At 42.2% G+C, this 72,089-nt stretch overlaps 1 long non-coding RNA gene across 1 annotated transcript; it reads right to left on the bottom strand.

Moving 5' to 3' along the window:
- Positions 1-40,094: 40,094 nt before the first annotated feature.
- Positions 40,095-61,184, bottom strand: LOC122459815. Its single transcript, XR_006280757.1, has 3 exons — positions 61,029-61,184; positions 42,031-42,034; positions 40,095-40,105 (listed from the first exon to the last, which is right to left on the bottom strand). It is a non-coding gene; the product is annotated as an uncharacterized LOC122459815 (long non-coding RNA).
- Positions 61,185-72,089: the final 10,905 nt, after the last annotated feature.

Genomic DNA, 72,089 nt, shown 5'->3' with positions numbered 1-72,089 from the left:
CCGGGGCAGTGGGCCCAGCACAGGGAGATGCCTCAGCCAAGAGGCTCTGCAGGCCAGGCTTGGATCGTAACCCTGACAGGGTGGGGGCGACACTGGGAAGAAGGGTCCTACCACTTAGAGCCTGAGAGTGTGAGGCCACCACCAGAGCAAGTGTCCAACCCACAGCAACCCTGCAGCACAGCCAGGGCCTCAGAAGGCGGCCTGGGACTTACCAGGAACAGACTGTGAACTGCCCTGACTTTTCAGAGACATTGTTTGTGATGTTCCCTGCCACCGAGCAAGGTGATGTGTTTCCTTTAACCTTTCCCATTATTCCTTATTCTTTTTAAAATTCATTGTTGATTAAATAACTTGCATTTCCTTTCACTTGTGTGTAATGGTCAGTGGGTCAGAGAAGTGCCCAGTGCAGAGAGAGTACCCCGGAGTGGGGACACCCTAGCCCCTATCCTAGGTGACCACAGCAGGGTTGGGTGTCAAGCCCCCCAGGAATCCTGGGCCCAGCCTTGTTGGGGTTATGAGGACGCTGCCAGACAGGAGAGTGGAAGGGGAGTCCTCAAGGGCAGGGAGGCCACTGGGTGAAGGAAGTGAGAGCGAGGACTCAGATCCTTTCACTAGCCCACTTCACCGGGGTAGTGCAGAAGACAGGAAAGTTCCCCACAAGAGCGGGTCTATTCCCTAGCTTACTTATAGATCTAAACCCGATGTAATGATCAATGCTCCCAAAGGCTTGTTTCATTACAACTAGCTCTCATTTGTAGTGGTAGCAGCTGCAAGTATTTTTCAAAGAGCAATGGAAAATTTATTGCAAGGCATGCCACATACCTGTGTATACCTTGATATCCTGATTATAGGGGAATTTGACTCAGAACACTTGCAAAGCTTGAAGTGGGTACTTCAAAAATGGACTGATGTGGGCACGCACTATAAGAGGGAGATATGTATTTTTCAGGCCACTGAAGTCATTTTCCTGGAACACAAAATTGATATAACTGGCTTACATCCAGTAGAGGAGAAAGTATGGGCCATTACTGAGGTGGCCTCAGTGACCATGGGTGAGGCTTCATGTAGACTATGCTGGTCCATATATGGGTAAAGCATATTTATAATAGTTGATGTTCATTCAAAATGGATTGAGGTATACATAATGCCCTCCTCTACAGCTGAGCCTATTATCTGATAATAGTATTATTTGATACTACAACTGTTACCAGAAAGCCATTATTCAACTGCTACCAATCAAGGACTACAGGTGTTTCCATTGTGCTGTTCCAGATGATTTCCTAAATTTGGATTTGTAATACTGTAGTAAGGTAAATGTGCTAGAGAGGGCAGAATAATCCTTTTAATTGCTTGAAGATTAGGTAATCTATGCCAATATTTTAGTTAAGATGTATTGTTGTTATAGTATTAATGATTTAAATTTATTGCTAATGATTTAAAGGAGGAGGAGCATAAGGAAATTGTAGATATTTGTTATTCTTACTGCCAGATGGTGACCAATGTGAGAATAGCTATTTTACTGTTAGATAGTGCAAGGCTCTACTAAGCATGCTCCAGGGGATTGAGAGCATGCATGTAAAGAAGTTTTTCCAAGGATGATTCATTGTCTGTGTGAACCTGTACCAGAATAAAAAGTTCTCATTTGTTTTGGGTCTGTATATACTACAACAGTATGAATTTTGCCAGCTTCAGAATACCATTACCCAAGAAGAGAATCATAGCTAGTGATATGACATGAAAAGTTGGCTGTATTCAATTTATTCATTCACAACCCAACACTTGAGCTAAAATGAAAAGCTATTGTATAAATACATCCTATACAAGACTGCCTGTCTTCAAAAATCCTCTTGCATATTTTGTAAGAACTATTTAGAATTCTATGCTTCATATAAATCTGCTGTAGTATTGTATTGGCCTGAGGGCCCATATAATGCATCACTGGTTACTGGAGCACGTTCTAGAGAAAATATTACTAAGAATAGCCTTCTCTCCACCCCTACATTTTATCTCTTTAGCAAGTAAATTCATTTGGAAGCTTTCTTCTGCAACAGGTTCTGCAAATATGAGTATGGCTAATAATTGGGAATGACGCTTTCATTTTCATGCTTGAGAATGTTATTGCTTCTCTGTTGTGAATACTTCATGGAATGATATATTTTATTCTAATATTTTTCCCCTAGAGATAGTGGCATGGTATTGGGTATTTATAAAAGAAATGCAAATCTTTTCAGAATTCTCATTTTCTTTGAAATAGTCTTTTATGAGTTTTGTTCTCTCTCCATTCCCCTTAAAAGGTTTCTCCTTTGGGAGTTTCAGCTATTTCTTGGACTTATGTTATGAACTTGTCATGTTTTTTATTATAAAAAATAAAGGACTTTATGAGTTAAGGGACAAGATTCTCCCAATTTGGTTGGTCACCTACTTAAATTGGAAAGGATGCACCCAGTCCACTTCAATTATTGCTTGGGAGGGTGTGGGAAACTAATCTGGAAACCTTGGGCTATGAAAGCTGACCATGGTGAAAGTAACTTGGTTGGGATATGGAACTCCCCAGTGTTCCTTTTATATTGCGTTGTTGACAGGCATTCAGAGATTTCCTTCTTCCCCCTCCTCCAGTTTGCCCAATAGCTAAAATAGCCGGAGCCTCGCGAACCAGCTGAGCGGCAGCGAACCAGCGGAGCAGCGGGGACAGCAGAGCAGCTCACAGCAGGAGTTTGCCTGGGACTGGTAAGTATCCGAGTGTGTGTGTTTGCTTGCTGAGGAAGTATCCGAGCGTGTGTTTGCTGGGAGGGAGCCTGAGTGAGTGTCTGATTGGCTGCTAGCCTGCAGGGGGCGGGCATTAGGGTGTCTGTGTGTTTGCGTCAGGGAAGCCTGGCTGTTTAAAAATAGCCAGAGCCTCGCGAACCAGCTGAGCGGCAGCGAACCAGCGGAGCAGCGGGGACAGCAGAGCAGCTCACAGCAGGAGTTTGCCTGGGACTGGTAAGTATCCGAGTGTGTGTGTTTGCTTGCTGAGGAAGTATCCGAGCGTGTGTTTGCTGGGAGGGAGCCTGAGTGAGTGTCTGATTGGCTGCTAGCCTGCAGGGGGCGGGCATTAGGGTGTCTGTGTGTTTGCGTCAGGGAAGCCTGGCTGTTTAAAAATAGCCGGAGCCTCGCGAACCAGCTGAGCGGCAGCGAACCAGCGGAGCAGCGGGGACAGCAGAGCAGCTCACAGCAGGAGTTTGCCTGGGACTGGTAAGTATCCGAGTGTGTGTGTTTGCTTGCTGAGGAAGTATCCGAGCGTGTGTTTGCTGGGAGGGAGCCTGAGTGAGTGTCTGATTGGCTGCTAGCCTGCAGGGGGCGGGCATTAGGGTGTCTGTGTGTTTGCGTCAGGGAAGCCTGGCTGTTTAAAAATAGCCGGAGCCTCGCGAACCAGCTGAGCGGCAGCGAACCAGCGGAGCAGCGGGGACAGCAGAGCAGCTCACAGCAGGAGTTTGCCTGGGAGTTCGTCTGGAGTGAGCCCAGTGAGGCTTACATCTTGCCAACGTCTCTGAGGAAGCTCCGTAGTAGGTAGGTGATATGGAAGGGGGGAATTCAGCTGTTGTGACCTGCACTGGATGTGCCATGTTTGTCTTTCTTCCACAGGACAGAAGCGACTTTGTCTGTACAAAGTGCAAGCTGGTCTCCATATTGGAAGAGAAGATTGAAGGTCTGGAGCAACAGGTAACGACCCTGCGTTGTATACGAGAGACTGAGGATTTTCTGGACCAAACTCAGGATAGCCTTCTAGGGGCACAAAGCTCTAAAGATGTAGAGCAGGTTGCACAGAGGAGCCAAGAGGCCAGTGAAGAAGCTTGGCAACATGTGACCTCCAGAAGAGGTAAGCGGAATGTCCGGGTTCCAGTAACACAGACACAGGTAACTAACCGCTTTCATGTTCTCTCCACAGGTACCAATGCAGAGAGTGGACCAGATGATATGTCTGGGGGGAGAAAGCGGAAGGAGACTCCGCTGGTTGGGAGGCATGAGATGCGATGTCCTGAGGTTGGAGGTTCCACGACCACCACTCCCAAGAGGAGAAGGCGGGTGGTGGTGGTCGGGGACTCTCTCCTCCGGGGGACTGAGTCATCTATCTGCCGCCCTGACCGGGAAAACCGAGAAGTCTGCTGCTTGCCAGGGGCTAAGATTCGTGATGTGACGGAGAGACTGCCGAGACTCATCAAGCCCTCGGATCGCTACCCCTTCCTGCTTCTCCACGTGGGCACCAATGATACTGCCAAGAATGACCTTGAGCGGATCACTGCGGACTATGTGGCTCTGGGAAGAAGGATAAAGGAGTTGGAGGCGCAAGTGGTGTTCTCGTCCATCCTCCCCGTGGAAGGAAAAGGCCTGGGTAGGGACCGTCGAATCGTGGAGGTCAACGAATGGCTACGCAGGTGGTGTCGGAGAGAAGGCTTTGGATTCTTTGACCATGGGATGGTGTTCCATGAAGGAGGAGTGCTGGGCAGAGACGGGCTCCATCTTACGAAGAGAGGGAAGAACATCTTTGCCAGCAGGCTGGCTAACCTAGTGAGGAGGGCTTTAAACTAGGTTCACCGGGGGAAGGAGACCAAAGCCCTGAGGTAAGTGGGAAAGCGGGATACCGGGAGGAAGCACAGGCAGGAAGGTCTGTGAGGGGAGGGCTCCTGCCTCATACTGGGAATGAGGGGCGATCAACAGGTTATCTCAAGTGCTTATATACAAATGCACAAAGCCTTGGAAACAAGCAGGGAGAACTGGAGGTCCTGGTGATGTCAAGGAATTATGACGTGATTGGAATAACAGAGACTTGGTGGGATAACTCACATGACTGGAGTACAGTCATGGATGGTTATAAACTGTTCAGGAAGGACAGGCAGGGCAGAAAAGGTGGGGGAGTAGCACTGTATGTAAGGGAGCAGTATGACTGCTCAGAGCTCCGGTACGAAACTGTGGAAAAACCTGAGTGTCTCTGGATTAAGTTTAGAAGTGTGTGCAACAAGAGTGATGTCATGGTGGGAGTCTGCTATAGACCACCGGACCAGGGGGATGAGGTGGATGAGGCTTTCTTCCGGCAACTCACGGAAGCTACTAGATCGCATGCCCTGATTCTCATGGGTGACTTTAATTTTCCTGATATCTGCTGGGAGAGCAATACAGCGGTGCATAGACAATCCAGGAAGTTTTTGGAAAGCGTAGGGGACAATTTCCTGGTGCAAGTGCTAGGGGAGCCAACTAGGGGGAGCGCTTTTCTTGACCTGCTGCTCACAAACCGGGTAGAATTAGTGGGGGAAGCAAAAGTGGATGGGAATCTGGGAGGCAGTGACCATGAGTTGGTTGAGTTCAGGATCCTGACGCAGGGAAGAACGGTAAGCAGCAGGATACGGACCCTGGACTTCAGGAAAGCAGACTTTGACTCCCTCAGGGAACAGATGGCCAGGATCCCCTGGGGGACTAACATGAAAGGGAAGGGAGTCCAGGAGAGCTGGCTGTATTTCAAGGAATCCCTGTTGAGGCTACAGGGACAAACCATCCCGATGAGTCGAAAGAATAGTAAATATGGCAGGCGACCAGCTTGGCTTAATGGTGAAATCCTAGCGGATCTTAAACATAAAAAAGAAGCTTACAAGAAGTGGAAGCTTGGACATATGACCAGGGAAGAGTATAAAAATATTGCTCGGGCATGTAGGAAAGATATCAGGAGGGCCAAATCGCACCTGGAGCTGCAGCTAGCAAGAGATGTCAAGAGTAACAAGAAGGGTTTCTTCAGGTATGTTGGCAACAAGAAGAAAGCCAAGGAAAGTGTGGGCCCCTTACTGAATGAGGGAGGCAAGCTAGTGACAGAGGATGTGGAAAAAGCTAATGTACTCAATGCTTTTTTTGCCTCTGTTTTCACTAACAAGGTCAGCTCCCAGACTGCTGTGCTGGGCAACACAAAATGGGGAAGAGATGACCAGCCCTCTGTAGAGATAGAGGTGGTTAGGGACTATTTAGAAAAGCTGGACGTGCACAAGTCCATGGGGCCGGACGAATTGCATCCGAGAGTGCTGAAGGAATTGGCGGCTGTGATTGCAGAGCCCTTGGCCATTATCTTTGAAAACTCGTGGCGAACGGGGGAAGTCCCGGATGACTGGAAAAAGGCTAATGTAGTGCCCATCTTTAAAAAAGGGAAGAAGGAGGATCCTGGGAACTACAGGCCGGTCAGCCTAACCTCAGTCCCTGGAAAAATCATGGAGCAGGTCCTCAAAGAATCAATCCTGAAGCACTTAGAGGAGAGGAAAGTGATCAGGAACAGTCAGCATGGATTCACCAAGGGAAGGTCATGCCTGACTAATCTAATCGCCTTTTATGATGAGATTACTGGTTCTGTGGATGAAGGGAAAGCAGTGGATGTATTGTTTCTTGACTTTAGCAAAGCTTTTGACACGGTCTCCCACAGCATTCTTGTCAGCAAGTTAAGGAAGTATGGGCTGGATGAATGCACTATAAGGTGGGTAGAAAGCTGGCTAGATTGTCGGGCTCAACGGGTAGTGATCAATGGCTCCATGTCTAGTTGGCAGCCGGTGTCAAGTGGAGTGCCCCAGGGGTCGGTCCTGGGGCCCGTTTTGTTCAATATCTTCATAAATGATCTGGAGGATGGTGTGGATTGCACTCTCAGCAAATTTGCGGATGATACTAAACTGGGAGGAGTGGTAGATACGCTGGAGGGGAGGGATAGGATACAGAAGGACCTAGACAAATTGGAGGATTGGGCCAAAAGAAATCTAATGAGGTTCAATAAGGATAAATGCAGGGTCCTGCACTTAGGATGGAAGAATCCAATGCACCGCTACAGACTAGGGACCGAATGGCTCGGCAGCAGTTCTGCGGAAAAGGACCTAGGGGTGACAGTGGACGAGAAGCTGGATATGAGTCAGCAGTGTGCCCTTGTTGCCAAGAAGGCCAATGGCATTTTGGGTTGTATAAGTAGGGGCATAGCGAGCAGATCGAGGGACGTGATCGTTCCCCTCTATTCGACACTGGTGAGGCCTCATCTGGAGTACTGTGTCCAGTTTTGGGCCCCACACTACAGGAAGGATGTGGATAAATTGGAAAGAGTACAACGAAGGGCAACGAAAATGATTAGGGGTCTAGAGCACATGACTTATGAGGAGAGGCTGAGGGAGCTGGGATTGTTTAGTCTGCAGAAGAGAAGAATGAGGGGGGATTTGATAGCTGCTTTCAACTACCTGAAAGGGGGTTTCAAAGAGGATGGCTCTAGACTGTTCTCAATGGTAGCAGATGACAGAACGAGGAGTAATGGTCTCAAGTTGCAATGGGGGAGGTTTAGATTGGATATTAGGAAAAACTTTTTCACTAAGAGGGTGGTGAAACACTGGAATGCGTTACCTAGGGAGGTGGTAGAATCTCCTTCCTTAGAGGTTTTTAAGGTCAGGCTTGACAAAGCCCTGGCTGGGATGATTTAACTGGGACTTGGTCCTGCTTTGAGCAGGGGGTTGGACTAGATGACCTTCTGGGGTCCCTTCCAACCCTGATATTCTATGATTCTATGATTCTATGATTCTAATCCTCCCATTCATTGAAACTGAAGATAGGTGCTGAACCTTCTTGAAAGGGTTAGGAAAATCATTTAACATTTTTGAGTGTGGGATGAAATATTCATTGAAAATCCCACCCTTCCAGTTAAATTCATCCCCACTTAATAACTGGAGAAACAGGGACTCGAAAAGAATATGTGATTAATTGAGGTTACACAACAAGTTAGTGACAGAACCTGTCCCAAATACTGTAGTGACCAGTTGTAAAGGCATGTGCCAGGCCCACATGCCACCCCTCCCCTGCCCCTGTGGGACTGCAGGTGTGCCTGCCTCAGTTTGCAAGGGGCAGTGTTGGCTGTTTAAATTGAACCTAAGGCAAGGAGAAGCCAAACACATACTAACCAAACAACATGTCCACTTTTAATAAGGTCCCAGGACAGGTGTAATTACAATAAACAGATCATCAGTACCCTAGTTCTGAGTTCCTCAAATTAATGTTCACAAAACAAAGTCAGAGTCAGGTTAGGCCAGTCTCCTGGATCCTGAGAGAGAAACCCTCAACCACTGCAGCCTACATGACTCTTATTCCCCCTCCCCTGCTCTGCTTTCTGGTCCTCCTTAAATAGCTCAGTGCTGGGATGGGGCAGGGAGACTTCTTGATTACCCTCAAGTTGTAGGTTGTATGCTCCAGCCTGACCCTTAAAGTCTACAGTTAGAAACAGGAGAAGAACCCATGTGGATTATTACCTACCAACTCATGGCTGTGAACATCTTAACTTCAATAAATATATCGATTTCCCAATTTGTAAGACAGTTTTGGGGTGCATTCCATTGCACACTGACATGAGCTGAAGGACTCCCATTGAATACTACAGGCACTGATTGCCACCAAAGGGACTTACCTGGCAGGCACAGTAGTGTAGTGGATTAGACACAAGGCAGGGCATTCAGAAGACTTTGGGTCAATGACAGACCAAGGTGTGACTTGTTATATGACCTAAGGCAAGTCACTTACTACCTGACCCTCAGTTTCGCCATCCGTCCAATGAGAGAAGTAATATTTCATTTCACAGGAGTATGGTGAAGTCTAACAAAATAATATTTGTAAACTGAGGTATATGTGAAAAACATTATTAAAGCTAGTCAGCAGCAGAGTTGGGTATATCTACATTGCAATAACACACTGGCAGCTGGCCTGGGGTCAGCTGACTTGGGCTAGTGGGGCTCAGGCTGTGAGGCTATGAGATTGCAAAGACTTGTGTGCTTACACTTAAGGACATGAAAATAGTCACATTGACGTAAGTGGGACTATTCATACACTCATAATTAAGAGCTTGCATAAGTCTTTCCAGAATTGTGGCCTAATCCTTTACATACAAAAGGGCTTTCCACGTTTGTTTGCAGCAAACTAGTTCTGATAACTCTTCTCACACCTCTAATTTTCATCACTAACTTTGGCATTAACCAAAATATTTATTTATATATGGATTATTCTATATAGCACAATCAGAAGTAAGTGCTTAATTACTGGACTGTAATTTACATGATAAAGAACGGATGATGCTGACCAAACAAAGACTAAAAGAGCAATTCGGTATTTCCCCAAGTAGGCTTTGAACAAAAGTGTAAATGTGTACAATTCAGATATTATTCTGCTATTTATGAGCTAGTCATGGTGCCACAGATAAAGGGCCTCAGGGATGAGAGACTGGAGGCTTGAGCTTCAAAAAAATATAAAAAAAAAAAGCTTTGCATTTTATTTGTGGGAGAGGGTTTTTATCGTGAATTCTACTTGGCTCACATTCCTCAGTCTCACCTCTGCCACCAATGAATGATGCTACCACCAGAGCAAGCAGATATACCCCATTCTAACTGGGATAATAAATTCCTCCCATTTTTAAGAAATTAAACTGAGCTAAAATGAAAGATATGGTAATATACTGAAGCCAAGAGCATCTGATCACTAAAGCAAAGAATCAGCCTGATGGGAGCAGCATAGCAGACGATGGTGACTTGTTAAATCATGTGTGGAAACTGCTTACAAATATGCTGGCCATAGCACCAGACCTGCAAGCACATATTTAACTTTGCACACAGAAGTAGCGACCTTGACTTTGTCATTATCACAAATTGCAGACACACTTATGTGTTTGCAGAATTAGGGCCCATGTTTCCATTTCAGTTTTTTTAAAAATCTCTCTCTACAGATATTCATCAGTTAAAGACGTTTAGATTTCTTGATTAAAATATGCCACTATTCATTCACATCCCTGTCAGCTGCTAGAAACTACTTGAATCCCACTGATCCTTAGCTGGAGGTTTTTCTTTCAGCCCCTCCCCCCTCCATACAAAGTTCTTTGTGGAGAGATGTGAATATCTTGCTAATTAGGTCTAACACCCACCATCACATCCATACATTTTTTTTCTGCATAATTTGAACAATTACCTTATTTGCCCTCAACTCCATTTTTGTCCTCTCCTGCCATGCACTTCTCTATGTTATAAGCAGATATGACTCATGTTAAATGCTGAACCCAAAACATAGGTGAAGGGTTGGGAGAAAACAAAAACTGATGGGATTAATCAAAGAAAAATAGAAATACCAGGTTGTCTGTGCAAACTTAATTCAGTTCCTTGTGCTTATGCAATGACACACTTTTTCTCCGCCTCTGTCAGTGCATAGGATAAACTTGCTCTGAGGATAAATCAAGATTGTGTAGTGAAGAACGCTGTTGTCTGTATTATTATTTGTATTACCATAATATCTAAGAACCCAAGTCATAGGCCAGGACCCCCTTATGCTAGCTGCTGCACAAACAAAACAAAAGGATGGTCCCTGTGCCAAGGGTACAATCTAAGAATAAGGCAAGAGACAAAAGATGGGGACGGAAGTACATGGAAACAATGAGAAAGTCCTGGTCAGTGTGATAGGCAATAGTTTCTGCACACCAAGTCAGGTTTTTCGTAGGCATCATGGTAAAGCAGGGTTTTGATAAAGGATTTGGAGGTGAACAATGAAGTAGCTTTGTCAATGTTTACAGGAAGGTCCTTCCAAGCATGTGGGGTAGCATGGGAGAAAGCATGAAAGTGCTTTGTCTGAAAATGTAACAAATGTGTGATGGAGGTCAGCATCAAGGGAGGTTTCTTTACTCCCCTGGGCTCCATATCCAATCTGTCTCCTTGTCATAATATTTGTTCACCTTGTCCCAGTTCTCCTTTCATCCCAACCTCTTATCAGATCTGTCTCCCTTTTTCCAGCCTCTGTTCCATCCTCTATTGGTTCACAATTCCAGACTTCTTGTCCAGCCAGACTCCCACCCACTCTTTTTCTAATATCAGTGTCCCTCCAAAACCTGGCACCCAATCCCCCATTTCCCTCCCCCTGCTCTGTCTCCTTACCCAGCCAGTCCACGCATCCACTCTACCACCGCCACCCTCAGCATTTAGTCCCAGTGTCCTTTACCAGTCATCCCAACCTCCTCTCTCACTTGACTAGTCTCCTTGCCCAACAAGCCCCAGTCTTCCCAACCCTCTCTTCCAACTATAGTTTGTCTCCCTCACACATCACCTCCAGTCCCAGCCTCATCAGGCCCCTTATCCTAATCTATTCCTTCCCCGCCCCATACAGATCTTGTGCCCTCTTCATTTGAGTCAGATGGCTTCCTCCTCCACTGCCTAGATCCCAGCATGGAGGTCACTGAGAGACCAGGAAAGACAGGCTCCCTGCTCCCAGTTCTAGTGCCTAGTCCCACCCACAGGCAAAGCGGCAATTACAGGGAAAATCCAGCTTTATCTTTATAGCCCGGATCATCGGTCACTCTGGGATCTTTATAGACCGGATCATCAGCACATGTGCAGTTTGGTTAGGACCCAAGAGCTGTGAAGGTCTGCAGGATGCTCAGTAAGGACAGACTCTTTGAAGAGTTAAGCTCTGAAACTCTAAGAAATCTCTGCTAAGAATATATGAACTGAGATTTTTCAAAGGCTTATAATTGGCTACATTTGGGTAGATTTTCCCAGGAACAGCAAAAGGCACATTCTTGACACAAAGGCCAACCCCCTGCCAAATTCTCAGCAATAGACTTTCTCAAAGAAAAGGTTCACAGATTTGTTTAATTAAAAATATATATTTTCCCGTATCCTTGTTTTTGGAACTGGCTGAACGATTATGAAACTTTAAAAAAAAAAAAAAAAAAAACCTCAGCCAGAGACAGACACCCAGAATGGAAAAATTTCACCCTAAAGGCATGGGCAGTGGGTTGTACAGGCTGGGGGAGGCTTTGCCTCTCCAAACAGCCAGGCATGACCCTGCCCTCTGCCGTAACGCTACCTACGTGCAGCTCCAGTCCCACAATTCTCTACAGGGGCTGGGGCCGTGCCATGCTCCGCTCTCCTGGTGCTCCTTTGGGGCTAGCGCTAGTCACAGGACTGGGCCGGTGGCAGCAGTCAGGGGGTGGAGGAGGGTCTCAGCTCTGGCTCCGGTTGGGGGGGCACAGAAGAGTGGGAGGCTCAGCCAGAAGCAGCAGGGTTAGGGGTTAGTGTCCCCCAGCTGATGGTTCACATGCCACCCATACCAAAGGGTTAAAATTTTGGCAAAGTTATAAGCAAATGAAAACAGGGTCTAGTAGGTAGTGTTGGACAACCTTAATAATAGGCAGTACTATCAGCCCTGCATATAATACCTAGAACTTCTATTTTTAAGGTCAGCTTAGAATGCATCATGACCAGCCTAAGAATCCAGCTTCAGCTTTAAGTCTGCAACTGCAGGCCTTATTGTTTGTGATGGAGTGCACTCACCTCTTGAGCACCTCCTAGCAGCTGGGTGTGGTACTGCAGTCCTTTTCTCCCCCAAGTCCCACTGCAGGCTGCCAGCCAACCGTGGTGGGTCTTCAGTGGCTTGGCCCTCCAGCTGAGTCCAAATGAACCCTTTCCAAGGTATTAAAGTGTCCAATAAGTGAACAGCCCCATTGCCCTAACTCGGGTCTTCACCCGGTGCTCTAGAGGCTTTAAAAATTCAGTCCTTTCTTTGGGCTCTCAGATCAGCCTTGTCCAATTCTTGGAGTTTATGCCACTTTACCTGTGTCCAACCTGGGGACACTATAGATTGCAGCAATGCACTCCTTGATTTCAGTTCATTGCTCCTTCTTCCATGGACCTCTGCCTACCTGGCCCCTTTTTGCTTCACCCTTATCTCAGGGTTAAGGTTTTAGGTTCGTTCGTTCGTTCGTTCGTTCATTCGCTCGCTCGCTCACTCGCTCGCTCTCTCCCCCCCTACAAACTCAGCCAGAAACAAACTCTGGTTATCCCTCAAGTGCCATTGAGCTGGGAGGGACTGCCTTTCTTACCCCTCTGGTCACAGCTAAGAACTACCCTGCAGCTCTTTTTATCTGAGCCTGCTGAGCTCTGATTGGCTGTTTCTGTGAGGCCTTTCTAGGCAGGCCTGGAGGACCCACCTTCATTGCTCCTTTCCTATCACTTTGCTGCTTCCTGGGGTGTGGGTAGGGGTAGGAGGACCACAGGCCTCCTGTACGGAACCAAGGATGCCAGATACACCCCTTCACAGTTTTATTTTAGGCTTGGATCCTACTTTGGATACACTAACACAGACTTGCATTTCATAGGAATCCCACTACAACCAGTAGTACTCCACACAAACACTGGATCCATGCCAGCTGATCCCAAAAAAACAGGGGCTTAAAACTATATAAAAAGACCACGTGTTATCCTACCTCTCTCCCATTATGGCAGCTGGGAGCTGCGGGGTGAGACCTGTTTTCTTGAAATGCAATGAGGAAAAGACAGGAGGCAATGCCTTTTGTGCCCAGGGCCTACAGTTATGGAATTCTTTCCCCCTTCCCAGAAGCAGAGGTGTATCATTAACTGTTAGGAGTTTTTAGTCTTCCATGGTAGGTTTTAAAATTAGGAATATTATGCTTAAAACATGAAATCCCAATAAACATACAATTTAAAATTTGGATTATATCAATTTCCTCTGATTGTTTGTTTGTGATACAAGATTTGCTGACCACTAGTGAAGTTTGTAATTTTCCATACTCGGTAAAAGAAGTGCCTTGAGGAGTGCACTTTAACACAACACTTATAATTCACCGGGCCATTTCCCTACTCAGAGCAAGTAGCAGTGTAGCTTTTTGCTACTCCCACAACCCGAGTAGCTGTGGAACACTTCCTTTTCTGTCTCACTCAAGTTCAGGGCCCTGGAATAACCAATTAATAAATCATTCATTGAAGACGTGACTGATAATGCATAGCAACTAATTCCAGTTATAAATGTCATTAAATCCTAACATTTATTTTTGTAATCAGTTATTCACACCAAAATGTGTTCATTCAAAAAATGTAAGTTTCACATTTTATCTCAAAATTGCTTTTGCATTATTTAGTCTGGTTCTTCTTTATTATTATTATTATTATTATTAATTATATGTATTACAGTAACATCTAGATGCCTCAGCCAAGATTAGGCCCTCCACTGTGCTATGTGCTGCACATATATATAGTAACAGATGTTCCTTGCCCCGAAGAGCTTACAATTTAAGCCCCTGACCCTCCAAGAACTTATGTGCTTAACTTTAAAAAACAAGGGGACTACCCACAGGAAAAGGGACTACAGTCCCAATTCAGTAAAGCATTTAAACAGGTTCTTAAGTCTCACTGAATTCAAATCCTCCACTAAAATCAGGATTGAATTCAATGGTACATAATATATGGTAAAAGTACTTTGCTGAATAAGAGCCCCAAGACACTAATGAGGCAATATAGGGTAAATTACATTATAAGAAATGTTTTACAGACATGTTGCAATTCACTTGTGTGAATTTCAGCTCACACTTGTACAATGCAGATATTTTTGTTAATGTTTGAAAAAAAAAAGTTTATTCCCTTTGAAATGAATACTTATGAAGGAGCCTTTGCCTAACCAGGAGCCTGGCTAATATTTTAATCACACATCCAGACATTTTTCTGACCTTATTTTCTTTTATGCTGTCCTTGAAGTTATTTTTTTTCTTTTTGCAATATAAAAATCAAGTGAATAGTAAGTGGTCAAACACTGTACTAATGTATTCCCTATGGATTAATTAAGAAGAAATACAGAATTTGCATTTGTAGAGGATTTCTCCACAACCTTGTCTTTTATAAAGAAAAGAATTTTATTAAAATGTTGATCTATAATTTCACTATCCTTTCCTATATTAAAAATGTCAAGTTATTTTCCCCTTATGTATCTTGAACTAGTACTGTGGAACTCAAGACAACCTAGATAAATAATTTCTTTTGAATAATAAGATTAATCTGTGAAGAGATACTTATATTATTAACTTGTTAGCAGACAAAAACAAGATGAATTTTAGTCAAATTATTCATAATTTTTTTTTATTTGATGACAAGTAAAGATGCAAGTAAAACAAGTAATTCCTGCAATCAACCACGGTAGAGCCATTTTTAGACCTGTGGGACAATTCAGGAGAAAGTAATTATCCATGACATATGCCTTCTCAGTTTCTTCAGTGGAGCCTGAGCTGATATCATATAGGAGACTGGAGATGGAGGGCACAGTGTCTCTTCCATGAAGATACCCTATTGGAATGCCCAGTAAAAAATCAGTCCATAATCTTAGAGACACATGTGCCTTTAAGTGCATGAGTCATTCCAATGAAGTAAGTTTTGACACTGAATTTAGTGATGGCTGAAGTATTGATGCAATTCAGTGTTGTCAACTCTTGCAGTTTTATCACAAGTCTCAGAATATTTGATCTTAAAACCCCAGCTCCTAGAAGCTTGTGAGTCCATAAGAATCTCAGCTTTCATTTAAAAAAAATTATATTCCTTGTCAGCATGGAGAAAAGCTTGAAAATGTGACCCAAGGACACTCTAACAGTCAAAAAACCACAAGGCGAAAAACCATGTATTTTATTTTATGTTACTTTAGGGACAGATCCCTGATTGTCCCATAATTACTAGAGAGTGAGCAGGGAAGTAAACACAATAGGAATTGTTCCTCTTATTAGGTCCTCTGTCAGGTAGTTTTGCCTACGCTGTTGTCATAAATATAAAGGGAAGGGTAAAAACCTTTAAAATCCCTCCTGGCCAGAGGAAAAATCCAATGAGGAGACAAGATACTTTCAAAGCTGGAGGGAGGGAGAAACAAAGGGTCTGTCTGTCTGATGCTTTTGCTGAGGACAGAACAGGAATAGAGTCTTAGAACTTAGTAAGTAATCTAGCTAGATATGCGTTACATCATGATTTCTTTAAATGGCTGAGAAATTAGACTGTGCTGAATAGAATGAATATTCTTGTCTTTGTGTCTTTCTTGTAACTTAAGGTTTTGCCTAGAGGGATTCTCTATGTTTTGAATCTAATTACCCTGTAAGGTATTTACCATCCTGATTTTACAGAGGTGATTCTTTTTACCTTTTCTTATGTTAAAATTCTTCTTGTAAGAAATTAAATGCTTTTTTCATTGTTCTTAAGATCCAAGGGTTTGGGTCTGTGGTCACCTATGCAAATTGGTGAGGATTTTTATCAAGCCTTCCCCAGGCAGGGGGGGTGCAAGGTTTTGGTGAGGGTTTTTTCGGGGAAAGACGTCCCCAAATAATGTTTTACCAGTAAACCCAGTCAAATGTTTGGTGGTGGCAGTGGAAGTCCAAGGGTAAAATAGTTTGTACCTTGGGGAAGTTTTAACCTAAGCTGGTAAAAGTAAGCTTAGGAGGTTTTCTTGTCTCCTCATTGGTCATTGTGGTCAGGTGCCAGCGAAGTTATCCTAGCTTCCTAATTCTTTACAGGTGAAAGGATTTTTCCTCTGGCCAGGAGGGATTTTAAAAGTGTTTACCATTCCCTTTATATTTATGACAGCTGTATATTCTCATTTTTGTTCAGCATGATGGAGATATGTGGCATCCTCCAATATTGATTTTGCAAATAATATAAACTTACAAATAATTTAATAAAACTTGCTTTTATCATACAGGATATGCTATACATAACTGCATGATCAGCAGCCAGTAAATTTGCAAAACAAGGTTTTCGTTCCCAATCGGCAAATTTCAATAAAATCTCACCTTCTGTGAAATGTTTTAGGATGCTGGTCATTGCAAAACTAGCTGCTGAATCACCTAGGATAAGAGTGTAAGCTACACTACACCCAATGTCCAGTTTAGAAGTTAAAACGCATGGATTCCAAGGTCAGATGGGACCAATGCCCCATATATAATGCAGGGCTATAGAACTTCCCCAAAATAATTCCTAGACCATATTTTTTAGAAAAACATCGTCTTGATTTAAAAAATATAGTAATAGTAAGTAATAGAGAATCCAAAACCCTTGATAAATTATTCCAATGGTTAACTACCTTCACTGTTGCACCTTATTTCCAGTCTGAATTTGCCTAGCTTCAGCTTCCAGCCACTGGATCATGTTATACCTTTCTCTGCTAAATTGAAGAGCCCACTATCAAATATTTGTTCCCCATGTAGGTACTTACAGACTGTGATCAAGTCACCTCTTAACTGTCTCTTTGTTAAGCTAAATAGATTGAGCTCGAGTCTATCATTGTAAGCCAGGTTCATTCTTGTACGTCTTCTTTGAAGCCTCTCCAATTTTTCAACATCCTTTTCCATTTTACATTGTAGACACCAGAACTGGACACAGTGTTCCAGCAGCAGGCGCTGGAACAATTTTTTATAATGGGAGTTGTTGGGGCTGACTGCAAGTTACCTTGGGCTGATGTTACAGAATGGTTTGGAGGGAGCTAGTAGTGAACTGGCTTTGACTGGCCAGGCTGGCTTGCAGCCATTCGACTGGATAAACAAGTGAAGAGATAAGCAAGGCCCAAGACTGTGACGTGTGGGAATAGAAAACAGCAGTGTTTCCTGACAGAGCCTGCTTATGAGTGAATATTGAGTCAGCTAGCATGGGCCCGCCCTGGGTATTTAATTGCAGTGTAGACATACCCATAGTGCACTATCCTCCTGTCAGTGGACAGTGTGTAGAACAAACTCGGAATGAGGGAGTAATACTACATATGACTTTTACACCAATGTAATATCACACAAAGCATTGACATCTCTCTCTTCCCTCTCTAGGTTAATTTTGGGAAAAAAAATCATAGTATTTTTACCCTACTAAACTTAAGGGTTTTTGCCACAAAATCCTTAAGTCTTTAAAATAAAAATTACAGTAGGTCTCCGCTGAGAGTATAAATCTAAAATCAAATTCACTTCTAGGAATATATATTTATATTTCTGCAAGGAGTGACTAGCCAGAAAAGATTTCACTATATTTTTGATGCTCTCATCAACTAAGGCATAACTTTCACATAACATTTGATGGAAATAATAGGGATTTTACACTTGTAATAGACAGCATAACTTACATTGTTTATGCACATGAGCCAAGCACAAAGACATAAATAATGAAGGGAAATATTCAAGGCAAAAAATAAGATGCAGCAGAATCTGTTGTCATATGGTGTATTTTAATCTACACTTAAGACCATCTTTTTCTTATTGGCCACACAAGCAAAAGGTCAGGATCTCAATTTCTATTTTGTGTTTCGCTTCCACATGCTGAAAATCATTTGTTATATGTGCAGCAAATTGAGAACAAAGAAATTGTTAGCAATTTGAGCAGCATTAAAAATGCTAGTACATTACATTTCTCATGCTATTACTGGAGAAATAGTATATAGAGTAATAAAAGACTGAATCCTAATGCATATGATGTTATAAGATGACTGAATTATGGTTCATATGCCATCTTAACTTTAGCATTTCCTGTCGAGTACTTAACCATGCAACCTTAACATTACCTTAATATTTAGAAAAGTATTAAAAATGTTATGGTTACAAAATCAAACACTTACAAGTTAGGAAATGACAAGATTAAGGTTGCCCCTGCTAATTAACCACATTAGACAATTAGTTGCTAGCTAACTAGCTAAAGTGGCTGATATTAATATAGCAGTACAAATGCTCCATAATGAATAACTTCCATAGACCTCAAATAAGCCCACTGACATTTCAGAGGTGTTATCTGGACAAATTAATGACTGAAGCTAGGTGAATTTGCATTAAGTTGTACAAGCGTATGTCAAATCGAGAGCATATATTCTAATCCACCACAGTTCATCAAGGAAGAAAGATTGTGCCTTGTTCTTACACTAGTTTGTGCAGGGACAAAAGTGCAAGGGGCTCTCTCTCACCATACCCCTCCTATCCCCCAGCCACCTTTGGTCAGGAACAATTACAGTTCTGGTGCCCAGGGGAGTTAGAGACTGCTCACTTATATTATTAGTTATTTGATTATGGGAAAAAGTTTATGGGCCTACCAAAAATGGGACCTCATTCTACTAAACACCTGCCTCCCCTTTCTGAGCTCAGGGATTCCCTAACTCTCTTGGTGGAGAGCCCTTCTCCACATTTCACCCTCTGCAACCTGAAAATGTCTAGATTTTGGACAGCCTTCCTCCACATCTCCTTCACACACCCTAACTAAGCCTGAGGCAGCTTCTTATATAGTCCTGGATGCCACATGCCCCTCCTCTTGATCGCATAACCACTCTGGGACTACATCACCCAACAACCCATCTTGGGGACTACATCTCCCAGCATGCTCTCCTTTAAAAGGCCGAGTCCCAGTAACGGTAGGTTAGCTGTGTCTGCTCTTAAAAGGCACAGCATTCTCTGCTACAGTTACTAATGGAAGTACTTGTGGCACCTTAGAGAATTTGTTAGTCTCTAAGGTGCCACAAGTACTCCTTTTCTTTTTGCGAATACAGACTAACATGGCTGCTACTCTGAAACCTGTCATAATGGAAGTATTATTGACTTGCCATTGAAAAGATTTACTATTCAAAGTTATCAGTATAAATATACATTTTGTAAAAAAATAGCTTTGCAAAAAACAGACTCAAGGGAAGAGAAATGTGCATCATTACTTAAACACAAATCATGGAGCACCCTAATTGTTTGTAGATTCTCACCAGAGACTTACTAGAAGGGGCAAAGACTTATGTAAGGCTTACGAAGGTCTGTTTCTCAGCCTGCAGTATAGATATCTGATTTCCACATGTAAACATGGTTGGATAAAGGGTACACCTCAGGGCATAGTTAATTTTCTTTCATTAAGGTCTGTAGTAAAATATAGACTGCAAACATTTTCATTCTGTTTTTAATAAGATATTTTAAAATACAGTAACATTTATTTTTAATTCAAATAAACCTTAACACAGCTTTGCTTAGATAAGAAATTTTAATCTTTTTCCCTTAATGAATGTTGTTGGTCATGCTAGCAAACATTACTTAACCAAGAAATTGATTCTCTATAGTAAAATTGGGTCACAGTTAAACATATTTTTAGCATTTTTAATTTTCTGTCCCTGAATGGTATTCAAATATGGAGCTTTTCAAAGTATGCACAGTGTGTTTATATAATATGTAGGCAATACAGTCAAAAGATTGCACGTGTATTACATTAAGGAAGTATTAAAAAAATCTAAAAATCTCTAGAAGCAAGCTCCCTCCTCCTTGATTGTCCACAGTACAGCTGAACTTCTGGCAGTCGTCATCTTTCATATTACATTTGAAAAGCAACACACTGGGATTAGAACTGAATCTTGAGATTTGTAAGCCATTCTAATGCTTCTGGGGTAGCTAGGTAGATTCCCCTTTTGCCACCACTCTTAGTGTGAAGGGGGCAATTGTCCATGATGTGTTGCATGGTATGTACCTCACCACAATCACAATTAGGTGATTCTTTGATCCATTTATGGAGGAAATATCCACACCTTCCATGCATTGTCCAAACATGGTTGTGTGTAGTCCACTGTGTACAGGGAAGGCAGAATCCCAGGACTTCTTTCATAGCAGTCTCAAAAGTTGAGCATACCTCAGACAGAGTGCAATTCAAAAGTTAATGAGGCTTGTAGCCAATTAGTTCATTTTTATCATTCATTTATCAGTGTTTTACCTAGTGTTACGGTCAACTCATATATTATTTCATATGTAATCAATATATGCTATATAGATTTAAATTGTAGAATTATAGCTGTATAAGACGGACAAGTATTTAGGCGTGATGAGTGTACATTAGCTATATAGTAATGCATGACTGTAATGTAAGGCCTACAGGCTGAGACCTGTAAGATTTTAGCTTAGCCATACTAGGCTATACACTTCAGAATGCTTGACATGAGTGGTTGATCTAGGAATAACCCTATGCCAGTAAAGTTACAAGATTACAGGAAAGAATGCACTAATAGGTGATGTTATGGAAAAATAAACTGCAAAACACCTGATTGTAACATCACAGAAAGTTGTGTTCTGACCAGAGGTTACCATGAATACATGGTGCGAGTAGATGCTAATAAGAATAAGGGGAACTAAGAGAACAAAAACAATGAAAAATAAGGCACACCAACATTCATGGGGTGTGGAAATCAGATAAGGAAAGGAGAGTTGAAACCCTCATGAATATGTATAAGGTGTGGTCATAATAATAAAAGTGGTTCCCTGGTTGGGCAAAAGTGAAAAGACCCATTAAGGGAAGACCTCAGCATGAATCACCCCTCTGTCAATGACCACCTATTAAGAGCTTCACCCAACTCTATGAGCCTTTGGGTATGAGTATGGGTATAGCATTTGATAGTGCGTGGACTTTCTCAAGTTTTATGTGTGTATATGGGTGTAACTTATAATACAAACAAAATCTTTTACTTTTAACTGTGGTCACTATTCTTGTTCTTTGTGTGTTCATAGAGCCCATCCATGCCCAATCTAGGGCTATCAGCCCCAGAATGGGGTGAGGGGTCCAGCTGTCAGTGTCCCACAATGCTCCACACAGGAAGCACTCCTGGTGATGATGTGCACCACTGACAGAAGGAGCAGAGTGTGGATATGAAACATCACTTGAAGTTGATGTACAGCTACTGCAGTAATTAATTTGTCAATTTAATTTTGTAGCGTAGACATGCTTGTTATAATGAACCATAAATCCAGTGCCTTTATTGACTCCCTAATTTTTAGTGTCTAGCAAAATTGTAAATGGAAGCTCACAGGCTCATCTTTTGAAGGTGTTGTGCAGGTTTCCTTTGGGGCAAGAACAGAGATCAGATATGGAGTGATCATTTCGTGAAAAATGTTTGCCCACAGGTGTATCGTGCTTTTGTCGTCTTATTTTTCTGTAAGAGTTTATTTGGGAGAGTAATGATTGTGTTGTTTCACCAACATAGTTGTTATTGGGACATCTAGTGCAGAGGATGAGGTACACCACATGTGGCAGGCACGCATAGGGTTTATAGATTTTGAAAGGTGTGTTTGGGAAGGGTATTGATCATCATTGTAGGGACTACAAGTATGAAAGATCTTTCCAACACCTCTCTTCTGGCCTTCAAACAACCCCCTCACCTTGCTAAGCTCATCATTGGAAGCAAGCTCCACACAGACAAGGACACACCAGCTTAAAGAAGCACCAGACCTTGCCACAACAGATGCAAAACCCACAGACATATCTCCACTGTTATGATGATCCCACAACACACCTTTCAAGATCCGTGCCTATCACAACATGTGTTATACCTCATCCAGTGCAGGTCTCTTATACTCTCCAGGTGCTTCCTTGCCTTCTTAATTAGCCCAAGTGGGAACACCTGGACTGGAAGAGGAAGACTGAGCAAAGCTCCATTTTATGGACCAGCTGCCCTGTTACAGGTACTCATTAGTTGTTGTTTTTCTTTCAAGAATTGCCATTGACCAGACTGTGGATGCGGTTGGCATAAGAGATTATTTCCAGGTTTAAAGGATTTATTTTTCCCCCGTGCAGAACTACTCAGCACAGAAGAAAATGTGTGTGTCTGTGAGAAACACCTTAAAATGAACTGGATCAGATGTGTCTGCTGCAAAGTTAAAGGGGATATAGTAATGGATAAAATAACTTCTCTTTGCTTTTAACAATGATATTGACTTGTGCTGAGATGTCAGTTTATTAATTAAAATTTACTTAATTAGCGGTTCTTTCCTCTCAATCTTTCCTTTCCATTCAATCTTGGACATTATTTCTCTGTGGATGACATCCAAGCCTTACATCTGGGTGCACAATGCTGGCAAATGGAGGACAAGAGTAGTCAGACTTCACTTTGACGAAGGCAACACTCACTTGAACAAGAAGAAAGGAAAAATAAAAATGGCTGCACATAGGGGCTAGTAAAATGGAAGATGAATAAAAAAATTGCACTGTTTTTGAGGGGGGCTGTTGCTCAGTTGTTGAATATATACAATGCATTTCATACTGAGCTTTGAAGAGGCAATGAAAAGGTTCTTGTGAACATTGTGCGCTTAGAATAAAATATTACCTATAGAAGATATAGTTTTCTGATAAGGATCCCAAAGAAGTAGAAACAATGGAGGAGTTTTTCACAGATTTAAGAACATAAAATGGCCATATGGAAGTCACACCGGTGACTCATCAAGCCCAGTATCCAGTCTTCCACAAATAGCCAGTGGTAGACACTGCTTCAGAGGAAATGAACAGGGCAATTATTGCATGATTCATCCCCCATCATCCATCCCAGCTTCTGGCAGTCAGAGGTTTAGAGAAACCCAGAGCATGGGGTTGCATCCTTGATCATCTTGGCTAATAGCCATTGATGGACCTATTCTCCATAAACTTATTTAATTCTTTTTTTTAACTCAGTTATACTTTTGGCCCTCTCATCATCATCTGACAAAGAGTCCCACAGGTTGAATGTGTTGTGGGAAGAAATACTTCCTTTTGTTTGTTTTAAAATTGGCTGCCTATTGTTGCGAATTATACCTGATCGGTCACGCACGGTTCAAGTTTTTAGGCTGAGGCACCAAAAACCAGGTCCAGATCTGCAGAGTTTCCAGTCTGTGTTTAATGTATTACGCTCGAGCGTGGTGCCCCCCTGCTAATCAGGAGGGGACCCCGTATACAGTTTATGTAAAGCTTATATACCATCTGACATTGTGTGCTGCCCTCGTGCATCGGCACCCTTAACCAATGAATTCCATCCTCACCCCATCCTCAGCCACTCTCTGGTGAGTGCTTTCTCGTGTTCTGAGAATGTCAACAACTTTATCATTAAAACGGAACATACAGTTACACAACGTGCCTCGCATACCACAAAGACAGGAAGGACAACAGTTTCAAGGCCCGAAACGATTCCCCAAATGTGCTGCGGTCTGTGCTGCACAGACAGTGGCTGGCGCCAAAAGGTGCCAGCTCTGCACATATTAGCTTTTCCCTCAACAGTCCTCCCTTTTTTTTTTGTATGTCAGTTAACACTATATAGGAGCTGAGTAACCACGATGAAGGACTAATAACTGCGAATAACACATTTTACAACATTGAAGGCATACAAATAACACGGCAAAGAAAACAGCAATCAATATGAACATGTACAGACCATGTCTTTCCCAGACCCCGAGATCCGGCATCCATGATGTGAGCCAATTCCATACTTCCTGCAATCCAGTACTGGTATTATCAAGACTGATATGATGAAATAAAGTCGCCTGTTGCTTGAGGATATGGATATCAGTCTCTACCCTATGGTGTTGATTTATAAAAACACAACAGCTGGAGTTAACTAAAGCGCATACCCCACCCTGATTAGTGAGGAGGTAATCTAATGCTAAGCGATTTTGCAGGGTTGTTTGAGATAATTGTGAGACTTCAGTTTGGAGGGCAGATAAAGCATCTGCAGTGGCATTGGCCATCTGCTCTAAGGCAGCAGAAATATTAACTATAGCTTTTTCTAGCTCACTTAATCCTAACCATGGCAGAAACCAGCGCGCAAAGGAATGAAAACCCGTGGGCCGCTCGATAAGGGAATTAAAAGGGATACTTCGCCGATCCCTCCATACTATATTGCGAATTTCTTTTCGTGTTAGACTCTGATAAACTGTTACAGCAGGGATTATTGCTCCTAGGGTGCAGGTACCATACCATCCAACTGGAAGAACTTTATAGGCTGTGTTGTTACACAACCAATACCACCCTGATCCTTCAGGGATGGACCAAGGGGCCCTTGAATAATTTGAAACGGTTGCCATCCCCAAACTAATTTTGATAGTACGATTGCACCCCATAAAAGTTCTTGCAAAATTCCCATTTTCAGGATTCCAATTTCTTCTAACACAGATTGCATAATTGCCCTGGGCCACCATGTCAATAGACCATGTTTGAATAGTGATATTCCAATGAAAGGTAGTATTAGCCCATAATGTAGACAACCGCGTTTCATTAGTAGGGATAGGGACCCCCACCAATGGAATTCCCTGACTAATATATGTGGGGGTATGGATACATATCCAACATTGTGTTTGATTTATATTCTGCGTAATAGCCCGAGTCAAATTCAAAAAACTATTACCTGCCAACCCTTGTACTGGACTTGGGAGTAGGGGGAAAAGCCCCCGGGCCAACCATACCAATAATAACATCCGCCCCGGTACCATACAAAAACCCCTATTCCCAATATACAAGTCCAAAAGAGAAATACAAGAAGTCCTGGTGGGCTGTGAAGATTCCAGTAATTGGAGGGTTCGGTCCACGGGTTGGTTGTAATATTCATCCGTGGAATGGCTCGTACGCTGGATCACTCGGGTCCTGGGGAGGCGCTGTCGCTGCTTTAACGTAGTTGTGGTGGATCCACGAGCTCTTTCCTGCAACCTTTAAAGCAGAATAAGTACATAACAGAACTTGATACGGCCCCTCCGACCTAGGTTCCAAGAGGTCTGTGCGGGGAATCCTTTTTACCATAACCCAATCCCCTGGCTTAAATGAGTGAATTTGCAATCCCAACGGTGCAGTTTGACACAATTGAGCTTTAAATTGATTATCAATCAGCTCCTTTTGTAACCTAGCAACATATTTGGCCAGAGTTTCGTCACCATCCAAGAGACTAGCATGTGCTGGAACGTAGGTTCCTGGAATTAAAGCGGATCTACCAAATAACACCTCAAATGGGGACAGGCCTGGGGCATGCGCGGTGTCCGCCTTATATGCCATAAGACGATTGGCAGGATTTCCGGCCATTTAAGTCCAGTTTCCTTACAGAACTTTGCTTTCATTGTCTTTACTGTTCGGTTCATGCGTTCCACCTGACCAGCAGACTGAGGGTGATACGGAGTATGTAATTGTCGAGTGATTCCCAAACATTTATACAGTTCCTCCAAAATTTTCACAGTAAAGTGCGAGCCTCGATCTGTATCTATAACTTCAGGAACACCAAACCTAGGTACAATATCCTTCATTAGAAACTTAACTACAGACCTCGCATCTGCTTTCCTTGTCGGTACCGCTTCAGGCCACCCAGATAGCTGGTCCACTATAACGAGAAGGTGATGGAATCCTGAACACTTGGGCATGTCTGCATAATCCATTTACAGACGCTGAAACGGAAAATTCGCCCAAGGTTTCCCCCCCCCGCGAACTGGCATCAGACCGAGTCATAGCAGAGAATGCCAAACAAGTTGAACATGATCCAAGAATACGCTTCACCGCAGGATAAATGTGTGGTGCCGCCCAGGATTGGAGTATGGCAGCCACTGTGCCTTGAATACCAGCATGGCCCAGGGAATGAAAATAATGAGCAGCTGCCAGTAAATAACGACGGGGAAGAATAGGTTTGCCCCCGATTCGCCAAATTTTGTCCGCGCCCTCCACACCCTCCCAACGTTTCCACTCGCCCAATTCCTCCAAGGATACATCAGTGTACATTAACGTCCAATCCGCAGGTGGGAAAGACCCATCCAGGGGGAGGGTAACCGACACAGAAAGAGGTTGGAGAGCTGCCACTTTTGCGGCTGAATCAGCTAACGCGTTACCTTGAGAAACAGCACTATCGGAGTGCTTGTGTGCATAGCAATGTACCACTGCCACCTGGCGTGGAACTAAAATAGCTTCTAGCAACGCGGCAATCAAGGCACCATTAGCTATTTTTGCACCTGATGAAGTTAGAAATCCACGCTGTTTCCAAAGCTGGCCTGTAGCATGACAAACTCCGAAAGCATATCTCGAGTCTGTGTAAATGGTAGCAGTTTTTCCCGCGGACAATAAGCAAGCTCTCGTGAGCGCATACAACTCTGCACCCTGGGCACTAAATGATGGTGGTAAAGGAGCGGCTTCTATAACATCGGTCTGGGAAGTCACTGAATACCCCGAAACCCGATAGCCATCTAAATAATATGAGGACCCATCTGTGAAGAGAAGCAGATCGGACTCCATTAAAGGAGAATCTGTTAGATCCGGGCGGGGCTTACCATTCTGGGTGACGACGTCCATACACACATGATGAGGGGTGCCATCCTCTGGGAGGGGTCACAAAGTCGCTGGATTAAGAGTGTTGCAGCGGTGTAGAGTGATGTTATCAGCGGCCAACAAAATTAGTTCATATTTGTGAGCTCGTTGTGGAGACAACGCCTGGGTAGAATGCTGTTTTAAAAGAATTTCAACCTCGTGGGGGACCCAAACAGTCAGGGGATGTCCCAGAACTATGGGTCGCGAACGCTCAACCATGCTTGCCACTGCGGCAATCGATCGCACACAGGAAACAGAGCCCTGGACAACAGGATCCAGCTGTACTGAATAATAAGCTATGGGGCGTGGGCGGTCTCCAAGATATTGTAGGAGGACTCCACTAGCCACTCCCTGTTGTTCATGACTAAAAAGAAAAAATGGTTTACCGTAGTCCGGGAATCCCAAGGTGGGCGCCGTAACCAAAGCCTTTTTAACCGCTGTAAAGGCAGTCTCCCTCTCCATAGTCCAGGAAATCGGGTCAAGGGTTGATGACGTGGTAGCTTGGACCAGGGGTTTTACCAGTTCTCCAAACCCCACGATCCAAGGTCGACAAAAGCCGGCAGCCCCTAAGAAAGCCCGTAACTGTCTTTTTGTTGTCAGGCGCGGGTAATCCTGGATTGCCCGCACTCTATCGGGAGATAATAAACGCTCCCCAGGCCGAATTACAAAACCCAGATAAATTACCTGATTTAGGCACAGCTGTAACTTGGATGGGGATGCACGATGACCTTTATTCGCTAATGCAGTAAGTAAAACGACAGAATTAGTTAAACATGTGCTATAGTCCAAAGAGGCAATCAACAAATCATCTACATACTGAACCAAAACCAAAGAACCGGGCAAAACAATGTCCTTCAAATCTGCTGTGAGAATGCGAGAAAAGATAGTAGGGGATCCAGAGAATCCCTGGGGGAGCCGCGTCCATGTTAATTGCTGACCTTTCCAGGTAAAGGCAAATAGATATTGGGAATCCAGGTGCAAAGGGATACTAAAAAACGCGGCACACAAATCGACTACAGTAAAACAAGTGGCCAAGTGAGGAATTAATGTCAAAATAGTACTCGGGTCAGGAACAACTGGATGCGGGGCTATAACGTAGTCATTAATAGCGCGTAAATCCTGAACAAACTGATAAACCGGGTGCCCGTCAGTTCCTGGTTTAGGTTTTCTTACCGGAAGGATGGGCGTATTACAGGGTGAACTACAAGGAACCAGAATTCCTTGTGCCAAGTAGCTGTCAATAACACGTGAGATACTCTCCTCCGCTTCCCTTGGCAAGGGATACTGCTTCACGGAAGGGGGCGGCCCATCTTTAGTTGTTAGACTCACCGGAACCGCAGATTTAAGGAGACCCACATCAGTGGAATTTGTACTCCATAAAAAATGGGGAACACTAGACAATTCAAAGGGTACACTGGGAACAGACGTAGTCAATGTCATAAGAGAGGCAACTGTCGAATCTGGAACAATCAGACGAAGCCCCTCGGGGGCACAATATATATGTGCTCCTAATTTGCCCAGCACATCTCGTCCCAGAAGGTTTGCTGGGCCCTCCGGCATTATAACAAACCTATGGGATAGCTTTAGAGAACCAAGCTTAATGGGGATAGGGTAAGATACCCGAGCTGGGCAGGGGTTTCCTTCTATACCTTGCACCCACACCTTAGTATTAGACACGGGCCCTGGCACAAACATTATAGTGGAAAGGGTGGCTCCTGTATCTACCAAGAAAGGCACTAAACATTCCCCAATTTGCAGGTAAATTTGTGACTGCATTCCCAGGGCCCACTCCAACTCTCCCAAAGTTCCCAAAATCTCTGCCTCCAGTCACTGGGGGTCAATTTGATTCAAAGGGTTGGTGGGAGGATACCCTTGAGAAGTCTGGGAAAAACCGGACAGGCCATTGTGCACTGGCTCCTGCCAAGGGGCCCCCTTTGGGCGGAGGGGACATTCCCTTTTCCAGTGTCCTGGTTGTTTGCAGTAGTTACAAGTGCCAAATTTCGTATTTACCCAATTTCCTCTTGGCTCTGTTCGTCCCCGCCCCCTGCCTCTCGCCCCGCCATGCTCCCGCCAATTCTGCCTCCCAACTGGGACCTGCAACGCGGCTGCCAACATACTTACTTCTTCCTTCTTTTGTTTACGCTTTTCCTTAGCTTTCTCCTCGTCCCTGCCATTAAACACGAAAGTGGCCAAGCGGACTACTTCCTGGAGAGGTTTCCCTGGCCAATCAGGCACATGTTTAGAGAAATATTTTCTAATGTCTGGGGCTGCTTGATCGACATAAAAGGAAACCATCATTGGACGGTTTGTCTCTGCTTCTGGGTCGACGCCGCCGCCGTATATGCGGACTCGTTTCGACAAGCGGTCTAGGAAGGCAGAGGGATGCTCAGTGACCTCCTGCTGACATTCACGAATTTTAGACCAATTAGCTGACTTACTACCTGCTTTACGCACCGCCTCTAAGAGACCGTCCCTGCCTGCTTTAAGGAGGTCCATTTGGGCAGAAACATTAGGGATCCAACCAGGATCAACAAGGGGCCAGGCAGTATGGACATTATCCTCTCCTGCCCAGCGCCTATTGGCATCCAAGATGGAATACTTCTCAATCGGTAGTAAAAAGTGTGTCCAAAATTACCTGAACATCCCCCCAGGCAGGATTAAAAGCAGTAAACACAGATCGAATTGTTTGTAATACCTGTTCCGGATCATCACGCAGGCAAGGCATCTGCTGTTGCCATGTTATCAAGTCGCCTGGGCCAAAGGGGCGGTGCACATAGGGGAAAACAGCTTGTTCACCTCCGTCCACCGTATGGGAGACAAGAGGTTGCTGAATAAGAGGGGCTTGCAAAGCAATCGGTGGATCCAGAATGGGTCCACATAAACAGGGAGGCTGCGACCGGGAGGATTGCGGGCATGAATCAGAAGGCTGAGAATAAGCTGGAGGAAAGGGAGAGGAAGTAGGCAGAGGATAGGGTGGGGCCGAAGACTCCTGGTACAGATAAGAAAAAGAAGAAGTAAGAGGACGTCCTTTCGCACGCGCATAAGCCCAATTGTCCCATACATACCAGTAATCCATCTGGGCTGGAGCCTTATCTTCCAGCCTCTTTCTCAACGCAGTCAATATTTCCCCTGCAAATAACCCATCAGGTGGCCATTGCATAGATACCTGAGGAAGGGCCTGAATTACTGGCCATTCTACTTTACATAAAATAATAGTTTTCTTCTTCTTTAACCCATGGGTGCCTGAAATATTCTTCCAATTCTCTAGAATTTCCGCTAAAGGGGTCCCCTTCTTGATACTCTGCCCAGAGCCCATAATTGGGCAACCGAGGGGACACCTAATGTGCCACCTATCGTCCGAGCGACTGTTTGTGTTTCCCCCCCCCCCCCGTCGGAATTCTCCAAGGTAAATTCACCTTTTGCCGGCTAGAGCTGTCCACGAGGAGGAACGCGACCTCAGTACGCCTTTTGTGACGAGCCTAAAGTCCCATCTGGGGTGCCAAAACTGTTGCGAATTATACCTGATTGGTCACGCACGGTTCAAGTTTTTAGGCTGAGGCACCAAAAACCAGGTCCAGATCTGCAAAGTTTCCAGTCTGTGTTTAATGTATTACGCTCGAGCGTGGTGCCCCCCCGCTAATCAGGAGGGGACCCCGTATACAGTTTATGCAAAGCTTATATACCATCTGACATCGCGTGCTGCCCTCGTGCATCGGCACCCTTAACCAATGAATTCCATCCTCACCCCATCCTCAGCCACTCTCTGGTGAGTGCTTTCTCGTGTTCTGAGAATGTCAACAACTTTATCATTAAAACGGAACATGCAGTTACACAACGTGCCTCGCATACCACAAAGACAGGAAGGACAACAGTTTCAAGGCCCGAAACGATTCCCCAAATGTGCTGTGGTCTGTGCTGCACAGACAGTGGCTGGCGCCAAAAGGTGCCAGCTCTGCACATATTAGCTTTTCCCTCAACACTATTAATTTAATTGAGTGACCCCTTGTTCTTATGTCATGTGAAGGGGTAAATAACACTTCCTTATTCACTTTCTCCACATCATTCATGTTTTTATAGACTTCTATTAGATTCCCTCTTAACTGTCTCTTTTCCAAATTTAACAGTCCCAGTCTTTTTAATCTCTCCTCATGTGGAAGCTGTTCCATACCCCTAATCGTTTTTGTTGCCCTTCTCTGTATCTTTTCCAATTCCAATACATCTTTTTTTGAGATGGAGCCTCTAGAACAGCATTCAATATTCAAGGTATGAGTCTATCATAGATTTATGTATGGCATTATGATATTTATTGTCTTTCCCTTTCCTAATGCTTCCTAACATTCCGTTAGTTTTTTTCTCTGCTACTGCACATGAGCAAATGTTTTCAGAGCACTACCCACAATGACTCCAAGATCTCTTTCCTGAGTGATAACATCTAATTTAGACCCCCATCATTTTGTATGTATAGTGGGATTATGTTTTCCAGTGTGTACTACTTTGCATTTATCAACACAATTTCATCTGCCATGTTGTTGCCCAGTCACCCAGTTTTGTGAGATTCCTTTATAAATCATTGCAGTCAGCTTTGGACTTAACTATCTTGAATAATTTTGTATTGTCTGCAAACTTTGCTACCTCACTGTCTACCCTTTTTACTTCTCTCCACTATGAAAAGTAACCATTTTGTCCTACGTTTTGATTCCTAATATTTAATCATACAAGATAATGTCACAACAGAAACATTCAAAGAAAGTATAGAGCTTGAAAAATCAAAAGTGAGATTGAAAAAGGAAAGTTGTGAGGAAAAAATTTAGTGACAGTGGTAGGAATGAGACGAATCTTGGGCTAAAGTATGTGAGGCATTTGGTCTACGCAAGAGGGTGTAGGCCAGGGAGAGGGAGAATAATAACTAGAGCTAATTGAAAAAAATTAATTCAAAACATTTTTCAAATGAAACATGGTCTTTTAAGAAACTCAGATTTTTACCAAAAATTTTGTTCAAAATTTTCCAATTTTTTGATGGAAAAATACTTTCTGGTTTTTGGAACTGAAAATTAATGTACTAGTTGTTTTTTCCTTCCTCCCCCTTTTTCAGTAGGCAAATGAAACAAAGGGGGAAAAGAAAAGAACAGGTGATGCGGACAAGGAGGAAAAAGGCAGAAACATAAAAGAGGAAATAAACCCTCAAACTGGGGGCAGGAGGGAGACGCACCTAAAATCAGACTTGGGATTTTTTATATAAATAAATGTCAAGAAAATATGAAAGTGTCAAAGTTTTTCATGAAACATATTTGCCAGTTTTTTTGACTGATAATAAACCTGAGTCCAAATGAGTATTAATTGCATCATATAAAAAATTGCTAATACAAAAAGGGGCAAATATATGGTTCTGGGAGAATGCAGAGCCTATTATAAATGCCATTTTAAGTGTACCACAAGCCTTAAGATTAGAAAAACAGTGGCAAAACATGGCAGGAGACTTAATCATTCATGGAAAAGGAAAGCCAACAAATTAGGTTCCCTTCTTAACAATTGCAGAGAAAAAAGGAGCCGGATTCAGACCTGGCATTGAGCTGAGGAGCTGAATAAGAATATTACAAGGAATTTCTCCCACTTGTCTCGAAGGAACAAAATGTTTGTTGAGGAGTCTGATGCAAAATTCTTCAGCAACTTAAATGCATCAGCAGGGTCTGAGCAGATTCTCTGTAGACACAGAATGCCCCAAAATTTGCACTTTCAACATATTGTGCAGTAGATAGTGCTTCTTGATATTGCCTTTCAGAGTACATTCAGCACCAGAAATATTTTGTCACACAATGTTTCAGGTGCTAGTCTAGCAGGAATGAAAGCGTAGTCTGGTGACATAATAGTCTGGAAGAGCACTGCTACTGAATACCAGTAACATTCTGGTTGCAGAAAGTGCTAAAAATTGCAAGCAACAAATTTACTGAACAAGAACAATTGCCAGGTTCAAACAGCTGAAGTCATCTGTTTAGGAGTGAAATTGTTTGATGTTTTCAAGTTTCAAGCAATACTGAACATGCAGAGACCCAAAGATGAAAAAGTAATGCAGACACTACAAAGCATGTTGAATGATGTATGTTCATACCCAACTCAAACATATCACCTAAAAGAACTCCTTCACAAAGACACAGAACAGGCATGGTTGCCACAGCAAGAACAAGAGAAATAAATCAAAGCATATACTGATCTCAACATAGGAGCTGCATTTCTTTGACCAATTGAAAGATACCCAGGTCTCCACAGGTGCATCAAAAAGAAGGGCTGTAAGATGAATAACTAGAGGCATGGTTGTCTATAACTTATGGTGCCACATCTGGTGAAATCTGAAGAGTTCAGGAATGGCAGAGAAAATGTATCTAAAAATGTCTTGCACACAATAGTACAAAGTTTCTCTATGGTCATACTTCCAAAACTGGAAAATGTCCAATAAACCATTATTGCAATACACAAGAAAAGGTCTGTAGATGCACCACCAAGGATATATCAATGACTTTTGGAAGTAGAAAAGTATGATATGACCAGGGAGTTGCCACCGGGACATTACCCAGTGATTGCAGACAAATTTCTCTCAATGATGTACAACCATGTGATCTCAAACAAGCTGTAACAATATATGCTAAGAGAGAAGCATCATGTACTATAACACTAGGAATATGAGATAAACTGGAAAGAGAAATACTGATAGATGAAATACTACAAGCCATGTATATCACTACACATAGCAGCAGCAGTGCTATGAAGGCCAGCCCTAAACCCAGAGCCCTGACTGGTTAGAGGTTTGACTAAGAGTAGATGCTGGTGTCACAGTCTAGGACAATTATACCTGTATTCCCCCTACATGGTCCAACATGGACATCCACTCTCAGTCTTGCAGCTCCCCAGCCACCACCTCACTGGGTCAGAGACCTACATCTCTCACCCTCCTGACGGGAGTTTTTCCAGGCTGCACAGTTCCATGCCCAAACTGTGTTATTCCCCAGCAACGCTAACCACCTAAATTGGGCGGTATCTTCACTTTACTTAAGTTTCAAAGGCTATGAACGGTATACTTACCCACAGTTAAGTTGCCACATAGCTCCTTCTAATCAAGAACATTTATTTTTAAGGTAAAAGAAGTTTCAGAGAAAACATTAAAAATAATAAAAGAACCAACATGTAATAGGTGATCAGCAGACAATCAGATTTTTCCTTAGCACATCTTCAAAAGGAAGGGTCTGGAGACTGATAATTTGCATTCCCCTACCTCCCAAATATCTCCTAGAAAACTCACTCCACTAAAAATTCAGTATTATCTGGCCCATTGTTTTAAAAGGGTCTTTTAAAGCTCATAACACTTCCCAGGGTTAATTAATCCTGCCTCCCCTTTAAAGAAGTTGTACACAATCCCACAATAATACATAAACATTTGCATTTTGAACTCCTAAAATACTTAAACTTAATTCAATAAGGTTTTCCAGGATATTGCAGATAATTGCCACATCTGTCACAGCTGGCTTCTCCACCCCAACTCCAACCTTCTGCTCCCTAGATACCTATTCACCTAGATTGCAGGTAATCCCAGCCCTACTTCTTGCTACCTCTCTATAGTGGACTGCTAAGATGCAGATGGATCAGAAACAGTCAAGCCAGAAATGAAAAGAGGCTACAAAATCATAACAAGGCTAAAAGTTGTAAATTATTGTAAATCTACCTTATTGTAAATTTCTACTTATTGTAGCTCAGCATAACCTCACTGACCTCAGCAGAGCTGTAATGATTCATACCAGCTAAGAATCTGGCCCTAAACTTTAAGGGTTTCATTCCTTGAACCTCTCCATCCCCTACGCCAAAGGCTCTGCCCCTAAATCTGTCTGGGAGTCTTGCAGCTTCAGAGCTAGCAACAAGAATACTGTCCTGCAAATAGAACCTTGAAATGTGTGCTGTATACCATGCTAATTTTTGGTGTGGTCCAATGGATTTTTAATCTTACTGAAACAGCAATCAGATGGATTTTTGTTTAACATCTCATAAGAAATCTGTATTATAAAGACTAGAATTTCAGATTCAGTGAATTTTGCTTGTCTCAAATGTAGAGCCTGTCAACTTTTTCAGAGATTTTCTCATTTTTGCTTATCAGTGAGTTCTAAATTTGTAAGTAGCTCAGTTGGAATTCCACACAGAGGGCAGCAGTCCAGAGCTCCCCTCACTGCTAAGTATTAATACATTTTTCACATGTGCATTGCAAGTATTTTTCTCTCAGAGTGCCTGCCAGGCACGCAGCTAGCTCTGCAGTGGGAGACTAGATTAATAAAAATAATTATGGACTCCATTCTTCCTGTGTTCTAATACATGAACCACTTTTTGGTGGAATTTAATAATGAGCTCATTTACATTTCAATAGATTCATTATCATTCTGGCTGCTGATAATTTGTAGTGCTAATTTTTTCCCAGCAATAAGATCCTATTGGCAGTGTCCTATCCTCCCTCTTGTTTGCAGGCCAAAATAAAATTCTTTAAAAAACAGTGTTGTCATTTTTAAAAATTATGTGTTTACTGCCACACCAAATTTACATTCAGTAGTCCTAGGCTGGCTTGCAAAAGCCAGCTAGACCTTTACATTATTATTTTAGTATTGTTTTGCAGGCTTGGTAGAGTTAAGAGACTGTCATTATAAGTACATGTCATAAAGAAGCAGTAATATATAAAGTGATGCAGAGCTTGGCAGCTAATCTCTCCAAAGATTCATGTGCACTGAGCATCCTCCATCCTCTCACAGCTCCTATATGACAACTGGAATGTGCAGAATATGATGCCAGCAATTCATCAACGTCCTCTAGTGCAATATCTAAGTTGAGTTCTTTGCCCATTTCAACAACAGTTTTGGTCACCTCCTCAACAGTGTCTGTAAAGCTTGGAAGTCTGACACAAAATCAGGTCACAATTTTCTCCAAACACCATTCAAATTTGATTATTTGACTTCATTCCATGCCTCACCAATGTTCTTAACTGCATGGTAAATGTTGAAGCCCTTCCAGAATTCCTTCAGAGTTGGTCCACCTTCCTTCTCAGTTGCCCTGATGGCCTGGGCAAATGTGCTCCTAAGATAGTAGGCCTTGAATGATGCAATTACCCCCGGTCAATGGGTTGCAACAATGAGGTGGTATTGTGGGGCAGAAACACCACTTTGACGTTAGGATGCATGGCATTAAGGATGGTTGGATTACCAGAAGCATTGTTAAGGATTAACAATACTCTAAATGCAAGATTGTTTTTGCTGCAATGATCCTTGACACAGGGCAAAAAATGATGATTAAACCAATCTTCAAAAATGTTCCAGTTGACCCATACTTCAGGATTGGAGTTCCATATCACTGGGATAAATGCTTTGGAATATCCCTTGAAAGCCCTTGGGTTTTCGGAATGGTATACAAGCAAAGGTTTAAGTTTAAAGTCACCTACAGCATTTGCACCGGGCAAAAGAGTGAGCCTATCTTTAGCAGCTTTGTAGCCTGGCATGGATTTCTCCTGTTTGGCAGTGTAGGTTCTCAATAGCATTTTTTCCAAGCGTTTCATCAACATTAAAAACTTGCTGAGCACAATACCCACCCTCTTCAATGATTTCAGCCAATGTCTCAGGAAAAACAAGAGCTGCCTCCTCATTAGCACTGGCATCTTCACCCAAGACCTTGATGTTATGCAAATTGGCCTTGGCTTAAAATGCATAAACCACCCCCTATTTTCATTAAAAGGCTCTGCATTAGAACTCTTCCCCATTATTTTTTTAGATCATCATAAAGACTCCTAGCCTTTTCCTGAATTATGCCTAAACTCACAGGAGCACAGCATTAATTTTGATCCTCCAGCCAAACAATTAACAGTTTCTCAACCTGAGCAATAAGTCCAACATGCTGCTTGGTTATCACAGTTGATTATATAGGAGTCGAGCCCTTAACATGTTCCTGAATTTGTACCTTGTCTTTCAGGATAGTCACAACAGTAATTCGAGGGATATCCAAAGCTTTACCAATTTCAGTTTGCATCTCACCTTTTTCAGACCTCTTAATTATTTCCATTTTTGTTTCCATAATAATTGTTCTACGTTTCTTAGAAGAAGAAACATCACTTGCACCAGATTTATGCTTTTCTGACATTATTATGAGCAAAGAAACACTACATTTTAAGAAAAAGTTTGGAAGCACATGTAAAAATGGCATTGGAACAGCTATTGAGCAACTGAAGTCAGGGAGATGGGCGGCACAGAATGCTGATGCGCACGTATGAACCTGTTCGCTGGCATGGTGTTGCGTCAGCTCGAGCATCATAAACTCAAAACATGATGTCAGAAAGTCGAAACAGTATTTCACATTTTTTAACAGAGTAAGTGCCGTTCATCATAACTCAAATGTTGTAAAGTCGGGACCTGCCTGTAAGATTATTTATTGGGATACATGATCCGCTTGTCACAGATAACATGTTCTTTTCCTAGCCGGCTACTTAGAGTTAATTGAAAAGATGGAATTTGGTGAAACGCACATTGAACTTGAATTGAAATAATAGGAAAGGATCAATATACATAAATATAACAATAAAATAAAAAAGTAAAGTGATTTCCTGTATTCATACTTGAGTCTTGCATTGTGCATATTTAAACATATCAAGACCAGTGGCAACAAAGATAGAAGGTAAAGTAAGTGAAGCCCATCAGAAGGGAGATCCTGAGTCAGTTTACACCATCTTGGGGAGCCGATGAATATGGAAAAATGGGAACTGGATGTAGTATTTTAGCATGAATATATGTCTTATTTGACCCTTTACGCTAACTATAATAAGGTCAATTCCTACCCCTATCCATATGTGCCTTTTGGGGTGTTCAGAATTAAGCATTAATGTTTATTATTTTCATCACTTATCTCTTAATTCCTATATGTAAATATGGTCTAACTACTTAGATACTGTATAGCAGCCTAATTGCTAAGGTCCTCCAAAACTCCCTTCTTGTGGAATTCTGTGGTGTACTATACCCATTTGTGGTTACTTGTTTGTCTCTCAGAATGAAAGCACAAAATATCTGACCTGGGCTTATCTCCTTAAACCTACATTATTCAGCTAAATCCCAGACTTCAGCATAGCTACTCCCACAATGCCTTATATCCCTGATGAGCCACATGCGGTCTGTGGGCCACAGGTGGCCCACAACAGGACTTTAATCATAGCAAGCCTAATTTGTTCTCTTCTTGTTACAACTTTCATAACTTCAATTAAACATGCTGAGCAAATGAATTAGATGTTACCCAAAACTATATAGCTGCCAAGATCAGGGCATGGATCAAGGGTCAACACCCCTCTAGGTCCAGACAGAGGATAGGTTACAACCACTACCAGTTACTTCATTAGCTCAAGGGGTAGGTCTATGCTATTGGTGTAGAGGTCGCAATCCTTTTGTTGGTCCAATATGATGCCACATGATGGAATTTCTGCCTTTTGTTTTTTAAAAATATGAGGAAATTACACACAAAAAAACTAACAGAAAAGAACACTAATATTGCAAATTCAAGCATTCAGAAATTAAGATATACCAGAATTAAGATTGCCTGTGTGATGCTGAGTAACTTCAACCAAACTTTTCACTGGTATCCAATTTGATGCATCTGGAACCAGATTTGCATAACTGCTGAGCACTCACAACTACAACCAAAGTCAACCGGAGCTACATTTTGAACATATGAAGTGCTATAAAGAAGCTAAGTATTCTGAAAAACTCTGGGGGCAGGATTTGGGGACCCCCCATAGCTCTGTTCTATAAGGGTGCCCTGCACACCAATAACAGGTTTCAGAGTAGCAGCCGTGTTAGTCGGTATTCGCAAAAAAGAAAAGGAGTACTTGTGGCACCTTAGAGACTAACAAATTTATTTGAGCATAAGCTTTCGTGAACTACAGCTCATTTCATCGGATGCATTCGGTGGAAAATACAATGGGGAGATTTATATATACACACAGAGAACATGAAACAATGGGTTTTATCATCCACACTGTAAGGAGAGTGATCACTTAAGATGAGCTATTCCCAGCAGGAAGGAGGAGGGAAGGAGGAAAACCTATTGTGGTGATAATCAAGGTGGGCCATTTCCAACAGTTAACAAGAACATCTGAGGAACAGCGGGGGGTGGGGTGGGGGGAGAAATAACATGGGGAAATAGTTTTACTTTATGTAATGACCCATCCACTCCCAGTCTCTATTCAAGCCTAAGTTAATTGTATCCAGTTTGCAAATTGATTCCAATTCAGCAGCCTCTCGTTGGAGTCTGTTTTTGAAGTTTTTTTGTTGAAGGATAGCCACTCTCAGGTCTGTAATCATGTGACCGGAGAGACTGAAGTGTTTTCCGACTGGTTTTTGAATGTTATAATTCTTGATGTCTGATTTGTATCCATTTATTCTTTTACATAGAGACTATCCAGTTTGACCAATGTACATGGCAGAGGGGCATTGCTGGCACATGATGGCATATATCACATTGGTAGATGCGCAGGTGAACAAGCCTCTGATAGTGTGGCTGATGTGATTAGGTCCTATGATGGTGTCCCCTGAATAGATATGTGGACAGAGTTGGCAACGGGCTTTGTTGCAAGGATAGGTTCCTGGGTTAGTGGTTCTGTTGTGTGGTTGCTGGTGAGTATTTGCTTCAGGTTGAGGGGCTGTCTGTAAGCAAGGACTGGCCTGTCTCCCAAGATCTGTGAGAGTGATGGGTTGTCCTTCAGGATAGATCCTTGATGATGCGTTGGAGAGGTTTTAGTTGGGGGCTGAAGGTGATAGCTAGTGGCGTTCTCTTATTTTCTTTGTTGGGCCTGTCCTGTAGTAGGTGACTTCTGGGTACTCTTCTGGCTCTATCAATCTGTTTCTTCACTTCAGCAGGTGGGTATTATAGTTGTAAGAATGCATGATAGAGATCTTGTAGGTGTTTGTCTCTGTCTGAGGGGTTGGAGCAAATGCGGTTATATCGTAGAGCTTGGCTGTAGACAATGGATCGAGTGGTATGATTTGGATGAATATCTGGATGAAAGCTAGAGGCATGTAGGTAGGAATAGTGGTCAGTAGGTTTCCAATATAGGGTGATGTTTATATGACCATTGCTTATTAGCACTGTAGTGTCCAGGAAGTGGATCTCTTGTGTGGACTGGTCCAGGCTGAGGTTGATGGTGGGATGGAAATTGTTGAAATCATGGTGGAATTCCTTAAGGACTTCTTTTCCATGGGTCCAGATGATGAAGATGTCATCAATGTAGCGCAAGTAGAGTAGGGGCATTAGGGGACGAGAGTTGAGGAAGCATTGTTCTAAGTCAGCCATAAAAATGTTGGCATACTGTGGGGCCATGCAGGTACTCATCGCAGTGCCGCTGATTTGAAGGTATACATTGTCCCCAACTGTGAAATAGTTATGGGTGAGGACAAAGTCACAAAGTTCAGCCACCAGGTTAGCTGTGACATTAATTGGGGATACTGTTCCTGACGGCTTGTAGTCCATCTTTGTGTGGAATGTTGGTGTAGAGGGCTTCTACATCCATAGTGGCTAGGATGGTGTTTTTAGGAAGATCACCAATGGACTGTAGTTTCCTCAGGAAGTCAGTGGTGTCTCGAAGATAGCTGGGAGTGCTGGTAGCGTAGGGCCTGAGGAGGGAGCCTACAATCCTGCTGTCAGAGTGCCAATGCCTGAGATGATGGAGCGTCCAGGATTTCCAGGTTTATGGATCTTGGGTAGCAGATAGAATACCCCAGGTCAGAGTTCCAGGGGTGTGTCTGTGTGGATTTGTTCTTGTGCTTTTTCAGGGAGTTTCTTGAGCAAATGCTGTAGTTTCTTTTGGTAACCCTCAGTGGGATCAGAGGGTAATGGCTTGTAGAATGTAGTGTTGGAGAGCTGCCTAGTAGCCTCTTGTTCATATTTTGACCTATTCGTGATGACGACAGCACCTCCTTTGTCAGCCTTTTTGATTATGATGTCAGAGTTGTTTCTGAGGCTGTGGATGGCATTGTGTTCTGCACGGCTGAGATTATGGGGCAAGTGATGCTGCTTTTCCACAATTTCAGCCCATGCATGTCGGCAGAAGCACTCTATGTAGAAGTTCAGTCTGTTGTTTCGACCTTGCCATGTATATTGGTCAAACTGGGCAGTCTCTACGTAAAAGAATAAATGGACACAAATCAGACGTCAAGAATTATAACATTCAAAAACCAGTCGGAGAACACTTCAATCTCTCTGGTCACACGATTACAGACCTGAGAGTGGCTAGCCTTCAACAAAAAAAACTTCAAAAACAGACTCCAACGAGAGATTGCTGAATTGGAATTAATTTGCAAACTGGATACAATTAACTTAAGCTTGAATAGAGACTGGGAGTGGATGGGTCATTACATAAAGTAAAACTATTTCCCCATGTTATTTCTCCCCCCACCTCACCCCCCACTGTTCCTCGGACGTTCTTGTTAACTGTTGGAAATGGCCCACTTTAATTATCACCACAAAAGGTTTTCCTCCTTCCCCCCCTCCTTCCTGCTGGGAATAGCTCATCTTAAGTGATCACTCTCCTTACAGTGTGTATGATAAAACCCATTGTTTCATGTTCTCTGTGTGTGTATATAAATCTCCCCACTGTATTTTCCACCAAATGCATCCGATGAAGTGAGCTCTAGCTCACGAAAGCTTATGCTCAAATAAATTTGTTAGTCTCTAAGGTGCCACAAGTACTCCTTTTTCTTTTCTGCACACCAATGTATCAGGCTTTGGGATTTGGCCATGTAGGAATAGAGGTGGAGCTATTAAATCTGCAACTTTGAAAATTTGTCATAAAATCTGCTTCTCGTCGCTCCCTGCAGTTGCAGAGGCATTGGCAGCTGTGGCAGGAGGGACACCTCTAGAAGTTTTACCATGTCTTAATCCTCCACTGAGGGCAATTTACAGCAAGACCAGGGAGTACTCCTTGCCCCTCACCAACTTCTCCTCCCTTTCTGCTCGGAAGGGGATATGATAATCTTTTGGAATACACGTTTCACCACCTGATAGGTGATAATTGCTATATTCTTCAGGTATTAGCACAGTGGAACCTGACTTAGCAAAATGAAAAGTCACTATAAGGGACACGAAATATATTCAAGATACTTGAGACTTTCACTCTACTTCCCTGTAAGTGAAGTTCCATTGTAACTGAGTTTATTTTGCTTCTACCCTACAAGAAAACCACAATGCCTTGCAACAAAACTTAAAAAAAAAACCCCAAACACCTAATTGCCTGAATGTAGATTGGCAGTGAAGGGAAGTAAACAAATAACCCACTGCATCAGCTCAATTACAAGCTGAAGCATTGCTCATGAATCAGACTTATCCCTAACATACATTCTGCCATTCTTTCACCCACTAATTAGCCCACTAGAAACCCATTTCTTTTTTGTATAATCAATTCACTTTTATATAATATAGGAATAGATATATATTGTCAAAAATAATGCATTTTCCACATCTGAAGTTTCAGGGCATTCAGTAGTTAGCCATTTTAGCTGAATACAGGTTGTCTTCCATGTCTTTTAGATGAAAGGGATTTGAAGAATAAAACCTATGCTACCCCATAAGAACCTCAGGATGTGTCACCCTTTGACTCTTCTATCTGATGTGTAATAAAAGGATTCCTTCATCACAGCAGTGTGTCCTTTTTGCACTGAAAAAGAAGTCCAAACCTTCAGGATGCATTGTTATTGTTGGGGGCTGGGGGAGAAATGGGGCAGCATTAACAAGAGAAGAAGTTTGCAGTCATCTGACAGTTAGTAATTTATCAACATTCACAGAAGTTAAACAATAAGAGAGAGTGCAATTTGAATGGTTAAGATTTTGTATATTACTTAACAGGTCTTCATGTCTTGTTCATAGATAACTGGACAACACCAGAAGGCAAAAGACTAAAGAGGCTGTTTCTATTTCTCACTCTTTAGGCAATATTAGACAAATGTATGCTTAGTGCTGTACATAAGTGATATAGCCTCTATGTAAAATATGTAATTTTGTTTCAGTAGCTGTCAGTGCCAAATGCGTGTACATCTTACTGTATATTTTTTCTAGTCCATAAATTATAGTTTGTTTTAAATGAAACATTTTTTCCCCTCTTTCATTTGGTTACACAATCAGGCAATTTATCTCATACCCAATCTAAATAATTGTCTTGTTTTCCTGAATGGAGAGTGGGATTATTGGTAAATAAAAAGCTCTTTATATTAATTAGCACCATAGCATTTTATTTTTATCCCCATTCAGGTTCGTAAGCTGTTTATATATTGGAATTTTTTAAATTGCCCCCAATCCAAAGACAGGTACCAGCAGGTATCATTACTGTAGGCAGCAGGTCAGGTGCCATCATATCCTTGAATAACCAGGTAACAGAATAATATTTCAGATGATTAAACACACTCACTGCTATCCATGTTATCCTGAGATGATCTTTCTTTTTATGGTACGTGACTCAGAGAAACATTTCCTTTGTGTGGTTGTTTACCTCCATCTAGTGACCAGAAAGATAAATAAACCAAAACTTCTGTAGTTGTTCATCAATTCTAAGCAAGTACACTATTGAAAAAGTGGGCAAAATTCTGTTCTTTCCTGTGCCCTAAATGAGGGAAGAGGACATAAAGACTAGATTCACAAGGGGGAGTAAGGGGCCTTTATGCACCCAAGTCCAACATTTAATCACCACTGGCATTCATAAACCCACTGCTCAGATGCTACCTAACTCCCCGGGCACTTATGTTTCCAGCAGTAAAAGCCTTTATGCACCACCTTTATGCAATATCAGCCAGTGGGCATTCACAAAGCTGCCAAAGTGCTGATACCACCAAGGAGTTCCATGCATAGCTCATGCCTAAATCCTGGTGGGATTCACACACAAGGCATTTCCCCACCTGCATTGCCTGCGGGGTCTGAACCAATAGCCATGCTCAGAGCTCACCTAATGTTGCAGCCCAATTTAAGCACTCATCCAGCCTGAGCATTCTGGCTGGCGTTGGGAAATATTACACAGGGTGAAGAATCTATTTCACCCCCAACACATGGAATAACAGCAGTGCCATTTCACCTCTATTACTCCGTTCTAATGACTGGAGAAGTTTCTAGTGCTCCCTGTTTGTTAAAGGGGAAGGAACAGAAAATCATTCTAGTGACATACTCTCTAGCTCCTGTCTTCCCCAAAACTTCTCTTGGACAAAAGCGTACAGGGAGAGCCCAAAGACTGGTGCATTCCCTGCAGAGCTTTCCCAAATCCTATGGTTCCTCCCAGTACTGAGGCAGCAGAATTGCACACACATGAAAGAGAAAGATGAGATTTTTTCCTCCCAGAGGGCTATATTCAGAATTTAGTAAGGGATGGAAGGGTTGACCCATAAACTGCAGTAACCCAAACATAGCCCCAAGAAGCATGGTGACTCAGAGTAAAAATCTTAAATGAACCAAACTGTACCATAGAATCTTTATGGATACTAATTCCATACTCTAATAATAAGAATATAGCAGTAGGGATATATTATTAATCTCCTGACCAGGATGGTGATAGTGACTGTGAAATGCTCAGGGAGATTAGAGAGGCTATAAAAATAAAAAACTCAATAATAATGGAAGATTTCAACTTTCCTGATATTGACTATGTCACCTCAGGATGGGATGCAGAGATAAAGTTTCTTGACACCTTAAATGACTGCTTCTTGGAGTACAGGATCTGGTCCAAGAGGTGAATATAGCTGGACTGCTTGGTAATAGTGACCATAATATAATTAAATTTTACATCCCTGTGGAGGGGAAATCATCATAGTGGCCCATCACCGTAGCATTTAATTTCTGAAGGGCAGACTACACAAAAATGAGGACGTTAGTTAAACAGAAATTAAAAGGTACAGCACCAAAAGTGAAATCCCTGAAAGCTGAATGAAAACTTTTTAAAGACACCATAGTATAGGCTCAACTTAAATGTATACCCCAAATTAAAAAACACAGTAAAAGAACCAAAAAAGTGCAACTGTGGCTAAACAACAAAGTAAAAGAAGCAGTGAGAGGCAAAAAGGCATCCTTTAAAAAGTGAAAATTAAATCCTAGTGAGGAAAATAAAAAGGAGCATAAACTCTGGCAAATGAAGTGTAAAAATATAATTAGAAAGGCAAAAAAGAATTTGAAGAACAGCTAGCCAAAGACTCAAAAAGTAATAGCGAAAAAATTTTTAAGTACATCAGCAGCAGGAAGCCTTCTAAACAACCAATGGGAACACTGGACAATTGAGATGCTAAAGGAGCACTCAAGGATGATAAAGTCATTGCGGAGAAACTAAATGACTTCTTTGCATTGGTCTTCACGGTTGAGGATATGAGGGAGATTCCCAAACCTAAGCCATTCTTTTTAGGTGACAAATCTGAGGAACTGTCCCAGATTGAAGTATCATTAAAAGAGGTTTTGGAATAAATTGATAAACTAAACAGTAGTAACATCGTTAAGAATAAATTGCTCACAGGTCACAAGTATCCCCAAAGCTCATGGATTAAGACCTTCAGCAGTTATGCTCTGGCATTTTGTGGTAACTGAAGTCTATAAGTGGTTTTCAAAAAGAGTTCCAGGTAAAACACACTGAAGTAACCAAAGCTGATCACTATGGTGAGATTCCCAAACCCCCCAAAAAATAAAATAAAATTCAGAGTTTCCAAATATTTTAGAGATGAAAGGACATTTTTGACCATCACTGAAAGTTCGATTTTCATGTTCATCTCACAGCCAAAACTAAGGTGATAAATCACACATTCCCAGAATACCAGACATTCCAGTATTTTCAGAAATGGCATGGGCCTGACCCAGCCTGCATGGCCCTGCCCCCACCTACATGATGTTGCCTATGCGTGTGAGGTCATGCGGGCGGAGCGGCGCACTCTTCAAAATGGCATACCCGATCCTCTGTCAGACAAAACGACATCCCGTTTTGTCTCAGTACCATACAGGGGACAAACCTTAGAAAACCAGGATGGTTCAGTTTCGAACCAGACAAATAGCCTTCCTGGCCAAAACTGATTATCCTGAAGAGAGCCAGGGAATATCTAAGAACTTCCAGTTAGGGTGCATTTGCCATAAACAATGCTTCAATATTGGGCATATTAAACTTAAACCTACTATCATATATCCAGTCTGCAGCCTCAGCAAGATTCTATGACAGCACAGAAACAGAAATTCTGTTATACAATATTTACTAAGGGATCACTCCATCCGTCACTGAAATGCTGCTGTTCCTGGGATGAAATAAATGGAGACTGACAGGAACAGTCACAAGAGTGAAACAGTGCAAGCTGCATGAAAAATATTCTAAAACACCCTAAATAATTTTAAAAAAATAGTAAAAGGACTCAAAAAAATGCCACCATAGCTAAACAGAATACAAGAGGCAGTCAGAGGCAAAACGACATCCCTTAAAAACTGCAAGTTAAATCTTACTGAGGAAAATAGGAAGGAGCATAAACTTTGGCAAGTCAAGTGTAAAAATATAGTTAGGTAGGCCAAAAAAGAATTTGAAGAGCAACTAACAAAAGACACAAAAACTATCAAATCAGAAGCTGGAAGCCTGTCAATCAGTGGGACCACTGGATGATCAAGATGTTAAAGGAGCAGTAAAGGAAGACAAAGCCATTGAGGAGAAGCTAAATTAATTCTTTGCACCAGTCTTCACTGCAGAGGATGTGAAGGAGATTCCCGCACCTGAGTCATGCTTTTTAGGTGACAAATCTGAGGAACTGTCCCAGACTGGGGTGTTGATAGAGAAGACAAATTGGAACAAATTGATAAATTAAATAGTAATAAGTCACCAGACCAGATAGTCTTCATCCAAGAGTTTGAAGGAACTCAAATATGAAATTGCAGAACTATTAACTGTGGTATATATCCTATTGTTTTAATCAGCCTCTGTACAAGATGACTGGAAGATAGTTAATGTAATGCAAATTTTTAAAGAGGCTTGCAAGGTGGTCCTGACCATTATAGCCCAGAAAGCCTAACCTCAGTATCAGACAAACTTGTTGAAATTATAGTAAAGAACAGAATTATCAGACACATAGATGAACACAATATGTTGGGGATGGGTCAACATGGCTTTTGTAAAGGGAAATCATGCCTCCCCAATCTATTAGAATTCTTTGAGAGGGTCAACAAGCATGTGGACTAGGGTGATCCTGTTGCTCTAATGTACCAGAATTTCAGAGAGCCTTGGACAAGGCCCCACAGCAAAGACTCTTAAGCAAAGGAAACAGTCATGGAATAAGAGGGAAGGTCCTCTCATGGATCAGTAATTAGTTAAAAGAAAGGAAACAAAGGGTAGAATAAATGGTCAGTTTCACAGAGGAGAGAGGTAAATAGCAGGATCCCCTAAGGATCTGCACTGGAACCAGTGGTTTTCAACATATTCATGAATGACCTGGAAGAGGGGGTCGGTAGTGAGGTGGCAAAGTTTGCAGAGGATACAAAATTACTCAAGAGAGTTAAATCCAAAGCTGACAGCACAGAGTTACAATGGGATTTCACAAAGCTGGGTGACTGGTCAACAAAATGGCAGATGAAATTCAATGTTGATAAGTGCAAAGTAAAGCACATTGGAATATATAATCTTAACAATACATACAAAGTGATGGGATCTAAATTAGCTGTTACCAGTCTAGAAAGAGATCTTGGAGTAATCATGGATAGTTCTCTGAAAACATCCTCTCAATGGGCAGCAGCATCAAAAAAAAAAAGCTAACAGAATGTTAGGAACCATTAGAAAGGGGATAGATAACAAGACAGAAAAATCATAATGCCACTACATGAATTCATGTTATGCCCACACCTTGAATACAGAGAGCAGTTCTGGTTGCCTCATCTCAAAAAAGATGTATTAAAATTGGAAAATGTACAGAGAAAGGCGATAAAACTGATTAGAGGTATGGAACAGCTTTCATATGAGGAGAGATTAAAAATGGCTGGGACAGTTCATCTTCGAAAGGAGATGACTACAGAGAGATATGATAGAGGTCTAAAATATTATAAACAACAGAGTGTTATTTACTCCTTCGCATAACACAAGAACTGGGGTCACCCAATAAAATTGACAGGCAGCAGGTTTAAAACAAACATAAGGAAGTACTTCACACAACACACAATCAACCAGTAGAACTCATTGCCAGGGAATGTTGTAAAGTCCAAAAATATAACTGTGTTCAAAAAGAATTAGATAAGTTCATGAAGGATAGGTCCATTAAAGCCTATTAGTCAAGATGCTCAGGGATGCAACTCCATGCTCTGGGTATCTCTAAACCTCTGACTGCCAAATACAGGGACTGGACAACAGCAGATGGATCACTTGATAATTGTCCTGTTCTGTTCATTCTCTCTGAAGCATCTGGCACTGGCCATTGCAGAAAGAAAGGATACTGGGCTGGACGGACCATTGGTCTTACCCAGCATGGTCATTATGTTCCGTTTAGCAGTGAACCGCAACAACACACAAAAGTTTTACTTCAAGTGAAAAATACCTGTTTCCAGTTAACAACTACAGTGTGAATTTCAGGCAGCAGAATGTAACATCTCAAGATTCAATTTACCCTGGGCACAAGGACTAACATTCTACTAATACAAAACCTATTAATTAATTATTAATAATAAAATAATAATATACAATAATATTAACAGTGACTCACAATTTGTTGCTTTTGTAGGCCCAGCTGTACACATATTGAGAGACAGCAGCATAGTAAGCTGATGCCAGTGATATGAGTAGGGAGCAACAGGGTGTGCTAGAGACATTCCTCTGCCTGAAGACCAAATGGACAAGCCATAGGCCTGGTTTTCCTCTCACACCAATGAAAATCAGGCTTTTCTGGTTTTCCAGTTTTCACCAAAATCAACAGGGTTCTGCCCATTAATGCCTAGAACATTGTTCTAAGTATTCAAAACTTATTGCATGACAGACAAACCAACAGAAATATGACATCAAGTTGAACAGAGGGCCTCATGTCACTCCGCCAATAATGTATTAAAAACAAATTTGTATTTCATAGAATCATAGAACCGGAAGGGACCTTGAGAGGTCATGTAGTCCAGTCCCCTGCACTCATGGCAGGACTAATTATCTAGGCCATTCCTGACAGGTGTTTATCTAACCTGCTACTTCTTGCCCAACCAGATTGGCCATCAGCTGCAGTGATTCATCAAACTAAGACAATGTAATTGAAGAACTCAAACCAGAATGGTGTTCAGCTCAAAGCCTGCTTCCTCAATCTTTGTCATCAATTAGTCAGTGCCAATATTGAAAAATGAGGTGGCAGAATACAGCCTTGCCAAACACCTTTGGAGATAAGAAACCATGTCATGTGTCTGCCACTGACTCAAATGCACCTTTCCATTCCATTATAGACCTCTTCTGTCAATAATACTATCTTTCCAGGGATGCTGAGATACCTACTCAGATCCCACAAACTTGATTGATGCACTGAATCAAAGGCCTGATGGAAGTGTATAACAAGTGCTTCACACAACTTATTCTCTAAAAGTTGTCTCAAGGTAAAGCTTTGGTCAAGAGCACAGTGACATGGGATAAAGCTGCACTGAGTATCCCAGCCTTTCAGAATACTGAATATATGACCAAATTGTATTTTCTCCCTAACTCATTTCCCCATAACTGTACATTTCTTCAGGTAGACATAGTTGAAAGCTAATTTCAAAGTAGACAAATTTTCTTTTTCTTTTGTGTGACAATATATTAATTTTGGGGATCAGCAATGACTTCAAGATATATGATAATTGCTGTCTCAAACCACATATGTAGTAGTATATACAAACCTAGAAGCTGTTTACATAGGATTAAATCTACTGTGTAGAAAAGTCCTTGTTTCAGAATTTGTCTTGCTGTAAGATTTTTATGCTAATATTAGAGATCTTTTTGACGTATGGTTACTAGGGCAAGAAGTAGCACATTGTTTTTGTGTACTCACTTCATTTGTCCAGAGTCTGCTCATTGTATTAATTTATTGCTCAATTTATTAATATTTGAGAGGGAACAAAGCAAAAATGTATGGTGAATTCATTTCAATTTCTTTTAAATTTCCTGTTTTTGTCAAATATTTGAGTTAGAAAATATTGGTTTGGGAATTTAATTGTATTTTTTAATTATATTGCATGATGCAACTTGTGATTGGTAATTTGCCTCCATCACATCTTTCCTTGTGGTGTTCCATGATTCAATGAATATACCCATAAATACTGGAAGAGCATGTGATCAGCTGCTGCTCTGTTTGTGATGAGATTTGAAGCATGGCCAGGTTGCATTGTGTGACTGACCAGCCGCTTGTGAGGTTCCCAACAGGCAGCTGAGACATATACCCCTCCACCCTAACCCTTGGAGAGAAGGAATGGCTTTGGTGCTGGTGTTTGCCTTATGGACTATTGCAATTTGAAGCTCCTTGTAGTGGCAGATACAGAGGGATTCTGACAGGGCCTTACATGTTGTGGATATGATTATCTGCTAGTGAGGTTCCTGTTGGATTGTCAGGCCCTACACCCAAGGTGGGCTGGTTGGTTGCTTTGGGGAGGGGGATGAGCAGGCATGACATTTCATAATTGGCGGTATGGAAAATACCAGGGTCATTTGGTCCCAGACTCCTTCTCCCTGTTTATCTATGAGCCTCCTCCTCATGGTGTTTGCAGAATCCACATCTGGCTTACCTGCAAGCAGTCTGAATTTCTATCCTCGGCCTCTCCCTTTTGCTCCGTTGTCCTACAAAGAGGATGCAGCTGAACCCCAACCTCCTCCATGCTGTACAGTCCTTCTTCCTCACCACGTCCTCCTTCCTTTCCCATCCCATCATTATCCATGGGAATTATGATGGTGTTTTTGTTTGGGTATGCCTTAAGCCTTAGGAAATCCACCTTTCCCTTCCCCAGCCCACCAACAAACACACTCAAAATGGCCACTTTTACTCTTCCACGTTGAACATTTTCCTTTCAAGAGCGTTTGATTCAAAACTGCTGGCATTTTCTGTTACATGAGAAATTTAAACATTTTATCCCACTTATGAAATTTCCTAAGATATTGATATACCACTTTTGACCAGTTCTAATTGACATGCATATTTTATTTTGGGGCCAAATCCTGGGGTCCTTTTTGGCTTTTGCTCAGCCTTTAAGTGGCAAAAACCCCTTGATAGTTTGACTAAAAACTCAGAGATCTCAGGAATTAGCATTGTAGTACTGGTGCTGATGTTTCATCAAAAGTGATCATCGCTGTTTTTTCTGGATATCACTTTAATTAATACCAAAATTAAAATTATAGTCTCAAAAATTAGAATCAAGATGCTTTACCCACCCCTGCCCTGACTGATTAAGCTCATCAACATACATAGGAAGAAACGGAACTAGGCGGCATATAGAGTCACAGCCAGAATGTGCCACCATCTTACAAGAAGGCTAACAGAAGGAGCTAATTCTTTGCATTTTATCCAGGATGATTTCTGATCCTAGTGAGAATTCCCTGCCCCTGATTCAAGCACATTCTAACCCCCTTCTATCAACCTTACTATCCTAGTTTATTTGAATACAACTTAACTGAAGGGCTCAATTGTGAGAGGATGTAAAGCCCATTTAGAATTTTAAAGGTGAGGACCAGGACCTTGTAATGTACCAGATACTGGAAAAAAAATAGCCAGTTCAGAATACACAGCATTTGATATATGATCCTGACTGATTGTCTTGCTCCCCTAGCAAATGGGCCACTGCATGTTGAATTTTCTGGAATTGCCTTATACTATTCAGTCAGCCCATTAATCCAGGCTTCAGGTGATCAAAGTATGGATAATGTGCCCAGGTGCAAACTAAAGTAGTGGCATGATCTTTGACTACCTAATGATGTGGGAGGGAAAGCAGCTCTGACTAGAGCTACTATCCGGACATCAAGGAGCAGTTTTAAAAGACTCATAAGACAGTACCCCACCATGACAGTCAAAGAATATGTCCCTAGATTGAGGGTGAGGTTCTGACTTCTATCAGCTTCATGATGATCTCTCCTGAATTGAGCGCGAGCATGCTGTTTCTCATTCAGGACCCTATGTCCCTAAGACACAGTGGACATTAGAGTGAAAGCAAAGTCTACCCTAGGTGAGAAGATGTAAAGTTCAATGTCACTTGCATATAGCTGATACCATAGTCCATGGCATTTCATGATTTTTCCCACTGTCCTCACATAAAGTGCTGGACAGGACTGAGCCCTGTCAGACTTCACAGGACTAAAGCCCTGATCCTGCACAACTGAAGTCAGAGGGAATTTTAACCACTGATTTTATGAGGCACGGGATCAAGCCCAGAGTCCTCAGCAGCGGCTGCCCACTATAGTCCAGTGGTATTTATTTCAGATCCATTGTGAGGAAATAGCATCATTAGCTTCACAGTATACTGTCCTCTGTTCAACCCCACAGGCCCATCAAAGAACCTCATGATATTTGTATGGCTGTCTGCCCTCAGCCCATAGCCCTTATGAGATTGTCCATCAGCATGACCAGTACTGCTTCTCCCAGCTCTTGTTCTGTGGCCAGACTGAAAGCTGTTGTAGGAGACAAGATGCATGACAGGTTTTTTGGGTGATAGTTTGATTCCATTAATTAAAGGGGAAGTTGTGTTATGATGCTAATTTAAGAATACCACCTTGAAAACTATTCAAATGAGGAAGTTACGGCCTTGACCTGGAAAAGGAATAATCTCTGACACCTATGTGGATCTTGAATGTAATTTAGGCCCTTGAATGTATTTTTTCTGTACATTAAAAACAGTTGGAGCAAGCCTGGAATTCATAGGTAAATCATTGTAAATGAATGGAATTAAACAGACAATCACTACAAAATACTAACTTTTTTTCCCCATTGACTTATCCACATCAATCAGTTGGGAGAAATACTTATAGGGATTTTTAACTGATCAACAGTTTCTATTGGAATAGGAGCAAATGATAAATGTACATTAGGCCAACTGATTTATTAGGACCTGCCAGAGGGCAACGCATACTAGGAAATATTTTTGTCATTAGGGAACTTGATGATGTTTAATATTTCTTCCTTTTTGCCCTTGATGTATTTAATGAAATGTTTCAACACTATTACCTTCTGCCCTAAGGGCAGGTCCACACCTAAAGTGCTGCAGTGGCACAGCCATTGTAGCACTTCAGTCAAGCTACTATTATGCTAACAGGAGGGGTTCTCTCCTTGGTGTAATTAGTCCACCTCCCTGAGAGATGGGAAGTTTTCCTGTTGACATAGAGCTGTTTACAGTGGGGGTTAGGGTATTAGAATTGTGTCATTCCTGGCTGTTGATTTTTCAGCTTGTGAACTTTGTATCTATGTGTATCTGGACCCTCTGTGCATGGATCCAATTTTTCCCCTATGTAGACAGGAGGGTCAGACACTGGCTGGGGAGGTCCTAGTAGCAGAAATATTAGGCAGGCTGTGGGAGACAGTGGGGAAAGGGCAGGACCTGGGCAGAGTGGGGTGGGGCTACAGGCAGAAGAGGCGGGCTGGGGAACTAGCCTCCCCAAGCGGCAGCTTCACCCACTGCCCATGACAGCAGGTAAGAGCGGGTTGGCTCCTGCACACCCAGCAAGGGCTGTATTCACAAAGCCAAACGTGCTGATGCATGCATTCTGCGGTGAGGGAGAGGGTACGAGGGTCTCTGCGGGGAACTGACTCTCTGCTGCTATGAGGTAGGCCGGGCAGCTCGTCCCTCCCCCCTGAGGCCAAGAGCCCAGGCTGCTGTTGGGCATAGGGGCACCAGTTTAATACTGCGTAGCACCCCATAAATCCTAAAATCCATAAAGCCCTGGTAATGGTATAGAGAGAGACAAACAGTTAGCTCCACTAGTTTAAAAAAAAAGGGGGGGGGGAAGCAGCAGATAAGCTTTTTTAAACCAAGACAGTTGTTTAAATACTAAAACAAATCAAGAGGGAATTCAGCCAATGTTCATTTTAGAAAGTTGTTTCGACAATGAACAAGTTTTTTGTAAGCAAAAAAAAAAATATATCACTCCTTCTCAGCTTAATGGTTTGATCAGTATCCTTTCATTGATTAGAATATACCTGATGATGCTGTATTTTGCTATCCCTGTATGGATTATGTTTCAGAATATGGTTTTATTCTGTTTTAATAGTTTTACAGAAAGGTGTGAGATTGGAACAAGATCTTTGAGAAACTTAAGCATGTCAAGTACAGTATATGAAAAAGTGGAGAGATTACCAAGCAGCTAGTAAATTGGCCTCAGTTGGATCTTGTTTCTAATTCTCAGAAGATCACTGTTCAGAAAAACAGAATATGCAAGAAAAATTACTGATTTGCTATGTTACCTTTCACACCAAAGCCTGGCCCTTTAGGGCAGCAATGCAAAACAACCATGGGGGTGGGGGGTAATTTTCTGGAGCTGTATTCTCTTTTTATAAAATATGATGAACAATTTGAGTGAAACTTCATGGTACATTTAACTTAACAAGCCATGAAATTCAAAACGAGTTGCCGTATGTCACAGCTGACCTGGTGAAGAAATATAACTCAGGAAATGCAGACTAGAGGATTTTATAGTCTGCTTGCTAATGAAGGGTGGTCTTTTAAACAAGGACCTCTCAATCTGTGTTCATTATTAGGTGCTGAATTAAAAGTACACACCATTGCTCCTGTTTAATGATTGCTGTAGATCACAAAACGCAGGGGGAATTTACAATAGTCTCAAAGAAGAAATAGAAACAGTTGGAATAAGTGTCATTCCTAGACAGTCTCAAATTTATGATAGGGCAAGTATTATGTCAGGCAACATTAATAGGGTACAGCAAAAGTTAGAAATGACCACCTCAGTTATTTACATTGTATGGCTCAAACTTAAGTGTTGCTGTAGATGCTTGTAAAATAAAACCACGTAAGGATTTTTGGCATCTCTATTGCTATTTCTCCATGTTTGGCTTTTTTTTTTTTGCGCCATGGACAGAATGCACTAGGAATGAAGCAGATTGAATTGACTAGTTTGAGTCATACACATGGGGCATGCAGGTGAAGAAGTGTCAGTGCATGCAAATCCATTTTGAAAGCCATCATCCAATGACTGAATGAGTTCAGCCAGCCTGGAAGTAATCAAAGCTTTGTTGAAGCAAGTGGTTCACTGCAGCAAGTGCAAAAGTTTGAAACATATAATAAAATCTCTTTTTGACCCTTTGTCATTAATTCAAGTTGCTCACAAGGCACTGCAAGTCAAAAAGGCCACGCTCTCCTCAGCGGCAACTTCAGAAAAATATGAAAAACCATAGAACATTGTCTGGACCATGGTCACATATTATCCCAAAAATATTGGCATTTTGTTTGAGGAAGACAAAAGGTGTTTTGTGACCAAGTGAGCCACTTCATTGTTTATTCTAGCTATGAGGAAGAGAGCATGCGCATGTTCTAGCTGACCCAAAGATTCATAAGCAAAAGTAGGGCTAACAACTTTTTTCCCCCCAGTTATTAATGCATTAAAGAAATTAAAAGAAATGTTAGTGCATGCCAAAAGGTGGATGCCATTCTGGCTAGCAAGCCTTTTGCAGTTGACAAGGTGCTGGAAATACGAGAGGATTATAGGAATCAATGCTAGTTCAGCAAAATCTGAAATGCAGATTTCTCATACTGACATTGCATATCATGGACATGTCATAACATTAGAAGATTGGAGTTCCATGCTGACAGCCTCAGAATACCCCAGTTTCTTTAAACTGAGTTAGTTAGCACTTGTGTTGCCTGCTGGTGCAATGAAATCTGAAAAAATCTTGTCAGTGATGTGTCTAATTAAAACATACTTGACAACCATGAGCCAGAAAAAGTTTTTGATTTTGGGCATCCTGAACATAGTATCGGACACGAAAGACACTGATGCAGCAGGAATTGTCAATTTATGCTTCCAAGGGAAAAAAGAAAATTCTTCTAGAAGATAAGAGCAAGATTTTCATTTGTGTTCATGCAAATGGAATGCATTTCACTATGATTTAAGTGAACTAAATCATGCTAAACAGATTCCCTGCTAAGATGTGGCCAAATGTTGTAAGAGCAAAAAGGAAAAAATTACTTAGTAGTGATCCCTTGGTTTAGTGTACAGCTGTATAGCTCCATGGTTGGGTCTCCAATAGCCTTGTGTCTGGCTGGTCACATTCAGCAGACAAACTAGTCCTCCTCACCCTTCCACCCTGTCCCAGCCTTTCCCCCTTTGCCTCAGATATTATGCAGTACACAACATGCAGCTATAATGACTGAATCTCAGTGAGGCCAACATCCCCTAGTCAGTAAATATCAGTGACCTTTTAATCTACCAAAAGCAAATTCAACCGTCATCCTGTACCTGCTCAGCCAGTAGTGGACTCTTTCCTTGTCTCCGTCAAGGTGGACAGCGTATAGCTTAATCAACCAGGGGAGTAATAGGTAAACTGGGCCCTCCCCATAATCTCTATGGCATTTCAGCATAATGTCAAAGTCTAGGATGTCCGAAAGTGTCCTGTGTTCTTAGGGACGTGAAGATCATGCACCTTCCTTGACCAGCTCACTGATGTCACTGAAGCATCCCTGGTGATCCACCAGCATTTCTACAACTATTGAAAAGCAACCATTTTTGTTTATGTACTCACTGACATGGAGAGAGGGTACCAGAATAGAGGAGTGTCCCACCTATTGTTCCACTGCAGTTTGGGAGCACCATTGCGTCAAATCCATCTATTATTTCCTGCACACTGCCAAAAGTCATAGTCCTGTGTAACAGGATATGCTTAATGGCCTTTCACAGTGGGGGCCATTGTCATCCAAGTGTTCATATTCCAACTGCAAACAGATTGTCCACTGACCAATCGCAATCTGGTATTGCGAGCGTCCAGAGTGTGGTCATCACTTGCTTCTCCACTGTTGATGCAGCTCTCATTCTGGTGGGCTGGGGTGAGCGCAGCACATACCTGAAGGTATGTGGCCTTTCACATCCAAAAGTTCTGAAGCTACTTTTTAATCACCCTAAGCTGCATCATGATGTGATACCACCAATCAGTGCTAGTTCGTAGGCCCAGAAGAGTCAATCTGTCATACGGAGCTGCTCCATGAATGCCAACCAAAGCTTAACATTTTTATTCTGTCAGTCAGTATCCAGTCAAACATCTCTTCTTCTTCCTCCTCACACCAGTTGTAGTGGTACTCGCGGAAATGCACAAATGCAGTAGAATGACATGTTCTATGTTAGCAATGGTGATTGGAACTGCACTGAGCTTGGCAGGGTCCACACTTTTCACAGGGATGGTGAAGATTGAAAAGCAGTGTGCATGATGCAGGAATTTTAAAAATAGCTCAAATATTATGGGATGGAATAAGTATTATAGATGGGAAAAGTGGACTTTTAGCAACTTGACCCCTAGTTCCCAAAAACCCCTGGGTGAACTGCTGGTATCCTACCAAGCACTGTGAAAGTGTCTCAAGGCATTGCATTGGATAGTGACATGGAACACACTGGGATATCTACCTGTAAAGCACTGCATTTTGAATCAATGCAACTACTTATGGTGAGGCTGCACAGCATCTAAGCAAGCAGGCAAGTTTGATATATTGCTTGCAAAGTAAATTATGTCAACCAAATGCTGTAGCATAGTCATACCTGACCGTGCAAGCTCATCAGCCCCTCTAATACATAAATTATTTCAATTTTTGAAGATCTGGAGTTCTGTGTCTGGCTCAGCCAAGGTTACTAGTCTTTCACTTTCATTAGGGCTGCATTCACACTTTAAAAAAAAAAATTAAAAAAAAGTCAGAAGGTGCACTTGACTAGATATTTCTAAATTAATATAAGAAAAGCAATAAATCTTCCCTGAAAACGCAATGGACTGTGTAATTTCTTATTTAAATACAAACTTGCCAATAGATTTTAAATAAGTAAAAGGGAAGCCATAAGCTGATATAACAAAATGGTAATTTTAAACAACTCATGACATTATGGAAATACTATTTTCTAACTCTGTTCATTAAATAACTGCTTTGTCTCTTTAGATTAACCAGGTGACCATTTCTAAACTCTATTTCATACAGTGCACCATATCTTGCATTCATCTTTGATATGCAACATGTTTTGTATTCAGTTTCCCCATTTGTTTTAAATTTTAATTAAGTGGCAGGTTGTCAAGGTTCCTTCCCCACTCTGAACTCTAGGGTACAGATGTGGGGACCTGCATGAAAGACCCTCCCCCCAAGCTTATTCTTACCAGGTTAGGTTAAAAACTTCCTCAAGGTACAAACTTTGCCTTGTCCTTGAACCCTATGCTGCCACCACCAAGCGTCTTAAACAAAGACCAGGGAAAGAGCCCATTTGGAGATTTCTTCCCCCCAAAAAATATCACCCCATGCCCTACACCCCCTTTCCGGGGGAAGACTTGATAAAAATCCTAACCAATTTGCATAGACCCAAACCCTTGGATCTTAAGAACAATGAAAAAGCAAACAGGTTCTTCAAAGAAGAATTTTAATTAAAGAAAAAGTAAAAGAATCACCTCTGTAAAATCAGGATGGTAAATACCTTACAGGGTAATCAGATTCAAAACAAAGAATCCCTCTAGGCAAAACCTTAAGTCACAAAAAGACACAAAAACAGGAATATACATTTCATTTAACAGTTTATTTACCAGCCATTTAAAACAAAAGAAAATCTAATGCATTTCTAGCTAGAATTAATTATCAACTTAACAGAAGTTCTGAAGAGCATTCCTGACCTGGTCCCAGCAAAAGCACCACACAGACAGACAGTCCAACCCTTTGTTTCCCTCCCACCCACTCCAGCTTTGAAAGTAACTTGTCTCCTCATTGGTCATTTTGATCAAGTGCCAACAAGGTTATTTAGCTTCTTAACCCTTTACAGATGAAAGGGTTTTGCCTCTGGTCAAGAGGGATTTTATAGTTCTGTATATAGAAAGGTGGTTACCTTTCCCTTTATATTTATGACACAGGTAGAGAAAGATTTCATAATTAGTCATGTATATATTTACTCTTTAGTTAAAATGAGGGATTACCTAAAGGACAGAGCTTCACACAATTTATGCAGGGTGATGCTCACTGCTCAATATTCAGCATGTTAAAATCTTTACAAAATGTATTGATGTAGGTGCTTCACAGCCTTGAAGCCCACTTGCTCATTTCCTTCAAAATAAAGCTACTTGAGTAAAATAATTGCATGCATCTCTTAATCCATAAGATTCTCCTATGAGTGTTTCCTAAGATATTTTTTACCATGTCTGAAGAGAGCGTGGAGTTCTGGGAAATCAGTGAGTGAGCAGATGTGTAATTTTGAGCTCTCAGAATTTACATTTTCATTTTAGCTATCTGGATAATAGCTGAAGAGAATGGTGATGAATGAGTCCTGTAAACTTTCACAGCTTTTACTCATTTAAAATAAATGATCCAATAGACCCAAAAATCATTCAAGCCAATTCTGCATTATTATAAGTGCTGAATATTCTCAGTTCCCATTGACCTCAGTTAGAGTTTCAAGCACTCTGTACATAGCAGGATTGACCCATAGAAGCTAGAGATGGAAGAGAGCTTTTAGATCACTAATCCTACCCCTCGGGGAATTCCGCACTGAAAAAATTCCTAAATTCAGCATATTTTGTCAAAATAATGCAATATAATCACACGAGTTTCACTTATTTTGGTAATTTATTTAAACTACCATACTGGGCTGGTGGGGGGGGGGAGATAACGGAACACCACACAACTGTTCAGCATTTCCTAATCACATGAAAGTTAAGTTACAAATACTTGGCAACCAAGACCCTGCATTCCAGTTATAATCCTGGATTTTTATTTAAAATTATATTACAGAACACCAGAATAAAAGTAAAGTAGAATGTCGCTTTAAATTGCTCAGACTTTCACACATGAAAGTCATACAGTTTTGCCATCACTATCCTGCATTTTTTTTTTAAATGGATAAATAAAATAGACCCTGAGCTGCAATCTAACTTCATTGTGCCTCTGTGGCACAGGGAAAAAAAAGCAAGAAAGCACATAATCCTCAGCTAGGAAGGTGTCTGTTACTGTCATTTACAATAAGGCTCCTTTGCACCACTCTGGCAAGGTACAGGAGCCTTAATTGACTAAGAATGGGAACAATTAACAATGGAAACATTAGCAGCCTGCCTTTTTAGTAATTAAATTTCCGCTCTGCCTCAGAGACAGAGCCAGCTTTACACAGCCCTATGCCTCCAAACTCAGGATGCAGCAACAGCGAAGAAATGGACAGAGTGAGTGACTCTGACTCATTCGGATGCAGCCAGGTGCCCATCCCCATCCCCTTGAGGTCTCTCTACAGGTGCACACAAGCTGCCCAGCCTCCCTCCCCACACAGTGATCTGCTCTCTGCTACCAGCTGCTCCCAGCAGATGAGCCCAGGCTGCCACAGAAGGGGCATGTGTTCCCCACCGATTTCTTGGCTCCCCCACAGAAAAATAGGGAAGTAAAGAAATCTGCAGAAGGTATGAATTCTGCACCCCATGCAGGGTGCAGAGTTCCCCCAGGAGTACAGTCCATTTTCCTGACAATGGAAGATTCTTCCCTATTGTACATTTACTAGGGTTTTGCCACATTTAGTTTGAAGTGTCCCAAACGATGGTGCTGCCAGCACTTCTTTTGGGAGACTGTTCTGTTCTAGATCCTAATAGATTTTACTCTTCGGGAGATTTTCTTAGAATATATTTTAAATAATCCCTTTCTTTATATTATACTATACTCTTAGCAGATCTTCAGGAAACTCTGCAAGGATCATTCATTTTTCCCAGATAGCTGAAAAGTTTAGGGTCTGATGGGAGTGACTGCTTATGAGGGGGTGGAGGTTTGGTGGGGCAAGTCCCTCCTTTTAGTGATATTAGAGATAGAATTGTGATGGAAATTTTCTGGGTGTCTTGTTGATTTGTTTTTTGTGGTATTAATTTAAAACATCAGAAAGGTGCAGATTAGCAGATGGGTTCCTCTTAGGGGCCACAGACTGGCTGTAATCATGCAAGCCATCCCTGTATTCAGCCACATTCCTAGAGAAGATCTGAGCTCCAGTCTCCTCCCAGAGGTGACACTAACTAAGCTATCCTAAAGGATGATCCCTCACCCACAGACCTTGGGAGACAGGCCATTCCTCGCTTACAGACAGCCCCCCAACCTGAAGCAAATACTCACCAACTACATACCGCACAACAAAAACACCAACCCAGAAACCAAACCCTGCAACAAACCCCGGTGCCACTGTCAGAAGGCAGCAGGAGAGTGATATAGGAGAGATATGCAATTCCCTGGATGAGGAGAAGCCTGATTCCCTGTAGAGGGAAGAAAGGTTTCTATAAATTAAAAGCACCTGAAGCCAATTAGAGCACCTGAAGCTAGTCACCTGATTAAAAACCCCTGCTTCAATCAGCTGGGGAAGGAGTTGGAGCAGAGAGCCTTGACTGGCTAGAAGACCAAGATCCTAGGTAAAGAGATAACTGGCTTGTGCAGAGAGAGGGTAGGAAGCCCCACAAGCTGAAGAGCAGGAGAGGGAAGTAGCCCAGGGGAAGGAAGCACTAGTTCAAGTGATTTGCCACTATCCCTAGGGCCCCTGGGCTGGGACCCAGAGTACAGGGCAGGCCTGGGTCCCTCCCTCTCCACTACCCTTCTCTGGGTTAGTAGGGGGACAGTAGATACCCTAGTTCAGGGGCAGGAAACTGCACCCTAAAACACTTCCCCCCCCAAGAAGAGGAAGTACGGGACCCATCATAATCGTACCAGCAATTTGCCCCACCCACAAGAGCTTATGCCCAAATAAATTTGTTAGTTTCCAAGGTGCCACAAGGTGGTCTCATTGTTTTTGCTGATACAGACTAACATGGCTACCACTATGAAACGTGTAACTAAGCTGGGTTTCTCCTCTATTAAGGCCTTTCCTCTAGACCTGACATGTCTTTAAAGGTGGGTCTACTTGCATCTATAGTAGGTCCTTAACACTGTCCTGTTTGGTCCAGGATTTGTACAGCCCATCATCATGTGCTCCCAGTCAAAATAGGATCCGGAGTATTGTTAGCCAATCTTCCCTCACAAGAGAAGCTATCAGCATTGCAGCGTACCTTTCCAGCTCAGTGTTCTACATAGAAGTTATAAAGCTTAAGGGATAGGTACCAGTGCATTATACAGTGGTTGGCATCATTCATGGCCACCAGCCACCAAAGGGGGTACATAGATATTGCTTATTAAGAAACCCCTTGTTGCAGGCTAAGAGCATCCAGGGCCCACTTCACTTCCAAGGCTTCCTTTTCAGTCACCCAATATACACCTTTTCTCGCTAATGTAGACATAGGTGCTAGAACTAGAGGTGCTGCTGCACCCTTAGCTTGAAGCTGTTTCCATTATATACAGCGTTTACAGTTTGGTTCCATAGCACTCAGCACCCTTACTATACAAATTGTTCCAGCACCCCTTAATGTAGAGGGCTGGATGTTCTTCATTTTTCACTTATGAAAGGATGGTCCCTAACCCTACATCGAAGGGATCCCTTTGAAAAATAAATTTCAGTATGAAGTCCAGGTGTAACAGCATGGCACCTACTTCTCACAAGCACCCCTTCTGGCCAGGTGTGTCTGCATTCTAAGTAGTCCTGACATCATGCCATACCCCCAGGACTTCCATCCTGGAGGCAATGGTTTCACCCTCTTGATCTATTCTGGCCCCAGCTCTCTAGCTAGGCTATTAAGTTTAGTTCCCCTTCTGGGGATGTCACACTGTCCAAGTGTAGCCCAGTAGCCTATAGGGGGACCCAGACCCACCCACTACTCTAGGTCCCAGTCCACAGACCCTAAGAATAGCAGCCACATGCCACCATGTCCCTTTAACTATACTGCTTTCAGCTCCCTATACCACTTCCCCTTAGCCCCAGCCTTTACCAAAGCATCAGTCTTACCTCAGTGTTCAGCTAAGTTCAGGCCTAGTAGCCAGTCAGGGGCTCTGCCTCACTGCCCCAGTCCCTGCCAGCATTGAGTCAGCCATGGTGCTGCAGCTCCCTTTAACCAACCAGGAACACCCTCTAACTCCAGCAACAAAAGGAGTACTTGTGGCACCTTAGAGACTAACAAATTTATTCCACTCTATATAGCTAAATATATAAATTTGTTAGTCTCTAAGGTGCCACAAGTACTCCTTTTGTTTTTGCAAATACAGACTAACACAACTGCTACTCTGAAACCTAACTCCAGCAAGGAACTGACTGTTCAGCACTGCAGCACCTTTTTATAGGCCTTCCTGGGCTCTGATTGGCTGCTACCTGCAGCCGCTCTGATTGGCTGCTTCCACTGCAGCCACTCTAGGCTGCTTGGAGGACTCTTCTACTGCTTCTTTCCTGGGATGGGTGTGGCAGGACACTGAGGCCTTCAGCAGGGGGCCTCTGTGTCTAGTCCACTCCATTATACCAGGCTAAAAAGGACCAGTTCACAACATAAACAGTCTTATATTGTATTAAAGGCTGTTTCCCAAGCCTCAGACCATTTGAGTTTCTTTGGTTCATGAGGTCTGTGATAGTAGCTGTAACGGTAGCAAATGCTGGCACAAAACATCAATAGTACCCCACCAATCCCAGCAAATAGCCCATCTGCCTTTTCATGTTGTGAATAGAGCAGGCTATTATCCAGACCCTTACCTTGTTGCCAAGTGATTGGAGTTGGCCTCTTCCGCTCATATAGATGATGTATGTGATCTCCCAGTTCCCCACAGTACACTTAGTTGTGTGAACTGTTAAACCTGCATCTGCTGGGGACTGAAGAACAGCCATGACCTGTCTCACATGATCCTTCCAGTTGTAGCAATAAATGACTATCAGCTAGGTAAGATATAGCATATTTTCCATCATGTCAGAGAACTCTGTCTATCAGCTACTGAAAGTCATACCCACCAAGTAATCATAAAAAGAGATTACTGAGCAATAAATGGCACATAAGGAACTTGTCAATAGCAAGATACAGAGAGAGAAGCCAGTGTGCCACCTGAAACAGATCAACAATTAAAAGTCCCAGTAACACAGAGATATAAAGCAAAAGCTGAACTTGACTAATGCAAAATGACTGGTGCTGCAGCAGCTTGAGAACATAATTCTAGATGGATGATTAAAAGAAAGAGTCCAGGAATAAAAAGTTATTGGGACTATAGAGATAAAATTATTGCATATCATGAGGTTTGTCCAGTGGATGTAGGCCCAGATTTTTCTAAAAAAAAGTTTTTTAGGCACTTCTGTGCTCAACATTGCAATGCCTAACTGATTAAAGAGCCCACATTTCATGTTCAAAAATTATTTAGGCACTTAGGAACTGATGGGATTTAGGGTCTTAAATATCTAAATCACTCTTGAGTATAAGATTTGGGCTCCTAAATCAGTTAGGCACTGCAATGCTGAGCCCAGCACTGTCTAAATACCTTTACAAATTCTGGGCTTTAGTGTCACAGTTCCACACAGTCTGAGGTAAAAATATTAAGCATTATTCATAGTGTCTATCTGGATATTAAGAAATGTAAAATCAGAATCCATGTTGTTTCTGACTAGACAGAAATGCTGTCATGGTGAAATCCCTGATCACCTTTGCAGATCTATTCGAATTAAATTGGAAAATTACCTCTTATTAGTGAGCTGCTACTTACATCTTTCTGAAATTGAATTGTTGCAGACCACATCAAATAACAATGCTATAGCACATTGCATATCATGGCTCGCTCATATAATTTTGTTGTGGCTTTTTTGGGGGGGGATGGGGGACGGTTGAAAAAAAAGTGTTTTTTTACCTCCATCTCCATCTCTTTAAATCTGGTATTCTGATTCCAGGTCATCTCAGCTCCATGGAACCGGAAGTGCTTAGCTGCTGGGGTAGAAGAGCCCTTTACACTTCCTTACACCCAGAAATCAATGGGAAGTCTTCCAACTGACTTCATTTGTCATTGGATCAGGCCCATAGAGAGCCATGTCTTCTTGAAGTTGCAGATGTATTAATCAAGTGTATATTGTCTACACAACATCATGGTATTTGAGTAACAACCTCACCCCCCAGGTCTGTCTGGACCTTGCAGGATTTGGTCACAAAGGAGTTCACCTTACTGGAACTGCTTGAAGATCTGAATTAAGAAACATGTAAAGTTATGGGTCCAAATGCTACCTCCACTTTGTGGTGCAGATAGAAGGAAAAGAGTGAGCAAAATGAGCAGAAAGGCTATGTAAACAGCTATATGACAGCTAAATGACAATACATAGCTGTGTGTCGAGTGAGTTGACTGTCCAGCTAGTGAGGCAGTAGCCAAGAAGCAACAGCAGCATGGTCACCTTAGCAATTGGCACTGTGATTGGCTGTTCACCCCACATAGGACTGGAAGGGGTTATGGTGGCTGGTTAGGCCTCTTAACTCCACAAGCAGCATCTGCAGGAAGAGCCAGGGAAAAGGGAATTGATTGCAAACAGGTTCAGCTGTGCAAGAACAGGCAGGGCCTATAAAACCAGGAAGCTGGCAACAGATAGCGACAGTTACTGGGGAAGGGAAGTTGTTCCCTGGGAAGAGGAAGGCAGGTTTGGAGCTGGTACTCCCGAAGAAGGGGGGAATTAGACATGATGGGAAGGAGCAGTGAGGTCTGGGAGAATAAATCCCAGAACTCCTGGGTTGATAGTGGGCCTGGTTCCCTTGCCAGCCACTGAGAGAGTGGCACCTGAGGCAGTGGATGGGAAGACTGCCCAGGACTGCTGAAGGAAATACTGAGTGACCTGGCCAGAGGGCTAAGTCATGAAAACGACACTGCATTCCTGAAGTGAGAGAGGGGCTGCAGATCTGAGAGAGAGATGAGTGAATATATGCAACTGTGGGAAGGGGCATCTGACCAGAAGCAAGCTCCTTAGAGTGGCCAGTGAACCACCCTGTGACAGGCATATTTCTCAGTATAAATCTTCATGAAAGTTTAAGGCTGCTACAAGCAGCCTTATGTTCTGTCCTTAGCTCCCATTCCCTTAGAAAAGGGAGTAGCGCCCAGTGTTTGTGGAGGAAAAAAGTGGCAGCCTGGCTCTTGAGTGAGCCGTGCTGCCAGAGAGAGGTAAGGCAAGGAATAATGTGGTGGGATGCTCAAAACATGCAGCTGTTTTAGGATCTGTAGGGATGCAGTTTCCCCTATTGTCCAAATTGTTTAACTACACTTGCGGTTCATTCTTAAAAATGTTTGAGAGATCTAATAACCAAACTTAGCCAAATTCTTTGTCTAAAGACAAAACAGTACAATACAAAAAAGAGACACGTGTATCCATCTTCTAAGAAGCACATTCTTGCTCTGTGTTCACCTTACAAAGAAAGTATGTGCCAAAAATAAGCTTTTCAGCTTGTAGTATTTACAGGATGATTTCAAAAGTTAAACTCCTTAAACACCACTAAAATTCAACCCTCCCCAGTTTGTTCCAGTTCCCTAACTTGTTCTGTACCTATTTTATCTTTATTTTGGATTCTAGCATTCCAGGAACAGTAACATTCCAGGAACCAGGCAGAACAGTAATGCATTTTGCCTTTGACAAGTTTCCTAATTTCTGTTACAAAAGCTAACTTCAGCTTTGTAAACTATTGTGAGATACTTGACATGAGTGAACAGAATTATCAGGAGAGCATAATATATTCACTTAAAATAACTTCCCAACACATATGTAATGTATAGTAATATTATGTACATAATACTTAATGAGGTGTATTCTGTGTGTAACATTTATGTATTGCCTAACATGCCATGGACCTTTGGAGTCCATAGGGTGTCAATGATATGACCTCTGTTTTCTGTGCATAACCACAACCCTAAAGGGCTTTCCATATTAGAGGAAGCATTTGGCTTGTGATTCCCATTTATCAATTATAGTATGCAAAAGGAACCTATTTTTAAACAAATGATTTGCTGAATTTCACTCTATTAGAAAACTTCATTTATTAAATCATTTATTATGTTCTGCTTCTTCAGAGCCCACGGATGATTTGGCCACTGTATTTATCACATTTTTTCTTCTAGTATGACCTGCACTAATAAAAATGTGTGAAATTAAAAAGGATAAGCATTATATGCAAAAAGAGATCTTACTTGAAATGTTCTCTTCTTTTTTAAGAAACTCTGTAAAAGTTGCACACTATGCAAATATTTTTATCATACTAAGATTCAACAGTACTTCAGAAATAGTTCCACTTTTTCTTTGATGAAAACACAAGAGAATTCACTTTTTTAGATCTTTACGAAGGAAAATTGAAATATTTCTTTTGTATGCAGATGTTGACTTTCTTTTTATGTCAAACTCTTCTGTGTTTCCTTTCAAGACTATCTTTCATCATTTACATTTGGTGTCCTTCCAATGTAGCAGAATTTTCAGATCTTAGCCTTTGCATCAGAATTTCAGTGCTACATAGTCAAAAAATAAGTATTAAGAATATTTGTAGTACATATGAATACTTTACATTTTAAAAGGTATTTATTGTAGTTTAATTATTCCCTCAGTTATATTTAATGATATGTTTGTGTGCTGCCACTGCAAATTAACAACAACAAAAAACAAATATGAGTTTGCTTTTTATATCCAGACAAGAAATTTAACTTCTTCCCTGGCAGATTATCAAATAATTAATAGTTAGCTTTCCCACCTACATGAATGGCAAATGACTGTCATTGTTGAGGCACTGTGATAGAAGAAAGGGAGAAATGAGAGATGAGCTTTCTGTCTTCTAGAGCAGTGGTTTTCAACCTGTGATCTGCAGACCACTGGGGGTCGGCAGACTGTCTGAGTCCACGAAAAGTAACTATGAAAATAAAAAGAAAAGGAGTACTTGTGGCACCTTAGAGACTAACAAATTTATTAGAGCATAAGCTTTCGTGAGCTACAGCTCACTTCATCGGATGCATTTGGTTTTTTCCACCAAATGCATCCGATGAAGTGAGCTGTAGCTCACGAAAGCTTATGTTCTAGTAAATTTGTTAGTCTCTAAGGTGCCACAAGTACTCCTTTTCTTTTTGCGAATACAGACTAACATGGCTGCTACTCTGAAACCTGTCATTATGAAAATAAAGTTTCAGATCCCAGAAAAGGAATTCTGTTTTTCTGATCAATCAAAAGTATGTGAATAACCCCACCTACAGGTCAAAACCCAGAAGTGTTGTCATTACCATACCATTGTCATTTCTTATGCTGCACATGCTTGGCCCTGCATTTGATGCAGCATTTATAGTTGAATTCTGTTCAGTTTTCAGTCTAAGACTACTATGGTAGGGGTCTGTAGACCACAGGTTAAATTTCCAAAGGGGTCTGTACCTCTATTTGAAAATTTGTAGGAGTCCACAAATAAAAAAAGGTTAAATACCAGTGTTCTAGAGGAGTAAGTAACCACTCTGAGGATTGTTCCCTTATGAGTTAGAGTTTCTGATTCCTAATTATCAGTCCTATGTACTGCATAGCCTAAGGTGACAGAATCAAATTATAGACTGTTCCTGCTGCAGTGAAATGTGATAGAAAACTTCATTATGCAGTAGCAAGGCTCTAAGTGAACAACAGAAAATGCCTAAATAAAATTAAAAGGTAGTTTTCAAGTGTTCCATAGGCAGTAGAGATGCCAATGTGTAAGTGCTCACTGGCACATCACCACCTCTATTTAAATGATCTATAAAATAGGACAAGCTTTACAGTACTGCTGATTGATATGCATCTCATGCCACTAATGCTTCCAGGAAGCACTTTAATCGGCATTTAAGATATAATGTGAAGTGTGTGTTTGTAACTATAAAATGGACATTAAAAACACCATGTCTAGTGTTTAGACTAAGTTAATTGTTTCATAATAGAAAATCATTCATCATAATTAGAACTGCTCCTAATAAGAATCCATCTATGGAACTAATGTTTAGCCGTTCCTGGGTTTCTTTTAACTGGAACACAGTCTGTTGAGGGAACACCAGGGAAGCCTATGCCTGCCAGAGCACTGAAGAAAAACAATCTGTCTTCAAATTTCAGAGTCTGAAGGTTTCCCAAGCACTTTTTCCATAGCTCAACCAGATGGTATATTTCAGTTTATATTTAAAAAAAATAAATAAAAAACCTCTCAGTCAAGAACATTAAGCACCTTGATATAGAACATAATAAAATAATATTAATTGTTTCATTTTATATTACAATCAATTCAGGCCATATCAAAAATGCAGAGGAAATAATCAGCCATGTCTAGAGCAGTAAAGGAGGGGAGAGACTGTGACGGTCTATATTATTATGCAAAAAGAAAAGGAGTACTTGTGGCACCTTAGAGACTAACAAATTTATTAGAGCATAAGCTTTCGTGAGCTACAGCTCACTTCATCGGATGCATTTGGTGGAAAAAACAGAGGAGAGATTTATATACACACACACAGAGAACATGAAACAATGGGTTTATCATACACACTGTAAGGAGAGTGATCACTTAAGATAAGCCATCACCCACAGCAGGGGGGGGAAAGGAGGAAAACCTTCCATGGTGACAAGCAGGTAGGCTAATTCCAGCAGTTAACAAGAATATCAGAGGAACAGTGGGGGGTGGGGTGGGGGGGAGAAATACCATGGGGAAATAGTTTTACTTTGTGTAATGACTCATCCATTCCCAGTCTCTATTCAAGCCTAAGTTAATTGTATCCAGTTTGCAAATTAATTCCAATTCAGCAGTCTCTCGTTGGAGTCTGTTTTTGAAGCTTTTTTGTTGAAGTATAGCCACTCTTAGGTCTGTGATCGAGTGACCAGAGAGATTGAAGTGTTCTCCAACTGGTTTTTGAATGTTATAATTCTTGATGTCTGATTTGTGTCCATTCATTCTTTTACGTTGAGACTGTCCAGTTTGGCCAATGTACATGGCAGAGGGGCATTGCTGGCACATGATGGCATATATCACATTGGTAGATGCGCAGGTGAACGAGCCTCTGATAGTGTGGCTGATGTGATTAGGCCCTATGATGGTATCCCCTGAATAGATATGTGGACAGAGTTGGCAACGGGCTTTGTTGCAAGGATAGGTTCCTGGGTTAGTGGTTCTGTTGTGTGGTGTGTGGTTGCTGGTGAGTATTTGCTTCAGATTGGGGGGCTGTCTGTAAGCAAGGACTGGTCTATCTCCCAAGATCTGAGAGAGCGATGGCTCGTCCTTCAGGATAGGTTGTAGATCCTTGATGATGCGTTGGAGAGGTTTTAGTTGGGGGCTGAAGGTGATGGCTAGTGGCGTTCTGTTGTTTTCTTTGTTGGGCCTGTCCTGTAGTAGGTGACTTCTGGGTACTCTTCTGGCTCTGTCAATCTGTTTCTTCACTTCAGCAGGTGGGTACTGTAGTTGTAGGAATGCATGATAGAGATCTTGTAGGTGTTTGTCTCTGTCTGAGGGGTTGGAGCAAATGCGGTTATATCGTAGCGCTTGGCTGTAGACAATGGATCGAGTGGTATGATCTGGATGAAAGCTAGAAGCATGTAGGTAGGAATAGCGGTCAGTAGGTTTCCGATATAGGGTGGTGTTTATGTGACCATCGCTTATTAGCACCGTAGTGTCCAGGAAGTGGATCTCTTGTGTGGACTGGTCCAGGCTGAGGTTGATGGTGGGATGGAAATTGTTGAAATCATGGTGGAATTCCTCAAGAGCTTCTTTTCCATGGGTCCAGATGATGAAGATGTCATCAATGTAGCGCAAGTAGAGTAGGGGCATTAGGGGACGAGAGCTGAGGAAGCGTTGTTCTAAGTCAGCCATAAAAATGTTGGCATACTGTGGGGCCATGCGGGTACCCATCGCAGTGCCACTGATTTGAAGGTATACATTGTCACCAAATGTGAAATAGTTATGGGTCAGGACAAAGTCACAAAGTTCTGCCACCAGGTTAGCCGTGACAGTATCGGGGATACTGTTCCTGACGGCTTGTAGTCCATCTTTGTGTGGAATGTTGGTGTAGAGGGCTTCTACATCCATAGTGGCTAGGATGGTGTTTTTAGGAAGATCACCAATGGACTGTAGTTTCCTCAGGAAATCGGTGGTGTTTCGAAGATAGCTGGGAGTGCTGGTAACGAAGGGCCTGAGGAGGGAGTCTACATAGCCAGACAATCCTGCTGTCAGGGTGCCAATGCCTGAGATGATGGGGCGTCCAGGATTTCCAGGTTTATGGATCTTGGGTAGCAGATAGAATACCCCAGGTCGGGGCTCCAGGGCTGTGTCTGTGCGGATTTGTTCTTGTGCTTTTTCAGGGAGTTTCTTGAGCAAATGCTGTAGTTTCTTTCGGTAACTCTCAGTGGGATCAGAGGGTAATGGCTTGTAGAAAGTGGTGTTGGAGAGCTGCCTAGTAGCCTCTTGTTCATACTCCGACCTATTCATGATGACGACAGCACCTCCACGAACATGATACAGTTCTGTGGTGACCTAGAATCCTATTTTCGACGTCTCAGACTCAAGGAATATTTCCAACACACCTCTGACCAACATATTAACCCACAGAGACCTTCCTGCCAACACTACAAAAAGAAGGATTCTGGGTGGACTCCTCCTGAAGGTCGAAACAGCAGCCTGGATTTCTACATAGACTGCTTCCGCCGACGTGCACGAGCTGAAATTGTGGAAAAGCAGCATCGCTTACCCCATAACCTCAGCCATGCAGAACACAGTGCCATCCACAGCCTCAGAAACAACTCTGACATCATAATCAAAAAGGCTGACAAAGGAGGTGCTGTCGTCATCATGAATAGGTCGGAGTATGAACAAGAGGCTACTAGGCAGCTCTCCAACACCACTTTCTACAAGCCATTACCCTCTGATCCCACTGAGAGTTACCAAAAGAAACTACAGCATTTGCTCAAGAAACTCCCTGAAAAAGCACAAGAACAAATCCGCACAGACACAGCCCTGGAGCCCCGACCTGGGGTATTCTATCTGCTACCCAAGATCCATAAAACTGGAAATCCTGGACGCCCCATCATCTCAGGCATTGGCACCCTGACAGCAGGATTGTCTGGCTATGTAGACTCCCTCCTCAGGCCCTTCGTTACCAGCACTCCCAGCTATCTTCGAGACACCACCGATTTCCTGAGGAAACTGAAGTGAGCTGTAGCTCACGAAAGCTTATGCTCTAATAAATTTGTTAGTCTCTAAGGTGCCACAA

This window comes from Dermochelys coriacea, chromosome 4, assembly GCF_009764565.3.
Source record: "Dermochelys coriacea isolate rDerCor1 chromosome 4, rDerCor1.pri.v4, whole genome shotgun sequence".
Lineage (NCBI taxonomy): Eukaryota > Metazoa > Chordata > Testudines > Dermochelyidae > Dermochelys > Dermochelys coriacea.
This window is presented reverse-complemented; position numbering and strand designations above follow the sequence as displayed.